This window comes from Macrosteles quadrilineatus, unplaced genomic scaffold, assembly GCF_028750875.1.
Source record: "Macrosteles quadrilineatus isolate MER2022 unplaced genomic scaffold, UCM_ALF_1.0 Scaffold_6__1_contigs__length_79288215, whole genome shotgun sequence".
Classification (NCBI taxonomy): Eukaryota; Metazoa; Arthropoda; class Insecta; order Hemiptera; family Cicadellidae; genus Macrosteles; species Macrosteles quadrilineatus.
The window spans coordinates 78325910-78397998 of NW_026542599.1; the positions used below are offsets into that span (position 1 = coordinate 78325910).

The 72089-nt window shown below is 32.5% G+C and overlaps 2 protein-coding genes across 2 annotated transcripts; both read left to right on the forward strand.

Moving 5' to 3' along the window:
- Positions 1 to 14130: 14130 nt before the first annotated feature.
- Positions 14131 to 37625, forward strand: LOC128997052 (uncharacterized). Its single transcript, XM_054422634.1, has 8 exons — positions 14131 to 14267; positions 30599 to 30697; positions 31500 to 31649; positions 31840 to 32042; positions 32868 to 33029; positions 33814 to 33948; positions 35488 to 35701; positions 37290 to 37625. Exons 2-8 carry the CDS (start codon positions 30610 to 30612, stop codon positions 37391 to 37393), a joined length of 1056 nt encoding a protein of 351 aa, XP_054278609.1. The 5' UTR covers positions 14131 to 14267; positions 30599 to 30609; the 3' UTR covers positions 37394 to 37625.
- Positions 37626 to 56194: 18569 nt separating this feature from the next.
- Positions 56195 to 63656, forward strand: LOC128997659 (uncharacterized protein K02A2.6-like). Its single transcript, XM_054423298.1, has 3 exons — positions 56195 to 56540; positions 57650 to 58563; positions 63651 to 63656. Exons 1-3 carry the CDS (start codon positions 56195 to 56197, stop codon positions 63654 to 63656), a joined length of 1266 nt encoding a protein of 421 aa, XP_054279273.1.
- The last annotated feature ends 8433 nt before the right edge of the window (positions 63657 to 72089 follow it).

Consider the following 72089-nt stretch of genomic DNA (forward strand, 5'->3'; position numbering starts at 1 on the left):
AGTATAGACCATAGTACAATGGTTCATAACTTTTTTTGGTTGTTTAATTTTTATTTCTTGAAGGCACAAGAAATTTATCTCCCTGTTGATATTGACCATATAAAAATATATTTATATTCCAACCTAAAAACATTTGGCGTCCACAAAGTGGAAAATAACACGCTCATAGCAAAGTCTGGCGATAGTGGTAGTGGTTTTGGCGAATTTCCAGAATTGAAATTGCTTCTACTTGAACAAATGTCTTCATTATCCTTTTCAATAGAGTTTCCTTAAACGTATTAAACAACGGGTCCTAGATCTATTTCCTGTTGGACGTAATATAAACACCACAGTTATGGCAGAACAATCTTTGTCAGATAGGACATAAAAAGTTAATTTGAATGCTTTTGGATTTATTATACGATTGAACGACTATTAATAAAAAAAAAAATACGTAAAGCTTAAAACAATGTGTTAAGCACATTTATTTTAATCTAATTAATACGTATAACTACGACAAAACTTGTTTTTTTATAATATGAGCCTTAAAACAATATGTTACGCACAAATTTCCCGGAACCGGGGTTTCCTCTGGCCAACCTTGTGAAGCTTCCCATGAGAAGCACTCGGTTTGTTTAGTTATGATAATTTAAGTAAAACAGTTTTAATTTTGATTGTACACTTTTATGTTTAATGTAATTTCAATAACGAAATAGAGCCAGCACCAATTGCAATGTTAAACATAAACTTTCATTATAATGTAAAACAATTTGATCTCAAACCAACAGACAGTCGGTTTACGTTGCATAATTATGTTGTCCGTTGTCTGTTATGGAATAAACAGGTTGTGGGTACAAATTCATCTTAAATTGTTGCTATATATTTTTTATTGAAAAAATATTTTTGATTAATTTTTTTATAATCCACCTTTGCAGTCATTAGGTTTTTAATATACTATTAATTGGTTTGGTCGGACAATAACTTAAGGTTTTATCTTTTTTTTACGTACAATTATTAATGAAGCTGGAGTAAAAAGAATTCCAAGGGACAACTGTTCGCTAAGGTCCGGTCAAAATCTTGCAGATCACCCATGGAATTTCTATTAAGAAACTCCGAATTTGTATTAAGAGAGAAAACCCCAAAATATTTCCAACTTTATACTCCTGTTTTTGTAATAATTTCTTTGTAAATGTGTTTACCATACTATAATATTACAACGTTTTTCAACTCTGGGGGGGCTCCCGACACATCTTTATGGGAATGGAACACTCAAGCCACCTCTTACTAACAGTGTTTTAGGTTAATTTATAAATTATAAAATTTTCTAAAATATTGTTAATACTAAATTTATTTGTTTAATAATATAACAAGCTTTGGATAGTCGAGAATTGACTAACGATTCTTAATTACATTGTTTCATCGTAAAGAATTTTTCTGTACGGTAAAATGTTCTATTTTAAACTTTTGTTTGGGTATTTATTTTAAGAAATTATGCGGGAGGGTTATTAAAAATCAAATACATTTCTTATCAATATTTGGTAATGAATTAACAATTAGGAAGAAGTTTAGTTCAACTGTTATTAATGCATCTATAAATCAAAATAAATTATTTTGACGCAAAGTTCCATGGATGTATATGGTATTTTTAGGTGTACAATGTGGAAAACACGTATAAACGGGTATTAAAGGATTAAAATAAAAACCAATGTTTTTAAGAGAATTAGTAAGATAAATATCAATTACTGAAATTATAAACCATACATAATATACTGGTACATATTAAGCACCGTGTACAGTGCTATTGATGGTTAGCTAAATGGTTGCAGCAACTCAAGAATTTTCATTATGAACATAATTGAATATAATTAAGCTTGAAGATTGTAACTAGCTTGCTTGAGTAATTGAATATTTCCATGAATTATTTGTATTAATACTACAAGTTAAAAGGTATATTTTTCACTTTTTAAAATTGTATTGAGGGAAGTCATAAAACAAAATATTTAGACATTTGTTTATATATTTTTTACTTTTGCAATAAAGGTAAAAATTCTAATATGAAATATTTTTTCCATGACCAGTACCTTCAATAGTACCATAAAATACAATATTTTACAAAGATGTGTAGATTTTTACTAATCGTTGGAACAATAAAACATGGAAAAGAAATTTGTGGCAGATAAAATATACTCGAAGTAAACAAAAGATACTGCTTTATATAACTACGGTAGTTTTTTTTTATTACAATGGATGTACATTAAATAAATCATAAAGTTATTACTGACATTTAAATATATAATCCTGAAATCAAACGTTTAATAATATATTTATTTAGGTGTGCAAGAATGTAATTAACGCATAGTTTGGAATCAAATATTCTGGCCAGGTCCCTGTGTGCTATTTAGAAGACTGCGTATTTTTGTTATAACTATTAATGCAATTTTAAACTTTTAATTGTTTTATCAATGACTACCAACTTATTCTTATCAATGGGCTGTGGTTACTTCATAGATTTTATTAGATAAGAAATACTAATACCGGAAAGAAAAATATAGTTTCTTACATGGTTAAAATGTTCGATTTAGTTTGAGAATAAAATTGAACTTAACCGATAATTTTTCTAAATTGGTTAAAATTTTTCTATTATTGACAGGTATAATTCCTTAGTCTCTTGTCCCATTAATTTAATGAATGCTCGGGATTAAACTAGAAACTTCAATTTGTTAAAGTAAACTAAAGAGGAACAAAATTGTAATTTAACAGAAGGATGCGAGAAGAACAGTAAAATTTCCCCTGAGCCCTTTTCCCGCAATCTGGTTACCATGCCTCCAACACGCGGAATATTAAAACTGTAATTTACTGGGATTATAGCCTAGATATTGACCACATTTACATCTTATTGCTTCTTGATTACGGAAATATAACTCTTGTAATTACTTATTATTTTGTAAGTCCCTTATCCCTTTTGTAATTACTTACTATTACTCATTGTCCCAACCACTCATTCGTTGTATAATAACTTAAATTGGCCTTAACAGCTGATAAGTGATGTTAGAAGCATTGCAATTTTACTTCTTTTCTCTCAATCCTTAAACCTCATTGGTCCAGACTTGTACTGTAAAGTAATTAAACACCGTTAAGTGAATCTTTTCTGAATTGAAAAGGTCGTAGGTAAACCCAAATAAAAGCACGATCACAATTATTTGATGTCTTTAGACTAAACGAAAATAACAGCTTTCTAAATTACGTTACGTTGGAACAACACTCAACGTAATTGTTCAAATACAAAACTAAAGTATAGCCAAAGTATTGCTTGTATAGCCTAGTAGCCACGATGTGTTACTTTCCAAGATTGTCTATAATTTTTGTTTCTACAACGAACATTAAAGAGCATATTTATGCAATTGACGTCACTCAAAACACGAAGGCTATTGTAATCAATATTGATCAAACAGAATTTGCATCAATCAACAAATATAATTTGCATAGCACGCCGGGATATTAAAACACTCATTTGCTATTGGGTCGTTTAAAACAAATATTATATGTATAAATACGTAACTTTTTTTGCTTAATCCCAACGGTTATTAAGCTCATAGACGTATTAATGTATTTAAAAACACTTTTATAGATATTAATTTTGATCTTAAACCTTTTTCAAATCTGTTTTATTCCGAATGTATCTGCACTTACCAAGTTTTAAGTTAAACATAGATTTAAGTAGGGAAACACAATTTTAATTTTATTGTACTGTTTGGGAATTTATTACGGCTTCAAGTCTTCTTGATGTAGACATCCATAAAATCCTGATACACAATGCCTAGATTCCTAAAGTTGGTTGTATAAGAATAACTTACGGAAATTAAATAAAAAGTACGCATAAAAAAACTTCAAACATTTACTTCAATCATTACTTATACTGTAGAGCCACAAGACAGTTTATAAAAGATGGTTAGTGGGTGATTGATTTCGATTGGACACTCCAATCATCATCAGACCCAATAGGTGAATGTCTATGTCTACCTTTCAATAGCTTAGAAGTGCTTAAGGAAGACTGGACGAACCTTTACAACATCTATTATAAAATTTTAGAGACAGGATGGTATAATACAAAGGATTCCGGAAGTTCTCAGTGATATTTCCTTAACAACAGTTCCATTAGCAAGGTATATTCTGGAGTAAACCTGACAATACAGTATTTGAAAAAAAACCTCCCTTGTATTTTGTGTCAAATGTCAATGGCTTATCCTTTTTTTCTTAAGTAACACAAGAGCCACTTTTTTGTTACTTTTATAATCGTGTAAGGTTCACTTGAAAAAGTGTAAATAAACGATATTATTAAATTACTTACTTACTCCAAGGGTTTGGAGGGGTTTATCTATGTGCTCCACATCCAGGATTGGCAGTAGTGTGTATATACCAAGAATCTTTACAGCTGTGCCAGGAGAATGGGTTGCTGCAGATACTATAAAGCCAAGCAATTTTCAATACTAGAGCAGATACTGTTTTGGTAAAGTAACTTGCACATTATTGAACTTATAGTAGACACTTATAGTAAACAATCTTTCACTTTACAGCTGTTCTAGTTTGATCTTAGGGATACACTTGATGTGATTTCTAAAAACAGAGTATTCTCAGCTATAGTCTTTAGGTGTATTCTTTACGTAGCAGTAGTATGTGTGAGTCAAGTGTATATAAAAAAATGAATATACTATTTACGCAAGTATGTGGTTTTATACACCGGGTTCATCTAAAAGTGGTTTGGAGAAGTTCCGGGAAATAGCAATATTGTAAATTGTGTTTGTCCCTTGATAAACAGATTTTTCCATGCTGTGGAATTATTTTACGTAATATCAGGAATATTTCTATGTTATTAAAATTTAATAAGAGAAAATATCTTGCCAAAAATATTTTGAAATGTGAATTTAATGAATTTTGTTAAGTAGCTATTTTATGTATTCACAGTTAACATAATGATATATTTGTTGGGTTATAACTGTTTCAAATGTTGTGTCTTAGAATACACTCAACTAGTTACTTAACAAATTGACTGTCCTTGTTCCTCTGTCTTATAAATTTCGTTGGAAGGCTTTACCACGTATTTATTTTAAGTAGGAATTACTAGGAACACCGAACAATTAAGCCTACTTCATACAAATCTCTTCATAACAAATTTAAACCAAGCAAGACATAAGCTTTAGTTAAATTAAATTAACAGTCTCGTGCACAGATTCTCTGTAAATATAACTTTGTGTTAACGGTTGTTTTTAAAATAAAACAGAAAGATTATAAAACATCTAAGACCTAATGATAAAGTTGATATAATTTTGTTAAGTATTTTGAAAGCTTATAAATAATATTTGTTAAATTTCCGTTTAAATGTACGCTCAATGATCGATTAGAGCATAAATATTCAAAAGATTAATCTTTTATACTAACCTATATGTTATAATTCTTCGAAAAAAGTATTTTGGAAGAGTCTTGATTATTTTCTCCTAAATTCATTTATAGAAGAATGTTAAAGAGAAAACAGTAAAATAAGTGTCAAATGTTTGATTGTAATATAGGATAATTAAGCTTTAACAGGTGTTTAATGTTTTATTTTAAAATTGTATCAATTCATTTAACAAAATATTTTTTATAATAAAATAAGTTAAACTGTAATAGGCAAATAGCATGTGATTTTTAGATCCAATCGTAATTTTTTAGTAAAGACCCTACAGTCAAAGGATCATTTATATAAAGTCTATTCGAGCGTGGAAATATTTTATATTACCACTATAGTGGATGGAAGCTTACAGTACCAAAATTAAATAAAAGTTATTTTTGTACACCGCCACATGTACTTACACATTTAGTATTCATTTATTTATAATTCCAACACTTTATAGAGTATGTGGAATGCAGTATAATCTAGGTATAAAAGGTAGACCCTTGTACGTTTCTTGAACATTAAAATTTCAACAACTCTCAGTCGTAACAACTCAACAACTCAGCTGGGTTGTAAAGCTGGAGCAGATCCAAATGAGAAGAGGACGGTAGTGTTACAGAGAAAAGGGGAATATTTTCTCTGTAATGTGTTCATTCATAGTCACTTGTATCTATGGGCCCTTTATAGAAGAGTAAAATGAAAGTATAGTATAAATAAATGTACGTGATAAGTTAAGTGCATATTCATTATATGTCATGTTTTAGGATATAAAACGAAACTTTTGAATTAATTTGGATTTAATCTGACTCTTGCAACTGGTTAACGCAGTGTAATGTACTAAACCTCTAAACATAACTTCCGAAAACGTAGTTGTTTATAGTAAATTAGGATCACTATCACTTTTGTTTACATGCGTTAACTGTTCTACATCAATACGATTCAGATCAAAGCTCCTGTAAATTAAAGTGTTTAGAAAACGTTGCATTAGCGCTAAGATCATAAACGTATCAGTAACAAAATTATATGCTAAATAAGTGCTTCGTAAAAAACAAATAGATTTGAAATTTAAGTCAAAAATATTTAGTTTTGATTGCTGAGTAGTTATTTCCAATAAACTTAGTTACCGAAGTTGCAGTAGCCCACGGGTCTCACAGTAGAGAACATTATCCAGGACAAGAGCGGCAGATATTGGTGACGTCACACTGCCAAGGGTCTTAATTGCTTCCGCTCCAACTAATGTCGTTATTGACTTTGTTGTTTAAAATATAAGTCAGTACACCACATTTAATTAAAACACGAAATAAGAGGTTTGAATCATAAAATCATTAAATATTTGTTCTAGCACCTTGTATAATCAGTGTAAATTATGTGTGATCAGTAATATGTTGGACTTAAAGAATAATTAATTATTACAAAAACATCATTATAAAATCTGTTATAGTAAATGCGTCAAATATAGTTTGATACATTTTAACCAAAGGCTTCACTTCAAAAGCATTGCTAAGAGTCCTTTAAAGTGTATTTTGAATAGAATCTGCAGACCGTGCAGCTTCAAGAGTTGGGTCAAGATGTTCATGGTAAGCATATTCACCTGGTCGACTCTTTGAAACTGGCAATCTCTAGAATAAACAAAATACACAACAAACCTAAGATAATAAAAAGTATTTCAAAGAGTTATTGTAATAATTAAATCAACACATGTGAAATTAATAACATAATAAAGTAAATATTATTTCAAATACTGTTTATGGCATCGTAATGCTTAACATGTTAAAACTATAAACTTGTATCATTATATATGTATACAGGGTGAGTCACTACTGAATGCATTAATTTTAACAACTTATTCTACTCATCAAAAGGAAAAAAATGAACATAAACCCTGGTCTGACTCTTACCGTTTAGCTTTAATGGGTAAATTGTGATTTTTGTTTAAATAACACGACTTTTTACTGGTAATTTGTTGTTAGTAACCAAACCCACGTATGAAAGACATAAAACTGGTATAAGTTGAAGGAGTGTTAAATTTAATACAAATTAAAAACAATACCTAAGTAACCACTATTAATACATTGATCTAAAAATATCCTTAAATATAAAATTTATTAGTATCAAAATTTGATTTTAAACATTATGGCTAAAGAAAGTAGGTTAAATGGGTAGTATACCAATATTTTGTTAAATGAAAAACTTCCACCATTAAATGAAAAAGCCACATAACCATTAACAATTATTCATTAAATTATTCATGAAAAATCTGGGATATGTGCAAAATTGGGATGCATGGTGTTAATGTTTAAATAGTAAATTTAACACTCTTTCAAACTATACCAGCTTTTATGTCTTTCATTCGTGGGTTTGGTTGATGACGACAAATTAACAGTAAAAGTCATGCCATTTAAAAGAATCACAAACTACGCCATAACAGCTAAACGGTAAGAGTCAGGCGAGGGTTTATGTAAATTTTTTTGTCCCTTTTGATGAGTAGAATAAGCTGTTAAAATTAATGCATTGAGTAGTGACTCACCCTGTAAAGAAGTATCATTTTTTAAATACTCACGTAATGTTAACAATTGAAATATAAATCGAATACTTTAAGGAAGGCATTTATTGTTTATCGTTAAAATAAAACGTTTTTAGGGTATCGTTTACGACCCATCCTTTGTCAATTGCATAGCAATGCATTGAAGCTGATTTTGGTCCACGCAATTGATACGAGTAGTTAGTCTTCAATTGTTTTGAAATTCAAGCTCCGTCATGATTAAACCTCACAATATAGTTTTTTAGCTTTACCATCTGAATGATTGATGCACGACAGGGCTCAATTGAAGCTGAAATCGAGAAAAACAAAATAAATACTGTAGAAAGTTTTATTATTATGCACACTTGGTATAAACAAACGTTTAGTCTTTTAATTCCATAACTCAATATTATTAAAAACCTATATTATTGGTGTAAATATAATGAAAACAAATGATATAATTTAATCCAAGTTTTTATTAATTGAATCAAAGATTGTTTTGTGGAATCATATTAGCTTCCATTAACAGACACCAAAGTATTCATGACCTTCATCGTCATTCTGTATTTGACAGTTCAATCTAGGAAAGGATATCGAAGCTAATATCCCTCAAATTTCCCATCGGAGAAGATAGGATGTTTTTTCGCCAAGTTTAAAGCTCTTTTACGGTATTAAGGTTTTAATAAATACGCATTTTCTACAGATAAGTAACACATACAAACCTAATTCAAAATATCAACATTATTTTTCTTCAAAAATAGTTTGAAACACTAGAAAATGAATTAAGTATGTAGTAAAAATAGCTAATACTTAAATTTTAGCCTCGCGTATACTACGTATAGCATAATTAATTACGAAGTTATCTATACTAGTTAAACCGATTGAGCCCTATTCAATAGAAACAACAACAATGATAAATCCTTACCAAATATATCACTGTATGTACTGACCAGTAAGCGGATATGTAGTTGTATGGGCGGACATTGGACAAGAGGACTGGACCTCTGCTTTTACCCACAGCTGTTGGTTCCCGCGGAAAAGTAAACACTTGATCCCTCAGCAAGCTATTATGCGATCAAATGTTAAGAAACATTATTGTAAGAAATGTTATTGTATAGACGTGTTATTAGCGTGAGAAAACTCATAATTTAATTGCTATGTGTTTTTAAATTAAATAAATTTTAAAACATTAATTTACTAGCTTAGACAGTAAGATACTGTTTTTATTCTATTACGCTATAAGAACTATTCAAAACCATAGGTGCATTGTATTTTGCACCTTTGGGTTTCGTTTCAAGTAAAAAATTTCTATATTACAAGAAAAAATAACGTATGTGTTTCAACATTTGGTAAAGAATTCATAGTTAATTTAAAAATCTTTCGCAGCAATTTGTATTTTATAATGCCACTCAGACTTAGCCTGGCTGAAGTTCAGGCGATCAGGGCTAAATAAATGTGATAATATTTCTATATCAAAAAAGTAAAGCTCACCTTTATATTTGTTCTAGATGTATACTGAAAAATATCGTCAGGCTTATCATTTGACTTATCGAGTGAAAGTTGAGTCAAAATAGATTATTTGTCAATATGACACACGATTTTTACATTTTTATTTACCAGCTTCACGTATCTACTTTGTATGAAAGAACAAGGATGTCACACTGCCAGTGACAAGCTGCCAAGAAAGATATTGCTGTCTCTAAACTTGCGTGACTCAAAATACAATTTAAAAACTCCACGCATTTTTCATTTTTGCTAAAAATGAATTTTTTTTATTTATATTATAAATGTTTATTTTTATAATGTATATTTTTACATTTGATTTCTCAGTGGCTCAGTCGGTTGCGTCCTGACTTTGGGTCAAAGGCCATGATGTCGTGGGTTCGAATCCTGGTCTCTGTCACTACTTTTTATCAGTTCACCTCTGTACAGTACTGGCTCAACTCTATTTGACGTGCCACACGCACGTCAGTATGCAATGTTGACAGTCATTTTCAAGGTTTAAGGAGGAAAACTATGTCTAGTTTATACACTTTACAAGATCCTTAAAAGACATTTAACAATTGATTTAAAGTGTTCTATATAAACTTACCTAAGTAAAGTAGTCTTGAGTTTATTTAATTTTATATTTCTACCATGATTCCATAAAAGCAGCTGACTTGATTGAAATAACTTAATCCAACGAGAAACTAGGTATTCAGAAAGTATTTTCTTTTTACCAACCAATAAATAATATAGGCCTTTATGTTCCAGGACCAACTAAATGAACCCCTATATACTGGATATCATTTCCTAGCGGTTTCAATAAAACACGAGTCCACAGTAAAAGGACAGGAAATGTTAGATCGTGTGCGAAATTGGATCTTTAGCTACGGTGTTAACGGAGTTTTCATCAGGTATTTTGTCACTATGTCTTTGTTGAAAACGTGCGTACAAGGTACAACTGTTGTTTGTAAGTTTAAGCACTATGTAGGCCTAACACAAACAAATACATATAAATCCTATTACAGCAGTCAGGATTTTAATAGATTTACTATTCTTAATGGCGATTAACAAATTGTAAATTTTCAACTATTACAATTATATTGTACGTCGTGTGTGTATGTGAGCTCAGGTTGTAGCCTAATTTACATGGGCAAAGTAAGAGCCTTTGAACAATGTTAGCAGAGCTAGAACAAATTCAAATTTCATGGCTGTTTTTAGTAAAATAATGCAAGAAATATATTTGCTATTTAGCTATTGCATTGTTAGCATTACCTTAAAGAAATTAAACACGTAAAAAGCCTATTTTTTTACTTTTTTAAATAATCGAGCAATTGATTCCAATGGAAGGAAATCAACGTACTTATACATCTCCAATGGACAGTAAGCAGAGTAAACTACTAAACGTTACCCTTCACTACCAGCTGTTTAGAATTTTGGATAACAAAATATGATCAGTAAAGAGGATTGATTCGTAAAAAAATAGTTTTTTTTTTTTTAAGAAAGCCATTCCAAAATGCAAACACATAGTAAATATAGAATATTGTTGTAGGAGGGTTTAGACGCAATATTCCGGTCTACTCATTCCAAACATTGTGCAAATTAAAAACCTTTATTGTTCTAGATGATCCAGCATATCTTTTTGGGATAATTTAGGTCATATGGGGATACACATAGGCCAAGCAAACTACAAAAGGAATTTTCAGTAGATTGAACAATTCTATGGAGAATAAAATATGCAATTGTTCATCTTGCTAACTTTTTTGCCAAATACTGGAAGAGTTTTTAAAAATGTAAATTAAGAATTAAGAAATTAAGAATACTAATTATTTAGCCATTATTAACTTGGTGAATACGCTAGAGTAAAATAAAAAGTAATCGCAAACGATACTGTAAACCTAGTAAATGTTTATCAACTACATAACTTTAATGTTTTTCTCAATCACCAAGCAATAATATGGGAATACCGTCAATATTTGGGTCATAAACTCGGAAAATTAAAGTTTTAATATTACTTGTGCTGGAGGTCGAGTAACTAGATTGTGGGGAATGGTCTCTAGGGAAATATACAGTCCTTTTCGCATCGTTGTGTAAAATTAAACAACAGTTCCGGTTTTTTAGTTAACACTAACAGATTTATATTTCAAACCGGAATATACAAGAAATAAACCCGTTGAAAGTCAGTAACAAGCATTATTTACTTATGGTATTAGTTGCATTAGGTTGCAAAGTCCCTATATTTTTAAGTATAGTCAAACAGATTTATATATTTACACAAACCTAATACTAACACGTTGCTGTTAACTGTTCTTAAATAGGTAAAGTACTTATATAGGGAAAGTTATTTGCCATATAATTAATTGTAAACCTTAACTGGTTACCACTAAATATAAGAAAAATGCATTTGAATGTTTTCAAAAATTTCATTGGACCAGATGGGAAATGATATCATACATTTAATTGGAAAACCTCCTCTTAAACAGTATTATGTAAGATATTTCACGCAAGAATGCCTGCCCTACTTAATATTTATAAGGAAAGGAAATAAGCCAGAACACCTATTTTGCGGAAATCTACGAGATATATGACCACTATTATTCTAGGAAAGATTTTGGTGTTAATCTAAATGTAAGGTTTTAAAAAATATTCTTCAGATGAGAGTGATTTGCGAATTTGGTAAACATTTTTTTTCTTATAATTGTTGGGTAATTACTGGACCTGGGACTAACAGAATCAAAAGTAGTATAAATTATCAAATTAATTATTTAGAAATATATTATTGACATGTCTTGTTAATCTGTAGTTATTGGGTTGTAATTACTTAATTGATACGTCATACAAATTTAAATAATATAGTTAAATTTAGTATTACAGCCTTTTGAGAGAGCACACGAGGAAATAGTTTTAAATCTTCAAAAGGTTATACAAGCGCACGGTCATAGGTAATCAATAACATTATTTTTTAAGCTACATGATAATTAAATGGTGATTAAATTATGCCGTTCAGGTTCCCAACTCAAATCATAAGAAGATAAAAGTAAAATTAAGATTTTCAATCAATTAATGGTAGCTTTAAACAAAAAATATATTACCATGTAAGAATGACACCAATTGTTAATATAAAGGTCATTAATTATGACCAACCCGTCCTTTCCGCACCAAAGTCCAAGACGCTAACATCTAGGCTAACAACACAACCATTTTCGATTAACTAATTTACATCATTGGATACACTAATTGCCCACATGGAGCGTATCCAAATGTTTGTAAACAAAGCCTCATCAGGTTAATTGAGTAACTGAGAGGAATTCAATTTGTCTGAAAACCCTTAAAACATTTTGAGTTAAGGATTAATCAGGTAAAATGTTTCTTATAATTTTTAATATCAGCTTAATAAAATCAAAGTAAATGTAATACTTAATTTCAACACATGTATTTAATACTTATAGTAATTTATAACTCAAGATGACTATTAGGTTTTTATATTGTAATTAATATATTTTAAAAATATAGATATTCTCAATGTTTATATACTTTTTTGCACATAGCATTTCATAGCGAAAATTAAAATGCCGTTTTTGTTGTAAGAAACAGGGAAATTGAAGACATAAAACGAAATGTTTTGCTGAGATATTACGCAAGTGAATTGGTCTTAGAGTGCCTTAAGAAACGAATCAGACTGGAAGCAATTTGGAATGTTATTTAGTTTATATTACAATGATGTGCGAGGCAAAATTACATTCTGAGATTTGATTCGTATTACTTAATTGTAAGGTTATAAATACTTCATTTTTAATAATAAATGTACACATTCGTGGTTATCATACTTTTCTTCCTCTGGCTAATATTATCGTAAATATATAGAAAGACAATTTGTGAATTTTAAAATTAAAGAACTTTAGAATTTGTTTGTTTGTGTAAAGAGTGTCCCTTATTATAAATATAATTATAATATTATAACTAATAATATAATTAACATGCACAAAAACTAGATAGAAGTGACGAAGAGGAGTTTTATGGGAATTTGAGGAGAGAATGGAAGACTTATTCTCTTCTATGGTAGTTATAATGGATGGATGATGTACAATTATGAAATAATAAGAAGTGTATTCTTGATGATTAATATAAGGTAAAAACACGATCTAATTATCAATCTGTAAGTATTTAAATGTATATGATTAAAATTAAGTCGATTAAAAAATATTCATCGATCACAATGTTTCAACCCATTTCATTTTCTTTTTATAATCTTAACAACTATTATAAAGAGTCAAAACTAAAATTATTCTCTACCGTCAAAAAGTTTAATAAATCATGACTCAAAGCAGCAAAACGTTACAAGACCAGAAAAACCCACCTCCATCAACCTTTAGAAATAAAACGTCCAACTTATAAAAAGTCACTCTTGACAGCATCTCTAAGCAATTCGAACCTTTCGTAATTATTATAAACAAACACAATTAAAACGACATTTTTAATTAGCATAGATTCCTTGTAACTGAGACGACTGTGTTTGTATTTTTCAAGCGCTTGACACCAAACAAATTTAATTAAAGTTGCTGTGAAGTGCAACCGTCCAACGGAGGAATGGACCGTAGGGTGGTTTGGGGGGGTAGTGATTGTGGTGGGGGGGGGGGGGGGTTGACGCTCCTACAGCGCCCCACTCGGTGGCGCTTGAAGTTAACTAGTTTCACACGACGCGTCTAACGTGAAACTCACTACTTCCATTTTGTCGTGTTTAGATATTCGTACACGTTTATATATTAGACTGTTGTTGATTAAATTTTAAAAATTCTTCTGTGGTTTCTATTTTTAATGGACATATAATCTGTAGGACTATACAATCTACGAATAAGGGTAAGATTAGTTTGTAATATTTTATTATAGAGTGAAATAATGTACGATGTACAGAATAGTTGTGGAGCTTCAAATTTATGTTGGTTCCACCTTTAAGCAGCAAAGATATGTATATTGTATCAGTATGAAATATTGTGATGAGAAATTAAATCACTTTGAAATATACTTTGTATACTTTATATTGTTCCATACAGGTAGAGAAAATTTTTTATTTTTTTTCAAAAAGGATTTTTTTTTGTTTTTTTAGGGTTTTATACTTACAAAAGAACCGTCAGCTATAAAACAATATCTGTATTCGGTCCAATCCATATAACATCCAAAAACGTGCACCAAAGCTTTTAATTGTTGTAGGTTTGGTTATCTCCTAAATTTTCCAAATATAAGGCTAAGCTGTTTTGAAATTTGAATTATTAGATTTTAAATACATGTATAACACAAGTGTGGTCCAATTCCGTCGGACCTACAAGTAGTATTAAAATACTCCTGCGACAGCAAAACTGCAGAATGAGATGATTCCTGTATTCCTGTTTGGATTTTCATTTAAAAATGTTTCCTTAAAGAATGTCAGATTTAATAATAAAATAATTAGGCTAAATAAATAGTTTTAATGAATACTAAACATAGGTCTGCTGCTATAAAGTGTACTATGAAGAGTTTTTTTTGCAAATGTTAATAGCTTGGTATGGAATGGAACAATTTACCTAATTTGGTAAAAAGATAGGCATAAAATAGTGAACCACAACAGACTCACGGTACTCTCCATGAAAATAACATGGACATTTTACATGAACAGTTATTTGGAATTTTCTCCTGGACAATTTGGTGTTCATGGACGCTTCAATGTAGTAATTAATAGTTTTTAAACAGGATTTCAAAATACCGATGTTGCAGTAGGGTACAAAGCGTGGTCTTGACTATTAGTTTCCATAACTGAACATAAAAAATACAAATATAAACTAAGGAAATTTGCAAGAAATGTTTAACTACACATGGAAAGGAAAATGCTTCAATATAAATTATTATATTACTATCACTACGAATTTATATATTTAAAGGTGAGAATTATTAATCGAAAAGTGACTACATTTTAGGGTCCCTAGAACTAGAAAAATCGTGGGTAATTAAATTGTTGGTACATAAAATACAGTAAATATTTTTCTTACAAAAAAGATTTTGTAAAACAATTTGTTTGCTGCTATTCGCTAAAGTTATAGCTAGACCTAGAAGGTTGCGCATCATGAGATAAAATATGTTGTTGATTAGTGTGATTTGAGCTCCAGAACCTTGGCAATCGAAGTCTCGCACTTTACCACTAGACTAGCTCGACCCCCAAACATCATTAATAAGTCGTATACTGCGCTTTATAATGTGGTAGTTGTCAAACCAATTTAGTTTGATGACAATATAGTGTATATAAATTCTAGAAATTTAACTAGCGATGGGTCAGCATGAGACTTTGGTAAGGAATGCATGAGACAACATAACATAACTGCATAAATAGCCTATCGTACAACATCATATAAAATATTTACGATAATTTGTCTGATTTGATACTCCAAAGTTTAGATAAAACAGCACTAATTAGATTTGATAACTAAATTAAGCTTTTTATGACCAACGTTTCTGAAAATCTTCGATGTTTTATTAATAAAAGGGCTTGGCAAAGGATTCTGAATTAGATGCGTTCGGTACCTAATAAAGTTTGATTGATAAACATAATGTTGCCGTTTACCAAATATATCTAATTAATATTTTGGCCAACAATCAAAAATATTAGTCAATTTTAAGACTTATAAAGACAGCTGGTGCTTAATGATCTTGGCGAAGTTTAATGTAATCAATTCAAAGAGACTGCTACATTAGGAAGAAACTTCCATTATTAGGAGTTATTGCGTTGTATTGCTTGAAAAACTTGCAGATTAATGGTTATGATAACCATAACTACGGTATTTTAATGTTAGTCAATTTAAAAATGCCGCTACATTAGGAAGAAACTCCCATTATCAAAGAGTTATTGCGTTGTGTAGCTTGAAAAACTTGTAGATTAATGGTCATGATGACCATTACTACAGTATTTTAATGTTAGTCAATTTAAAGAGGCCGCTACATTAGGAAGAAACTTCCATTATTAAAGAGTTATTGCGTTGTATAGCTTGAAAAAGCAGAGCTGTAAAATGTAGGTTAATGGTGACAGAAGCTATAACCGTGTTTGCCTCAGTTATAATTAGATTTAATTTAACATGTTATATGTTTAAGGGGGTTTATGAACACATTTTGTGTGGTTAATATGTTTCAAAACAATGATGTTATCATTGATGAGTGAAAAAGGATATAAAATAACTGCAGAGCAATGCAAAATTAAAAAAAAAAACACATGATTAAAGCCGTCAAAAATATTAGTACAGTACTTTTATATTTTTAAATAGATCTTTGATAGAATCATACTGTTGAAATTGATTATTTATCGTGTTTGGTAACAATGAGGAAGTTTCAATCATACTTAGCTAACAATTAAGAACCAAAATAAGGAACCTACCGATTTGAAAACGACTGTTTCTAGATGAAATATTTAAAAACATACCCTACATAATACAGATTTCCAATGGAAAGTATTTTTTCACTAACAAAAAGGTTTCGAGGTTGCTAGCACATATTACAATTAGTATTCTCGTGCCCCAAATCTGTTAGTCAGCTCGGCAATAAAATTAGGAAATTTAAGCTAATTAAAACGTCACATACTCAATATTCCAGTAGCGATTTGGTAAAAAAATACAGTTATTTTGCTTTGACCATTTACTTGGGATGAAAATGAATGTTCTATGTTTATAGTGCAATACTATGTCTGATGTACATAGTGATATCGAAGGCGTTAAAAATCGTTGTCTTTTACCTACTCCAACTGGTCGATGTGGCAATTTTTGGCGAACGCGTAATTTATTTGTACCAATGACAATTTTTATCAGGTTAAGAGTAATATCTGGTACAAATTGGCCCTATAGTAGGTAGGGTGTCTGCACGAAAATGTATTTAAAAAGACGACAGCTTGCATCTACATTGGCACCTATCATTACAGTAACCGTTTGGGATAGAGGGGTAAAAAGAAAGAATCTTTATCTATGTAGTCTATATGAAGGAACTTGTCTTTGGACCCTCCATCTACCTGAAACTGGCCTTAGGTAGACGGAGTGTCAGGAGTCAGGTATTACCATACAGATTATAGTGTTTTGTTTCAAAGAGACGAAGGTTGCCTAGATGACCCCTAGGTTTATCGATAGCCTGGGGCCTTAAATCACTGGCTAGTTCGTAGCTAGACGGTAGCTCGAGGGTCTGGAGACAGGTTCCATCATAAGACTATATTGTTTAGTAATGGCGGTTTCCTGGGTTAAAGTACCAAAGGGTAATCCCTAGGTTTACCAAAGTAATTTCCATGATCCGCTTTGGTGAAAGGTGCATGGTAAAGGCAGAAAATGGTTCTTGCATGATTCTCCTTAGCATATGGGAGTGTTCTTTCCACCCTAAAATTTCATCATCATTTTAGGGTTAAAATGATAACAAATAACACAAGTTTATTTGCATCAGTAAATTTAATTTAGCAAATACAAAGTAACTACTAACGTTCCATCAACTCAATAACCGGATTGAGCGCAAACTGTTTTAAACTGTAATCGGTTCAGGATAGTTTAATACATCCACATGACGGCATAGTTGTCAAAAGTTGGTTATCAAGTTGGTCTTGGCTCGGCGGCCAACCCAATTTGTTACATGTTTGTGTTCGTAATCAAACCCCACAGCCAAGTCCAATCTGCGGTGTTAGACCCTAAACTTTACCACCCAGCCACAGTTCATGCGTTATTGATTTATTGCATTATAATGAAACTGACACTTTGTCTTACGATTTATGTTTTAACGTAGGGATCATCATAATAGGTATAAATGCAATACCATTTGGTAGAGTTTGTAATTGTATTTTCTGTTAGTTTTGATACAACCTATTATGATGAAACTGACACTTTGTCTTACGATTTATGTTTTTACGTAGGGATCATCATAATAGGTATAAATGCAATACCATTTGGTAGAGTTTGTAATTGTATTTTCTGTTAGTTTTGATACAACCTATTATGATGAAACTGACACTTTGTCTTACGATTTATGTTTTTACGTAGGGATCATCATAATAGGTATAAATGCAATACCATTTGGTAGAGTTTGTAATTGTATTTTTTGTTAGTTTTGGGCAAATTAAAGCATAAAAAGTCCACACGAAGCTATATAGATGTCTATTTTTATAACTTTAGAGGACTCAAACTGTTTCGTGCAGAAAGAGAAATAATAAACTATAGCAAAAAACCCATATAGGATACATAAAAACAATATATTTTTAATTCATATAATTTAAATGGCAACCAATCAACTTAGCTGTAGGTTACAGTAAGTCCATTAAAATATAACTGTCAGCCACTCAAGGTACAGATTAAGGTAACGAGATGCCTCAGGTCGTGTGATAAAATTATGCAACTGAATTTAATCTCTAATTGTAACAGAGTTTGTCTTAAATCTCCAATCTGTTGACTTTTAATTTTGAATTTTATATTGTTAATTTTTCTAGGCCCACGTCGTGAAGAGCATAAATTTATTCCACCGCATTTTGCATAATCTAATCAAGCATTATTAAAATTATGATATTCTCATGGAACTATATTCGTGAACATTACCAATCTTGTTGGTAAAATGACTTTAGGCTCTTCTTGAGTTGTGAACTACACCACTCAAAGAAATTGGCAAGAGTCCAGCTCAGTTGTTAATTTAGAAGAACTAAAAGCTTTTTACCCACTTGGTAAGATCTGCTGCGTCCATATGTTCCTGTGAAAGTAATTTAAAAGTGGAATAAAAAGAAAGATGCATACAAAACATATTTTGACAAAGAAGCTAAAGACTGATAGCACTGATACCAGGACAAGTTGTTTGGATTCAATGGAAACCTCAAGAGAGAAGAGATCCCTGGTTGTTAATCTGTATTGAGTTTTTTTATAGGAAGCACTCAACACTGATCTTGTTAGTTAATTGATAATTATACATAAAAAAACAAAGTAATGATTATCTCAATGTCTAAATGTACCGTATTTTTCTTCTTCTGTAAACGTACACTCCTTCAAAGAATGCAATTTTGCTTGTAATTTCAATCAACCTGGGAAAAACTTCTGTGAGTAGTTCACATCTAATATAAAATGTCGTAGGTGAAATGTTGACAAAACGAAGCTCCATCTCGTCAGAAGTTGATGGCAGTGAGAAGAAAATCAATCTTGTTGCACAATAGACCCTCTACAAGTACGTCTGGGCCAAACTATACAACAATTTTCAACTTTGACGTTTAAAATCCCATTATAAATTCCATTATTTCATACTGCAATGGTGGGATAACTATTTATATAAATACACTAGCTGTAACCCGCGGGCTTTGCCCCGTTTAACTTCTTAATTTTCAAGATGATCTCGTTTGCATGGCTCAATCACGTCCTGGTTGAAGTTCGTTCGCTACGCTCACTCACCTTTAGGTTGGAGCTCGTTCGCTACGCTCACTCGCCTCCAGGTTGAAGTTCGTTCGCTACGCTCACTCACCTTTTGGTTGCAAATTAGCTGTTGTCATAAATGTAAAAGAAATAATAGTGCTGCACCCTGTTGGTAATCCTTGTAACTTTAATGCTATTGAACATCATAGAACAGAACCAACTTGTTTAATTGAAACAGCTGTTAAGATTCATTAATTCCATTTCTCATAAGGTTAACATGGGAAACTCCAGAGCCACTGGGGCGGAGCCCGGAAGGATTTTTGGGATAAAAATATGCCTATATGTTAATCGGGAATATGAGCTATCATCATGCCGAATTTCAGCCCGATCCGACCAGTATTTTTTTGCGTTCACTTGTCACAAACATACATCCATCCATACATCCATACATCTAAACTTTCACATTTATAATATTAGTAAGATTTTGAAAGTTAAAACTTGGTTAACTTTCAATGTAATTTGTTTTAATAAATAAAATTATATATCTTTAGTAAGTTCTAGTAGTTTATTGTAATAACTAACTATAAAACATATAAAAAGAGTACCTATTATTTTCTGTTTATCCAAGTATCAAAACCGTTTCTGAATATAATAACTACATTGATGGATTTGCAGGTAAAAAAATAACACTAGCTGGTCCGAAAGAATGTGTCTATCTAGAGTTTGCAATAACTATTTTATGGGTAAAATATATTTATTTAGATGGAAACACTGACTGAAACTAGTTTGTCAGGGGTACTAAGCTGCTATGGATGTAGTCTTTAATTATCTAATAACTCAATAACTGAAACAGTAATCCATATATTTTTCATATTATAAAGTAGATTTGTCACTAAAGTCTTGCTGATGTTTTTCAGTGCCCTGGGTATCTTCCTATTTAAGCAGCGGATGGTCATATTTTACAGTGTTCTTCTGATTAAATTGGAGTAAAAATAATAACCAACAACTTACTGCTACTATTGGTGGTAGTAGTACTCAATAGCCCACACATGGTAATTACAAATTCCTTCAACATACTTACGCATTTAGGAGGAATACAATTTTATAGAACTGATAGTTTTTAAAAAGCCTACCTCTCTATTTTCTTTTCTGTTGATAATTTAGCAAATTCCTTATAGGAACGAAGCCCTTATATATTTTTTCAAGTTTTGCCCCAAAAACATGAAAATACCTGATTTTTTACCAAAGCCATTGTTAGAGATCACAAAAGCAAATAATTTCATAGGCTACATTGACTCGCTGTTAAAGGATTAAATCAGAGAAAATTACATAACTGAACCTTTAATATTCTCATGTTGTTCAAACTCCTCAACTCCATTTTCTTATGGATAAAAGTAATATGTTGTAGTGTCCTTGTTAACTGGTACTTCAATTAAATTTGACATTTTAATTTATTTCATACTATACTCTAAATAAAAAAGAAACTTTTTACTTTCTAAATAGGAGCAAACCTTAGTACTTGTTAAATCTAATTCCATCCACATGGGAATAAAATGACTGGGAAATACTTGAGTAAACATTCATTAGAGAAATTGAAATTAGCTAAGTCTGCAGGTTTGCTAGGGCGGGGGTATTTAATTACTTTGCTTGTTAAATAGATGAATCATGATATAAAACTATTCTTTGCGGCCAATAAGGTCCGCTATGATCATCATGTTCTCTGATAGAGTAAACATAGTTAGCTGAATGGGCCTTCAATTGATTAGTCGTGATTATAATTGATGTTTTCACTACCAGAAAACAAACGGATGTCATTTGACAGTGCATAATAGCCCTTGAAACAAACCAGCGTAATTTGATTCATCTGTTCAACCATGCCAAAGCACACAAGTTGAGTACTTTTTTGTAACTGCTTGAAAACAAAATATTAGTTTTATCTTGATTTTCAACAAGCTACATCGTATCATTCTTAATTTAAATTACCTTATAGTTTCTAAACTATACCTATACAAAAGTTTGTTTATTTCTATAAATAGGCTATATAAAATATTGGCATTATTTAACGATAAATTAACTATTTTTTACTAAATTTTGCAACTTTTATTTGAGATCTTTCTTAAATAAAACTATTAGGTAGATGTACAATAAATTTTGACTTGTTTTCCCAAATGAGTATTTTTTAAATTCACACGAAACAATGCCGTTGAGCAAATATCAAACTGTTACAGTTACATTTATATGGTTCAATACCAGTGTACCAGTTTAATTGACAAAGAGTATTTAATTTGTGTTATAAAGTTTACGCTTATTCACACTTTAATGCAACGGTTTCCAGGTAATAGTTGCTATCATTGTGGGTGGAATAGGTAAATCACAGTTATATTATAATCAAAAGCATCTTAGTTCGAAGCCTGTGAGATAATGTTGAAGAAAATGAATGGTTCGATAACTTGGCTTCTATTTAGAATATGATATAATCAAATGGAGATTCAAACTATTGACATCTTATTTCATACTTATTCTATGGCACTAAAGTAGGTTATTGACAGTAAGAAATTTTACATTCTCACCTCAAGAAATTCCCAAAAAAGTGTTTGAAAAACTAAAAAAACTAAACTAAAACTTGATATACAAGTTTAATATGTTTTCAAAATATTAAATCGTACCTCATACTACAAGGGAAGATATGATGGTAAATTTAAACGGTTCATTAAGCAAATATAAATTAATTTAGTTATTTGAAAAAACAAAATTCTCTATTGAGAAGAATTTACCATTAATTTGTTCTTGCAAAATGTAGATATAAGATAGCTTCTTTATTTCCATTTGATTCCATTGTTTTCAAAATATTAAATCGTACCTCATACTACAAGGGAAGATATGATGGTAAATTTAAACGGTGCATTAAGCAAAGATAAATTAATTTAGTTATTTGAAAAAACAAAATTCTCTATTGAGAAGAATTTACCATTAATTTTTTCTTGCAAAATGTAGATATAAGATAGCTTCTTTATTTCCATTTGATGGAAAGTTTACGAACTAGTTATATTCAACTGCTGGAGGGAGTGGAAAATATTAGGACTTTTTACCTAACAGTTGTTGAAAACTGTTGAATACACTTTTACATGTTTTATGCATTATTAAATTTGCATTAATAAAGCAAGAGGGGTTTTATGCCATACTATAAAAACCATTTCAGCAAATTATCGATATAAAATTTTGTTGTTCATATTGAAGAAAGATCAAACTTAGGTTTCTTACGATCATCTGACCTAAATACTACCATAGCATATTTTCATAAGTGAGCAATGTATTTTACAATGAATAATTGGGTACAAATTTTTACTAGAATAGCTCATATTAAACACTTTAAATAAGATGGAAATTAAATAATGTGACTAGTTTTGCCTAGTACGCACGTTTGCTTGAACAATACTTTATTGTAACACCCACTTCTTAGCTGAATGCAAACTTTCGCTGAACACAGTGTACAATGTACATAGTATCACAAAGGAGAACTAATGTTAGTCTGTGTTTGTGTTGATATTACCCAAATACGATCCTAGTGTTAACTTTGTCTGTAACTTCGGAGTCAAGATAATTCATTCTGGCTTTACAGATTAAACACGTTGTATACAATTACAATTCGTGTATTGTGCTCCTCTCAATGCATCCTGATTATATTGAGATCACAGTAGGCTACATGTTACCCAAAAAATAGATTTTATCATTAAACATCCAGTGTAAAAGTGAAATAACGAGCTTAGAACTAACTAGACTAGGTATTATTATTTAAACCCTGAATACACGTGCTCAACTCTTAAATATTTCATTTAAAGCCTTTTTATGATTTACTAATGACATAAAATAAATAAACAATTTGAAATTCGTAGTCATACTTAACGCAAAATTTTGGAGCTCTTTTCATTGTTCTTTTATCACAAAAACAATTTTCACAGTGTTGTTAGTGAGATGCGCTAATTAAATGTATCACTTCAACTCAACGTGCAGTTATACTGTTTACTCCACAATTCTGTCCCGTAATGATATGGACGTTAATTGCTGATACGAAAACAAACTAATTATGAAAGCTTTTGTTTGTAGATTCCCTCTTCTTCATTATATTTGGGCAGAGTGTTCATCGTTAACATTTTTTAAACCATGCAGTGAACGTACATTGTTACTATTTTGTATCCGCGTTCTTAAATCTAATCAAAATAGCGTTAGCACTACAGATAGTCAGATTCACTTGTTTATTTGGTAACAGAAGAATATAATAAAACTAGCCATTTATATTCAATTATAGCCCGAAAAAAAGTTATTATGCAGTTATTGTGTACAGTAATTATTTTTTGATGTAAAAGCTAGTTAACATGTTTTATTTTTTATTTCATTTTTAAAATTTAGTCCCTCTTCATTGTAACATTCACTTGTTTTGAAGAATCAATTAGATAACTCAATCCAAAATTAAAATAGCATTTTTGAAAAACGTTTTTTAAGAATTAAACGCATTCTAGTTCCTTTCATTGACATTTGGATGGTAGTTTAAAACAGAATCACCCTACAAATAACTGTTCATTTTTTATTCAGAATCATCGTTTTATTAAATAATAAGGGCCACAATATAGTTAGAGATACGTGAAGTGTAAATTTGGCTAAAGTCATAATGGAATTAGCTGAAGGAAAGCAATATTAGAAGGGAGGATTTCTACATGTGTTTATTGTTATAAGGATGCCACAAACGAGTAGAACTAGTTAGCGAATCAGAAACAAAATTTATCTCCACTTTTAAAATTGTTCAAGCGTTTATTAACGTTCATAAAATTGATTTCAGTTTTTTAAATTTTGAGTTGTGAAAAGGCTAAATATGTCATGTAACGGTTATACTGTATATGCTTGCATAAAAATACACAAAACCTCACATATTTACATTCGAAAACGTTCTAGAGCGTTCTAGAAATATGTTCTAGGCTTTGAACTCTGACCTAGTGACCGCAATAAAAGTTTTTATTGAGGCAGAGCGAAAGAGGGCAAGTGTGTGCCAAGTGTTGTCTCACATTCCCTTAGATCACGTCTCGGTGCGGCGCCTATCATGGCTCTCTCTGGACTTGGCTTTATTGGGTTTTGGGTAAGCCTTGTGAATAATATTACGTTCTTGCTTTATCACCTTGAGTTGAATTAGAAATATATATGTTTGTTAATAAAGATACATCACAATCTCTCACTATACCAATAAGCTCGAAATTACGTTACACAAAGCTTAGAGCTAGACCGTTGTACAAGTACAGTTATCATAATAAGGGTTGAACAGTTATCATAGCTCATTGGGGATTGAAGAGGCTTGAACCCGAATACCTCAGAGAACAAATGCTAGTGTTTTATCAGTAGACTAACTCGCTCATAGTAAATTATTGGAACCCTTAATATAATATAATTTAATATAATTTAACTACTGTAACCAGAAAAATATAAATATATTGTATTACATGACGTAAGCGTATTCCTACCTTGTATGACAACAGGTGTCCTTTTTTGTCTAGGGTTTAGTGCGTGTTTTTCATGCCAAATAAAAAAAGCTACCCAAAAGCAGTACCCAGTGCTATTTAGTAAGACCTAACTGTCTCTATTTGTCAGGAATATTTTCTAAAAATTATAAAATAAAAATAATAACAGTGAAAGAGTTTTTCAGTTATAGCAATATAAAGCTGTAGTTTTCTTTTGCCCTAAAGCATCAGCCGGAGCCGAGGACAACAGCTGTGCTAATTGAAATTCATCAGCTGATTTTATGAAAGAAAATAGTCCAGATTTATAATTTTTTTGCAAAGTTATGAACATATTTATGTGTTACATTGTTTTTTACTGCAATAACATCAAACATTTTCCTTTATCGAAATTTACATATGTAAATTTAACAAATTCAAACCTATTGTTAAGTTGGTGGAAGAATAGGTGTGACTTATTGTTATAGCGGTATATAGCGGTATGTTATAGGTATGCCATGCAATAGCTAAACAAGCCGGAATTATGTTTCTAGCTAACTTATAAAGTATGCAATAACCGAAATGTTTAATTAATGATTTAGTTTGCTTTTGGCATCGTGTATAGAAAAATATTGTTTATTACACGTATCCAGGTTTGTTAACAGCTCATTTCCAAATTCGGCTTCAACTCGGATGATTAACCTAAGCCCTAAGCTTGAGGCTATTAAAGTCACTTTAAGGCCTAGTGACATAATATACTCCTGGACATTATTCAATGACGAATAACCAATGCATCATAGAAACCAAAAGCATAATCTATTTCCACTTTTAAATATTTTATGAGAAACGTATTTTTCCTACCTTTGCAAACCAAAATGCAAAGAGTTTCTTCTCTGAGAATGTTATATATTGTTTTAGTTTTTTTTAGAAGAAGAAGGAATGTATCGACAAAGAATATGGTAGACTGCAGAATGTAGTTTTCTGTAGGTCACATGTGATCTGAAAATATACATGTTCACATTGCCTCTGTCGTCTACCTTGTTGAAACAATGAGAATAGAAAGTTTACTTTTATATTGCAAACTCAGCAACCTTTATTGTAAGAATCTCTATTGCAAGGACTAAAAAAGGAACATTTCTCATTATACTACAAAAATGTCACAAAATTTGAAAGCCATGGTCACGGATAGCTTGAATGGTATTCATAGTAGGAAGTCTTTGGTTACTGAACTTCAATACTAAGACTTTTTGAAGGGGTGTTCCAATACAGAAACAGTTTTTCATTGTTCTTTAGTTTTTCTACTGCATTACTGAATCTGAAATTAAAAGTGGGTCAGAACTACATGATGACGAGGTTATCGCAGAACTAAAAACCATGGGTATTAGAAGGTCCCGAACTCAAGTTTCCAGGAATGTGTTTTAGCATTTTAGTAAATAGACTAGGTAGACCCCTTTCTGTCTACAAAAATATTTCTTAACTAATTTCCATAACATAATTATGAAGATTTGTTGAACTTAAACTGCTATTATGAAATATTTTGACTATAATTTCCATGTTTGGTGTGAGAGAAATTGAAATGTCCACTGCAACAACGTAAGTTTAAACTGTGCAATCAACAATGCATGCAAGCCTACGTTCGTCAACAACGATGATTCATTTTCTGACAGAGAATCACCACGGTTGGCGCCGTCGGCTTGTTAAATTTATGCGGGCATCGAAAACATTTACAACACCAATTTGTTACATTCCGCCGTTGTTGGAACGATAGGTCTTATATTGATTGTGACCGTTGTAAGTGTATATCGTTTATAAACTAATAGAATTTTATACATTCGTTTTTAATATAGTTTTTTTTATAAGTAATAGGTTCATCCATCTACTTGCTTAAAAACCGTTAATGTTATTGATATGTTTAATTAGTATTTGTTAATTTAATTCATTTGTTGATTTCAGGCTTGTCTAGGTAAGTCTAATAATTGAAATAAATTATTTTTAAAACATTTTAAACTCGAGACTTATGCATTTATATACTAGCTCGACTTAACTGATTGTAGAAAACAGTTATATTGTCTTTACCAAATAAATAGTAAGTAAATAATATAAATTCGTAAAACATGGATCTAATCCTTTTAAGTTATTTCATTAAAAGTATAATTAATTAATTTTGTAATTCAGGAATGAGGAAAGGATGGTTAAGCATGAGTTCTTGAAGAAATAAAGGATAACAATTAATTAAACGCAATTTTTGATCATTCATTATACTAAAACATACAGAGCATTATTATACCTACACTAAACATTTTTTTAATTTCACACAATTTTTTAATTATGACGAGTCAGAAGCAGTCATGAGGTTATAGCTTTAACCACCTTGTCATATAACAAGGTGGTTAAGGTCATATAAATATTCATTAATATTTTCCAGATAATTCTGTACTGAATCGACTAACCATATCTGGGAACCCAAGGTCCCAGCGGCAGGCAATGGTTCAAGTTCGCCAACTTCCGAAAGAATAAAGACTTAACACAATCAATCAACCTCCAAATGAAACAGTACTGGTAACATGAAACATATCGACCCAGAATTGAAGAAAATTTAAACACAACAAGAAAGGTTAAAACCACTACCGAACCAAGCTACTACTCATGAGTGCATTGTTATGTAATGGTATAGCAGACGACAATTTAGAGTGCTGTGCAGCTGTACCATTGTTACACCTGTAGTATGTTGCCCGTGTCAGCTGTAGCATTCCATGGAGAGCTGTAACAATATTGTACGTGACCAACGTCGTCCTGAACAGTTCCATATTCAATATTGGAGCTGACATGAATGAAACATGAATGCGAAGTATCGTTTTATTTTACATGTAATACTTTTTTAACGAACTGTTTTGACATCTGTGTAGGGTTGACTGGTTATTGAACCTTTTTTTAATGTCACGAGTGTTAACGATGTGCTTTACCACGCAAACTATTGTTATACGTACAACCATTATTTTTAAATTGCTTCTATCCAATAGTTGCAAGGTCATGCAGCTAGATTTAACTTCATGAAGAAGTCATCTTCAGGCGTCCACAATTTTGTCCAGATTTTGTGTCCAGACGTCTAGTGTCCAGATTTTGACATCCACTGGACGCCTCAAGATGACTTCCTTATGAAGTTGAAACTATTCGCGTGACCTTGCAACTATTGGATTACATAGAAGCTGGTATTTAAACCAATTTATATATTGAACGTAATCCGGAGGCCAACATAAAAATGAAATTATTTTTTAAAGTTGTTTTTTAACTAGAAAAAGACACTTTAAAATGATTTATTCTAAATAAGTTGTTAAAATAATTCATTAGCCAGCGATTTCTTTAAAAGAAAAAATATTATTCGTTTTTTACCTATTGGCATACTTTTAAGGCTATGTCTATTTAGTTATGTCATTACCAAAGTGTTTGTTTCATTTACTGAGGATCGCTTCAAAAATAAAAAATAAACATATTTAGTTTTCCTTCATTCTAAAAGGGTGCATCTTTTTTCTATTTCCTCAGATAATTAACCTCGTCAATGATTGAATTTGTAGTAAAAAATAATAGTTGATTAACTTTCAAACTTAACCAATACATTTATAATAATCTTTTAATTGTTGTTTAGTAAAAAATGAACAAATAAAATATATTTACCTTCAATCCTTCAAAAAGAGAGGGGATTTTTAAGTGATTTATTCCAAGTAGTTTACTTTCCTAAAAACAAAATTTTATCGGTACACCAATATTTAATTCATAACTGTATCAGACAAATGGCAATTTGATGTATAGTTTGCGCCCTATCTTGTTACACACGGTAAAATGCATATCGTTTACAATATATCAATAGTCTATTATCCCTAAGTTCAATTGAGTTTCATTTCCTTCTAGTGAATATTTAATGAGGTTTAGAACATAAGGAGGACACAGTTTAGTATTCTATCCCAAATATGCAAGTTAACGAGCGATAATCTCACATGGCCGGGTCCGGATGCTGGGTTCAAGCTCCCAAGTGATATATGGCGTGTCAAAACTTCTACACTCGATCAATTCTCAGGGCGGACACAAAAGTGAATATGCTGCTTGTTGATTCCAGACCAATATGAAGGGCCACTTTATTATTATGGGGGACTAATATCTAAAAAAACTCTTTGAATTCAATGTACGAAATGTAGTAGTACCTTTCGTATTTACATGTTTAGAAAAACTAACAATTATATGTAAGGATTCTTTATAATTCATTATGTTTTTATGATTGCATTAAATCAAACCCGTAGGGTATTAAAACAAGCTTTTTTATTATTTTTATTATTTTTATTTAAGGTTTTACTGCCAAGTGACATGAAACAATTTTCAATCAATACCTGTACAATTCTTCTGAAAGGAACTTAGAAGAATTTATGTAAAAGTATATTCAATGAACTATATTGTTAGACACATTGCCCACGTTACAAAAGTCATTGTAGACCTACTATAAGTCAATGATACCGTACAAAAGTAATTTCAGTTATATAATAACAATACAAGGATATAGACTGTATCAAACACAAACTATTTAGAGAAAGACACAACAGTAAATATTTGATCATAAATGCATTCTTGTAAATATAAATAAGTGTAAATCGTGATAAACAGCATACTGTTTTCTCCGTGGGGACCCCATGTGTGTACAGTGTTGAAATAATGACTTAGAGGGGTACCACCGCGCTTTCGCCACCTGGTCTGTAATATCAATAGCGTTGTTGTTCCATAAACGACCTCAGAAATAATCCACTACACCCTTAATAGGATTGAGTTACACGTATAAAAAATATACAATCTATTTTCTTTTCTTAGCTTTACTTTCTGTATCTCGTGGTGTCTTCCTCGAGGCTTTATAAACTGGATACGAACAAATTTCCACAGAGTAGTTTTCGAAAAATTTTGTTTTCACACGAATTATTAACGTTCATAATATTAAAATGGACTCATGAAGTGTTACCAACCAAAATTGGTTCGGATGATACACTTGTACTTGAAATAATATCCAAATAAAGTTAAATTTACCTTCCTAAAACTATGAGCCTACTTACAATAGCGATTTTTTATATTACAGTATGCATGTTGAAATTACGTCATTCACCTACTGGGCCTGACGATGATTGGAGTGTTCAATCGAAATCAACCACCACTTATACTATCTTAATATCTAATTGACCGTCATGTGAGTAAACAGTATAAGTGCTAATATGCTATTACAAGAGTTATTAGATGTATTTTTTTCAGGCAGTTCAATATTAACCTTCTGTATTTTGTGAGTAGTTTATTTTATTTTGCTCTGTTACAGAACGCGGGAGAATGAGTGAGAACCAGCTGAGGATTTTGGCGGGATTTAACGGGATTTTGTGCCTTATTGTAACACTACAAGCCCCATCCTCGAGATCCGGTGAGTGTGGATTTAGCCGAACACAGTAAGGTAAATGCTTTGAAATGAAATGAGTTTCAAAGAGTTGATTTTGAATATGTATTTAAGTGAAGTATTAATAAATAGGCTAATAATATTTATTGTTATACCTCAATAAAAATAACTACCAATCAGTCTAGAAGTCAACGGAAATTATATGTCACTATTATAAGGATAGTTTATTTACAGTTGTATTATCACCAACTCTTTTATGAATCGGATCCAAACCTTATAAAGGTTTGCTGCCTAGTAAGAATAATAAATTTAATTTTTCTTTGACCACCTCATGTTAGAATGTCTCAAAATAAAGATATAAATTGAAAATGGTTCCTAACATTTAATTTAAAGCAATCTTAATATTTTTTTGAATATACAGACGTGTTTTACATACGGATAAAGTGCTTTTATTTTATAAGCAAAATATTCTACATAGTTGATTTTTATGTGCCATTCACCTTTGGACAATTTACTTAAAAAAATATGAAATTTGAACATGAGGTTATTAAAGGTTCAATCAGTTTTAGAACTAAACAAAACTGTGAGTGGTACTGTCAAATACTTCTTGTGCAGCAGTGATCTGTAATATACACTCCAAAATCACTACTTCTCGAATCGATTCCATGTATACAACTTTATTGATTGCAGACCTTACTGGACTCTGTTTTCTTTGACTGAAAGCTTGTCAAAACAAGCATTTCTAGTTGAATATCCAAAACCAATTATATACATTTTTATTTAACGTAATAAGTCGTAAAAAATAAACCTACTGATGATCTTGCCTCAGGAGAGCCTGGACAGCGAGATGTGTTGAACCTGACCGCCATCTACAGCGCTAGGCAGGAAACCTCCCTGCAGGACCTGGCTGGCTTCTGGTCGTACAACGAGACATTCGACATATCCAAATACGAAGACTTCGACCACTCAAAGTTTCTGGGTAAGATTGAATATCATATCCAAACTCATAGTAGTGTTTGGAATTTCTTAATATGTAAGTAAGTGGATCGCCAATTTTTATAAGCAGTCTTGACTGTATCTTAGAGTATTTTTTTATATATAAATTGTGCTCTTAAATTTCCCTGAAATGAATTACTGTGTGTAGTAAGAAGAACCAACATTTGTTGCAGATATGCCAGGCATCAAGTTCGACGACCCCCCTCCCCCTGGGGTAGAAGCACTGTGGCCAGAAGGAGCTGACCTTGGGCAGTTTGCATCCCCCCCTCCCCATGACCTTCCAGTGTTTGATAACACACTGATAACAAATATCTCTGCTCAACTCGGGGGAACTGCCTTCCTACACTGTAGAGTTCGCAACGCAAACGATCTCAGGGTATGTGTAAAATAAGATTTATTTCTACAACGGTGTTAATGGAAATGTAAAAAAAATAGATTTAGCGATGGAGAGAAGCGAAACTGTTGTATATAACTTAAGAACTAAAAAGAACACGATAAATTGAACCTAATTATTATGTAGACAACCAAATATGTTATAAAATTAATAATAATGATCCTACATGGAGAGGTTCTTGTGTGGATTATGTGTTGGTTGTTGAAGAGCCGGATAAGTTAAAAAACTTCGTATTTAGGAATGGTTTTGTTAATGTCTACACTAGACCAATTTTAAATGCAGAACCACTACACTATCAAGCTCAAGCAGTCTAAACCGGATTATCTTTTGTATAGGGAATCGATCTGGTAACTCTTTAGCTGATGTTCGAGACACAAACCACTAAGCAGCAGACCTGAAGGTATTAGGAAACATGTTGACTTCTAAGGAAATGAAAAATTACAATTTAAAACAAAATAAATATATTCAAAAGTTCAACGATAAATAAATGCATTAATATAAGTAAGAAACGATGTAATATTGCTTTCCTAACACATTTTGTAAAAAAGAATGTTTCAAAGGCTTTTTAAAATAGTATTACGAATTGGTTAGTTGTCAGTCGTAGGTTAATATTGTTATTTCCAAGTGTTGAAATGTAGCTAGTCTAATGGTGGAACAGACGGAATCGGTCAAATTACGTAAATTACCGTGACTTTTAGCTATATAATTTACCACTCTTTAGGCTTGTAAAGTGTAAAATCATTTCGTACTAAAGCATAATGCCCTAGAATATAAAGGAAAGACACAAACATGTGTTTATTGTTCCAGGTATCCTGGGTGCGTAGACGAGACTGGCACATCATCAGCTCTGGAGCGTTGACCTACACCAATGATGAGAGGTTCCAAGTGATACACAACGAGAACACCGAGGACTGGGACCTGCAGATCAAGTTTGTACAGAAAAGAGACAACGGGACATACGAGTGTCAGGTGGGCAAATGTGTACAGTATCCAGTATTTGTAACTGGGAGAACAAAGATTAGAATTTAAACTGTTGTGTATAAAACTTGTAGGCTGATCACTTGTTTCACTAAAGTATGATTATATTGTAAGGATTAAAAGAGAAAGATATTTTTTGCAAAGAAAATAACTTTTTTGTAATTAGATAGCATATTCTTTGTGTAAATTTGTTGTATTATTTTGCTAGTGAACAGTTCAAATAAAAACCAATAACGTGCTACAAGATGAAAATTGTGTTTTCTGTGCTGAATTGTGTCAGAGGTGAATCTCTAACTACCATATTCCAAATATTATAATTAGTAAGTGGCCCTTTTTTTAACCGGTGGCATATTTACACGATCAATTGAATGAAAAAGTAATTAAACGCTTTTAGGGTCCAAACCTGTGTTGTGGGTGTGCTGGAAATCGAAATCGTCCCTCCCTCACCAAAGTCCGAGACGCAAACCAGTAGACTCTATATGATGGAATCTGTTCCCTGACACCTTCCTCTAACTGAAAATAACTCTATGGTCCAAAGCCTGGGCTAGTCTTAAGTGGGCGATGGTTCAGGAGACAGGCTCCATCACACAGACTATAGCTTAGTGAAACACGCATTACACCCATGTCATACAATATCCTACTACTCAAACCTACAACCAAAGCCTTATTCCTGAGCTAGAGAACAGTTCACATATAATCCTCTTACTGCTACATCCTAAATGTACTGTTTCAAGTAGTAGATCCCTACTACAATAACTCGTTTGTTGCGTTTCAGGTAGCCACCAGTTCAGGCATCATCTCTCACTACTACAATCTGCATGTAGTGGTCCCTGCTGCGTTTATCCTCGGCAGCGGAGACTATCACATTGGCGAGGGCAGTACGATCAGCTTAGTTTGTATTATTGAAAACGTAAGTAATTCTTCACTAGTAATTCTGTTATTTAAACAAATTTTTGTTTATAGCCTAATGAATTTTGAAGTATTCATATGTTATCTTCTTGTTTAGGTTTTTTACTATTTTTAGTAAGCTGTAACAGTTCTCACCAATTACAGACTAGAAACTGATGATTGTGTGGAAATGACAGTTGTTGTCCACGAAACAACTTTCACCACGAAAGTTAAAGGTTTTCGTTAGTTTGCCTACAGTTAATCTTCAAATTTTTTATACACGTATGGAAGAAAAAGCTTTGTTTTTAATTTTGAAATAATTAATCTAATCCACAAGACGTTTGTTTATGTCTGAATTCATGTTTTAAATCATTGATTATCAGTGTCAAAACCAATAAATATACTGCAAATATACAGCTGACTATAAAAAAGTGATAAAACGATACCGATAATCAGTGTTGAATATTTATTCAATTATTCGGATATTCACTGCTAATAGGTTAATATAGTGATAAAATGTTGATTATTATTTTGACAATTGGGTACCCGATTAGAAGCAAATCAATGGGACCAATAACAGAGCTGCATTGCAGTATTATGCAACACAATATACGGCGATTTGCAATTTAAATTTTCCAGATCGCCGCTTAACCAAATCCTGATCAAAGCTAATACGTTGAACCAAGCGTTTAATTTAGTATCGTTCTTCGTCATAACAGATAATTTAACTTAAAGGCGAAGTTTGGTAAAATATAGTTTTAATTGAATAGGAATGTTATGTGTTATTTTTGCCACAAAGGACCCAGACATATACACATTTATTAATAATACTCTCCTATGACACAATCTGTTCCAAGTTACCTGTATTTTGTCATCAACGCATAATACCTTAAATGGCCAAGGTATTTAAACTAATTTCAGAAAATATTAAATGTGTTTAAAATCAACACACATTTTTTCTGCACACTATCTAATATTGCTGACTCTGTAAAAAAAGAATAATTTTGGTGTGGGTAGTTTACTTAAAATTATGTAATTAGCATTTGTCTAAAACTAATCTTGATGTTGATATTACATTTTATCAAACAACATTAATAAAGGTAATGAAAAGCAAATTAAAACCTCGGTCTAGTCCAAGGACAGGAGACAGGTTGCCTCTAAAAGAATATACACGTTTTCAAATAATATTACAATGGACTAACCAACACAAGTAGACGTCTCATCCCATTGTAAATTTTCAAGCTTGTTTATATTGTCTAGCTCATGTCCGGTGACACTGATCGCTAGTGTTGACATTTTGTTCCTATTATTTCAGGGTTAATTTTATGATAAGTCCTTTACTTTTTAGTTATATAACTAGGGGACAAGTCATTGTTTTTGTTTCGATAATTTTTGTTAAACGAGGGGTTAAATTACTGAAATAATAAGAGACAAATGGTAAACAAAACACGACCTGAGTGCACCGGACAGAACTAAAATTAAAATTCTGCTGTTCCATAAATAAAAGAAATCTATCAAGGGAGTATGTTTTATCTCTGATATTACAAATGACGTTTTCCAGAGTCCAACTCCACCCCAGTACGTGTTTTGGTACCACAACGACAAGATGGTGAACTACGACTCTGCTAGGGGAGGGGTGACGGTCAGCACCGAGCCAGGACCGAAGACTCACAGTAGACTGATCGTCAACAAAGCAACACCAGCAGACACGGGCAACTACACGTGTAGGGCTCCCAACACTGAGCCAGACACTATACACGTGTTTGTGTCCAAGGGTAAGATGATTACGAAGTACACATATCTGTATGAAAGCTAGGAGTATTACACATCTTTGCGGCAAGTAATTTGATCTACTTAATTACCTATTATCGAGATCGAAGCATATTTTTGAGGTGAGTGGAACTTTGAAATGCACGATTACCTGGGAATTATACTCCGTATGAGTAAACTTGCCTCCTGGCCCTCCTTGGCCAATGGTTTAACGTCCGAACGAAGGGTCAGGAGACAGATTGCGTCATACAAACTATAGTGCTCACTGACCAAACTTTGAACTCTTCTCGTCTTCGTTTCAAAGGATATTATTGTGTTGTGACTTTGGACTATACTTTGGAGTGTCACAAGGTAGAAAAAGTAGTTGTAGTCCCTACTTCAAACACATTTCCACAACTCTTTGTGTAAAATTATAAGAGGAACGTTTAGATTGTACATTTAGCCGTGCAAAGAGCATAAGTAGTTGTTGTCCGTACAAAACTTTGACACAAGACTTTGTGGTAAAAGACAGTAAAGCGATGTAGCGTTGAACCATGAAATCATCTGTATCGATAGAATGTAGGTAGAGTTAGTAGTTGTTCAAAAGTGACTAAATATACAATCCTTTGTGTTAAACTATAAAAGTTAAAGGATCAAGTTTGAAATACATAGATCTTTTGTCAAAGGAGAAAAGTCTCTGAATACTTTGACATTATTCTGTTGCAAAGGATAACTCTTCCTTTAGGAAAAACTTGAACTCTATAAGAATGTCCGTGAAAACATACGTGTACTTTTGTAGTCTGCGACGCATTTATTCATTTAGATTTATCCTGTCAAAAGGCAGGAGTACTATTTTTATCCTTGGATTTTATTCTATTTGTATCAACTGGTTGGAGTATGCATTGATCCTACAACACAAAGTTTTATCATAGATAAAAACACACTCCCTTGTTTTATTTAACAAGTATACCTGGTTTGTGTATAAGGAAGTATTCGGAGTCCGACTAAACTTTGAACCGTAAACGTACTTTTAGTTGATAAATAGTTTACTGATCAAACTCTTAACTGTTCAAATAAAAAGTTTACCTTTTGTGCGGCTTGTATTAAAGGGTAAAGGTAAACGGGTTCAACTTAAAACCCGTACACTTCTTTGATTAAAATACAGCTTTGAAATATACTGCTCTGTGTTTTTAACTTAAAAGTATTCACTTGTCTGCTTTAGTATATTTTTAAAACGTTGAGCTATATGCATTATGCAATTTTGTGTCAAAGGAAGAGTAACACGTCTTAATTTAAAACATTTTGGACCAAATAAACGTATAAAGATGATAATAGAAAAGTCAATATAAAACCACTTTGTAACTGTTTAAATTGCGTCGTAAAAGTCGATTGAAAATGTATTTTTGCCTAGTCAATCAATGATCTATTCTATAAAGAAATGTTCTATAAATAATTTCTCTTCATAAGGTTATTCATAACTGCTAAAAATTTGCTTCTAAACTAAAGCTTTAAAAATATATTCTACGTAAATGGTATTCTCCTGGTACTTTATGTTGTGTGAAATTTTAAAAGTATAATATTCACTTTAAAATTTATGTAATTATTTGTTTATAGAGGGAGAAAACACCGCAGCTATCCAAAGACAGAGAGCAGCGCTATCCCACAATCCTCTGCGATCAGTAGTACTTCTGTTACTGGCTGCATCCCTCTGTCTGTGATACTAGAGATGAGGTCATCCAAGGCATCCCGGGTCATCCAAGGACATCCAAGGGCATTCTAGGTCATCCTATATCATCCGAGGGAATCCTAGGTCGGCCGAAGGCATCCTAGGTCATCCAAGGTCACCAAGATCATCGCGAGAGATAGTATTACAGTGAACTCAAGCGTGAAGGTTGATAGTGAGAGCTGGAGCGGTTTATCTGACTTTCATACGTATTAATAATTTAAACGTTTAGGTATAGATTATGTTTCAATTATAATAAAATATTGTTTGTAGCAAGTGTTATTTTTATTTTCCCTAAGCTAATTACCAATATATAATAAAACTGTGGCATGCAATGGTGTTTAGGGTTGACAAGACAACATCAGGCAACGGAAAAAATACAGTTATTATTGTAGGGCTCAGGTAAAGGTTTCATTCCCACAAGATATGAGGTTATTTTTGCCAAAATAACTTATACAATTTATATAGCGTGATGCTAGGTATAAATTTTAAATTTAATAAAGTTTCAGTACTTTAAAACACATTACTAAACATACCCTTAATCTACTCGGATTATCAAACTATATAAAAACAAAAACTATCGAAAAAAAGGTTATGCGTTACTAAAATGCCTTTAAAACATGAATAAAAGAAACTTGTCGATATAACACGAAAACAATTTTACCATTATTGTTTTAGCTGTTAACTCAATATAAACATGATATTTTCAATAATTCAAACAAAATTTATTATTTTCCCAAAGCTATATTTGCAACCGTATACAGAATTGAGTAGTTGTAAAGAGAGTTGAACGGGATACCAAACTCTGGTCGGATATCTTTATTTGCAGGATTGACTTTCATAAAGGAAGGATACAAAGGGCTACAACCAATTGCATAAACATGAGGCCCGGGCTTTACTGGAGACACTGTCTTGCGAGAACTAAAGTGGAAATACCTGTTACTGTATTTCATATTAGAGCACACGTCTCAACAAGTAGTTAAACATTTATAAGTGTAATGACAAAAAAAAATAAGAATATTTCTTTGGACACTTCATACTTTGACTTCATTACTTTGTCAAAATTATTGGTAAGATTCGAATATACAGGGTGTTTGGTACTCAGTGTGAAAAAAACTTTTTGGTGTAAGTACAAAGTAAATGCAGTATGATGATGCATATAAAATGTCCCAAGTCTAAAAATTAGCTTCCCAAAGAATTATTTTATGTTTTTCAAAAATAACTATGTTTTTAAACTTAATACAGCTATTTCTCAATTACCTGTAAATGGATTTGAGTAGACAATGTCATTTTCGTGTTTTACATTAAATTTTGAATAAGAATAATACAAAATGACAGAGGATCAGTTGTAAAAACTCCATCGTAAATAGATTCAAAGATAAAAATTAAGATGTCTGATAAAAATGCAAAAAACATTGGTCAATTGCATTTGTTCACACCCTGTATACAGGAAAGTGTCGGAATATGTTAAAAACTGCGCCATTTTATACGCTTTCCAACTATATGCTACACTATTGAGGTTTAGATATATTTTTGTTTATTTTAGTGGTTTGAATGCCAGAAAACAGGGAACTTTTTTACTGTTTTTACTGTTCAAGCTGAAACAAAAATACAACTTTTGCTTAATACATGCTGACTTTCTATGTTTTAAATGATAAAGACGCCATGCTTTGTAGTCTTCAAACCACGAAAGCGTACATAAGCAGACAGAAAGCTCAATGGTGTAGCATATGGTTGGAAAGCTTATAAAATGGTGCAGTTTGTAACATATTCCGACACTTTCTTGTATACAGGGTGTGAACAAATGCAATTGACCAATGTTTTTTGAATTTTTACCAAACATCTTAATTTTTATCTTTGAATCTATTTACGATGGAGTTTTTACAACTGATCCTCTGTCATTTTGTATTATTCTTATTCAAAATTTAATGTAGAACACGAAAATGACATTGTCTACTCAAATCCATTTACAGGTAATTGAGAAATAGCTGGATTTAGTTTAAAAACATAGTCATTTTTTAAAAACATAAAATAATTCTTTGGGAAGCTAATTTTTAGACTTGGGACATTTTATATGCATCATCATACTGCATTTACTTTGTACTTACACCAAAAATGTTTTTTCACACTGAGTACCAAACACCCTGTATATGTGAAAAATAATGTTAGCTGAGAGTTTTTGCAGGTTCTGTGGCATTTTTGGAGTCCTGTGTTTCAATTTCTCACTAAGGTGTTGGTTGATTAATAACTTAAAATGTTTTAATCCTATGGTTAAGGAGTCGTTTTACACTTAATTAAAAGACGATTGTCCGTAAATTAAAGTCTACAAGCGTATTTTGCAGCCAAACTATGAAATTCGAATCTAATTCCAACTCCATGTTCCTTACTTCATTCACTACTATTTTAGCCGGGCCCACCACTGACGACGAGTTCGCACATTATTTAAAAAAGTTTCGGAACAAAGTTTACGCTCCCGCCTGGTATAGATCTTGTTTTGTGATTATCTGTGGTCTTAGTCGTCAATCACCATAGACATCCATGACCAGTTGACGGATGTGACTGAGGTTTGATGATTTGGCGTGGTGAATTTAAAGGGATTAGGTTAGTTCGGGTTCAAGAGATGGTTAAACATTTGAACAATGTTTTCAAGGGTGCAAACTGACTGCTGTTGTTCACCAGTCTCGTTTGAAGCAAAGTCAGAGAAATATCGAGTGATATGACTGAACGATAAAAGATTTCGAACTAAAATTGGAAGTCTCTATACGACTACCAATATAAATTGTCAGCTCTGGAATCTCAATCAGTCTGAAAGACGGTAATATGAAATCTAGGTTGATTCCAATCATATTTTTGTCTCGATGGACACTGATAAAAACCTACCTAAAATAACCTCCATGTAGCTGTTTAGTTAAGCAAATGTTAACTTGTTAGGGTATGAAAGTTTTTATACTGTATGGAATATTTGTAGAGCTAAATGATTAGGTAATCTCCGAAAAGAAATGTTTTCATGAGTTTTCAAGTGTGAGGAGGCAATTAATTAGCTACAAGGTACTTAAGAGTATAAGCTCATCTAGTATTTTCAAAGAGGTCAGATCTAAACCTACATTTTGTCCACAGTGTAGTAGTGATTTATTTAACAGGCAACCCATACAGTTGTGGCACACAAACTCGAAATCCCAAAACAGCATTTAAAGCAGTGATTGGTCCAATAAACTGTGTGACTTCCACTCCATTGGCACAATATGTGTTTGTCAACGAATGTAGTTTTGGTCACACAAGGTTTAAATTAAGCACTTCAATACCTTTTGTTCTTTAATAGTCCTTAAATAAAAATGTTTAATTTTTTAACTTTGTAGATTGCATTGTTTTAAAGACAATCTTAAATTAAGCTATTTATGTTTATTTATTTAGATTTAATTAAATATTAACATGATTTATTTTACATTTTATTACTTTTTAAGTAAATAACAGCGTTTTGTTGGATTTTACTTAAAAAAGACGAATACCAAATGCGGGTTGTAATGATTAGGGGTTTTATTATTTGTATAGCTTGTTTTACTTAAGAGGAAAACAAATAGTTTATAAAATATTGTTCTTGGAAATATCTGTGCGAATATATCGGATATTTAAAGAAAATGTATTATTATTCAAAGTAGTCCCATAAGAATTTATTTAAATGTACTGGTCCGTTGGATCAGAAACAGGTTAGTCATCCCACTTAAATATGAGAATAGCAAATAACTTCAAATTGTTTGCTGCAGACAAACCTAGCTTGGGTCCCGCAATCAGAATTGACCCACGGTTTCTTTACATTGTTTAACTAGCAAAGTGTAATCGTTTGTTGAATGTTTCATAAGGAAATATTAATAACTGCATATTTATCAATTACGAAATTCATATTACGAAAAAGAATAAAGAATTATTGGTTTCAAAATTGTCCGTGAAAATCAACACAACAAAACAATACATTCAACGGATGGCGGACATATGAAAAATGTCCGAGAATTATTGTTTTATTTTAATAAAAATTGTTAAATTGAATAGAGTTTACCATGGAAAATAAGGATTTGCAAAAATCCCTTGGTAAATAGCAAACATACTTACGAAACCCAAAATATTTTAATACAAGAACTATTATCAGACTTCAAGCAGTCTGACAGCTGATGAGTGACGTTTTATAAATTACATTAGAAACTTTGTAGTGAGTATTTTAAAAAGATATAGTTATACAAACCAGTTGCCGTCAATAGATTTAGGTTTAATTAGTAATTTTTATTGCGGTAGTAATTTTGGGTTGGAAGACAAGGATAATGTGTAAGTGTCAGAGTAGAAACAAAACTATTTTCTAATAATTTCTTAATTCTAATTTACAACTCGATAAATATTGATAAATAAAATTAGCATTTTTATATCTTTATACCATTTTAAAGATTGTGTTATGTACCAAAATATTTTACATTTAGGTTCCAGTTAAATACAATTAGAGCATGCATTATAAATGTTGAAATTATTAATTATGAATTTCTTACACAATAATAATACATAGTATATTTTAAGACATTATTAAATTTCTATAATTGTTAGGTAAAAACTAATTCAGATCAAATGGACTGTTTAAAATTGGTGCTTAAACGATTAAAAGCAAAGCTTTTCGTTTAAACTGGCTTATAGTCAATTATTTTAAAAGCTAAAATTATTTTACCTTTCATTTGCACATGGGCTACAGAGGACTGTTTGTGGAAAATTTACAGCAGAGCAAAAGGGGGAATCCGGGACAGTACAAGGGTGAAATTAACTGATAAAAGTAGTGAATCCTTGTGAAAAAACTAATAGTTATAGAAATATCTATGAAATGAACCATGAAGGAATACATTATTTTAATCAATTTATATATATATATATATATCATTCATGTATATTTTTAACATTCCCTTTTTTCACCAAAAGCGTCGTGGGTTTGAGTCACCTGATCGTGTCAGACCTCAATTTCCTCAGACAGCCGCATTGTCATTGACGTAAATTGTGAATCGCCAAACAAACTCGACCTTATCTACACACGCCATTGGAAACTCCATTTGCGTTTCAATTCAACCGGTAGTTACAACCACTTTATGAAGTCTCATTTAAGATAAGAATCTGTTGGCGCTGTTCATTTAAAAACCTGTTACGCTTTTCATGCTAAGATGTTGGTGGAAATTTCTTTCTTAGAATTTTTACTTTCAAGTATTTATTTACAATCTGTTCTTATAACTATAACATTATGCAAACGTTATGACAATAATTTAACATGAGTTAGTTATACTCCAACGAGTGCTCTAAAATAGAGATACAAAACAAAACGTTTAAGTTTTAACTAAAAACTGTTTTGAAGGTCGATTGGATTATTTCTTTTAACTAACTGATTTCTTTATTTCTTATTATTAGCTTCGCTGTTATCAAGACAGTTATCTGCTAGGAAATGTTGATGGTTTTATAATTTTCCTTGATATTTTTAAATTCGTTTTTTATTCCTTCCCTGATGAAAAGATAACTTTGCATCTTGATTTGATGTATTACATTATTTGAGATAAGTATAATTACTATGGTGCTTGTAAAATGTTTCATAATGTTTTGGATTGGAATCTTGGAATTACTAAAGGGTTTCACAATTTAAAACTCAAAAGCTACATCCTCAGAAGTTAAACTAATTACTTTTTTATTTATCATTTGTTAATGGTGTGTTATTACCTGGGGGGTAAACTTGCCTAAAAATGTTCAAATGGACTGTATGTTTAAAGAGCAATATTAAAAACTTGTCACTAATTATTTAACAGATAATACTGTAATGAGATTGATGAGGTACCTTCCTTTTAACTGAAGTGTTGAGAAGACGAAGCCGGTAGACGTACACTCGTACACGAGTTTCTTCTGCTGGCCAGCTATTGCGTATTGCTCGTACACAGACCCGGACCGGCAGTAGTAGTGTTTCACTTCACAAATGTTCAATAGTTCACTTTTAATATGTGTCACTAATAATAATTAAATATACTTTGGGGTTAAGAGATGAGAGCAGCAATTGGGAGTTAATTGTGCCGGGGACATGTTAGTAGTTGCATGAATGCAAGAGAACTGGGGCGAGATAGGGGTTTCCAGACATCACGTGACAGGACAAAGGTTATTGTATGATATGAAACGTCTGGAAATATCTAGGTAGCGCTTGAATACGGAACATGCTGCCCGCCTTGAACCGTACATGGTTCAAAACATTGAGAAAGTTACAAAGTGACACATAATGAATAAAGATTGACATTGAAATATAAGAAACATAGATTAAATATATATACATAACATTGAAATAGAAATATGTTTTAAAATAGAATAAACATTTTGTTTGGTCTGATAATGAGATCAGGGGAGCGGGTACACCTTGGTAGCAGGACGACAGAAGGTTCCCCGCTGAGTCTTGATGGTGACAACTCGGACGATGCCGTCTGATCCAGGCGAAGTCTTCACTATGCGTCCAAGAGGCCAAAGTAGTGGTGGTGTTCTAGGGTCCTGAATTATAACGAGATCACCCACTTCTAGATTCTTGTTGGGCTTTTCCCATTTCTTTCTTTGTTGTAGCTGATGTAAATATTCTTGATGCCAACGTCGCCAGAAGCGTTGATGTAGGGCTTGTACAGTTTGCCAATGGTTGAGAAGATTTTCGGGAACCTCTTCAAGATTTGGTTCCGGTACTGCCACAAGAGAAGTGCCGATAAGAAAATGACCCGGAGTAAGGGCTGAGATGTCGGATGGATCTGCGGATAACGCTGTCAAAGGTCTCGAGTTTAGTACAGCCTCCACCTGTGTGGCGAGTGTTATTATTTCCATTAGTGTTAGAACTCTATCGCCTATGACTCTTTTCAGATGATATTTGGCACTTTTTATAGCACTCTCCCATAGGCCTCCTTGGTGGGGAGCGGCTGGTGGTTGAAAGTGGAAATTTATTGAGTGATCTAACGCGAAGTTGTTAAGAGCATCTTTAGTGTTTGATTCCTTGATGAAATTCTGAAAAGTTTTCATGAGTTGCTTTGAGGCTCCAACATAGTTAGTTCCGCAATCTGAGTATAAGTGGGCACACAATCCACGACGAGAAACAAAACGTTTTAGTGCAGCTATGAAGGAGTCTACAGATAGGTCTGTTACAATTTCTAGGTGCACAGCTTTCGTAGCAAAACATACAAAGAGGCAGAGGTATGATTTTAACCGTTGAGTGTTCCTAGTTGAATGAACTTTAATGTCAAAATGTACACTATAGTCCATGCCAGTGTGATAGAATGGCCTTACAGGTTTTAATCGAGTTTCAGGAAGATCTCCCATCAGTGGAGGTTTGTTTACAGGCTTAAGTCTGAAACATCTTTGACACTTGAAAATCACAGATCTTATCACGCTGCGGGCTGATAATATCCAAACCTCTTGAGACAGAATAGACTGCAGCAATTGAGGGCCTGCGTGTAGATGCTTTAGGTGATAATGCATAATCAACAGTTTGACAGCACAGTGAGATTTAGGTAACAAAACTGGATGTTTCGCATCTTGTGTAAGGTTGGAATGTTTCAACCTGCCGCCTACTCGCACTATTCCACTGTCATCAATATATGGGGATAAACGAGCAAGTTTTAAGCTGCATTGAGATCCCTTTTTGAGAGCAGAGATGTCATCCTTAAATGATGTATTTTGTATGAGTTTGAAAATTCTTAATTTCGCAGACGAAGTTTCTTGGCAAGTAAGTCGTCCGATGCGGGAATCATTGGCTTGTAGATTATGAATGAATCGCAATATATATGCCATGACATTTACAAGTTTCCTGAAACATGAATATTTTTCCAGTATATCAAAATCAGTGAGTTTAATCTTCTCTGTGGTTGCTAGAACGTTTAGAGGATTTGGCCTTATTTCAAGAGTGTCATCATCAATAACAGGTGTGAATTTTGGCTTAGGCCAAGAATCTGACGATGACTGTAACCATTCCGGTCCATTCCACCATAAATGATGAGTCACAAGTTGAGAGGGTGAAAGACCACGAGTGGCGCAATCTGCCGGGTTGTCTTGAGATTTGACATAATTCCATGAGTGAGGAGAGACCAATTCTTGGAGTTCTGAAATACGATTGGCAATGAAGACTTTCAAGCGGTATGGAAGAGTACGTATCCAGGTTAGGACAATTGTGGAGTCACACCAAGCATAGATTGATTCAATCTTCATATGAGCAGAGAGTATGTTTGAAGAATATTGAAGAAGTTTTCCCAGTAAGTGAGCGCCACAAAGTTCAAGCCGTGGCAGAGAAATTCTTTTCAAAGGAGCGACTTTTGATTTAGAGACGATGAGATAGAGCCTTGTATTCTCTTGAGAGTCAGTGACACGAAGGTAGACAACAGCAGCGTAGCCTTTCTCTGAAGCATCGCTGAAGCCGTGGAGTTGCACAGCCGTATGCAGAGAAGTAGAAATGTAGCGTGGAATTCTTAATTCTTGAATTATTGGGAGTTCTTCTAAGAATGAATGCCACTTGGTTCTAACATCATTTGGAACAGGTTCATCCCAAGTTAGCCCTGTTGTCCAGAGTTACTGAATAAGTGTTTTTGCCCAGAAAATTACGGGTGTAAGAAATCCTGGTAAATCGTACAGTTTAGCGATTGTAGATAATATTCTTCTCTTTGTAAGTATAGCACTTATTTCAACATCCTTAACCTTGTAAGAAAGCATGTCAGACTTTGGAGTCCATTTTAGACCTAGGACACTGAAGAAGGCTTCACTATTTTCAGTTAACTCCACTGGAGTCTCTTTGTGTTCAATTGGGACTTGGTCCAATAGTTGGGGTGCGTTGCTAATCCATTTTCGGAGTTCAAAACCTCCTCTAGCGAGCAAGTTCTTGAGTTCATTCTGTGCAGACAAAGCTTCATCAAGACTTTCTGCTCCAGCGATGATGTCGTCATAAAATATTGATTTAGTTAGAATCTCAGACGCCTTGGGGTATGAGTGACCCTCATCTTTGACCAATTGTTGTAATGTTCTGATCGCAATGAACGGGGAACAGTTGAGACCGTAGGTGACGGTATTTAGCTTTAAGACTTGAAGGGATTCATCAGGGTTGGATCGCCAAACGATTAACTGATATTTCTTGTCATCTTCAGCCACCAGAATCTGGCGATACATCTGTCGTATATCACAAGTGAACACAAACTTGTGACACCTAAAGTACAGCAAGACATCACTAATATCATTCTGCAACTTAGGGCCAGGCATGAGGATATCGTTTAGGGAGACGCCATTATTTGTTTTGGAACTACCATCAAATACGACTCGTATTTTGGAATTAGGGGGATTCTCCTTAAATACTCCATGATGGGGTAAATAGTAACATTCACCAGAAAGGGGTTGCTCACATGCACTCATGTGACCTGATTTGATGTAGTCATCCATAAATTCGGAGTATAAATCTTTGAATTCGGGCTGAGCAGCAAATTTTCTTTCCATCGCTTTAAGTCTAAGTTGAGCTGTACTACAAGATTCACCTAATAGTGGATTATTTGGTCTTTTCGGTAACTTAACAACATATCGACCAGAGTTATCACGTGTATGGGCTCTTTCAAAATGCTGTAAGCAGAGAACATCTTCTTCTGACTGAGTCTTGACACATGTCGGGGGTTCTTCGATTGACCAAAACCTTTGAAGTGAACTGTGAAGGTCTCCATCATGTGTAGTGAGAAAAGAAACAGTTTTTGGGATTGATAACTCAGATGTAGCAACAGGAGCTATGCCCATTACAACAAATCCGAATATAGTTCCTAAAACTTGGGGCAGGTTATGGCCTAAGAAGTGCTGCTCACCAGTCAGTGAGAGAGCAAATAAATCAGCTCCGATCAATAGATCAATTTCTCCAGGTTTGTCAAAACAGGGGTCTGCAAGAACAAAATCATTTAAAGATCCCTTCACTTGAGGTGAGACTGGGATCTGAGGCAGTGGTGAAGTGATACGATTCAAAACCAAGCATGGATGATGGTAGGCTAAGCGTTGACCATTAACTGCAGATATATCAATGTGCACTATTCCTCTAGAATGAATTAGTGAGCCAGAAATTCCTTGGATTTCATCATGTGCTCGAGTACGGGAGGCACTGATGAGCTGAACAGCTCTTTCAGATATCAATGTAAGTTGAGATGCAGAGCCGAGCACAGCACGGAGTACAGTTTGCTGACCATCTTTGGAAAACACCTGAACTAAACATGTTCCAAGTAAAATTGTTGTTTTAGTTGGGTTTAACTGGCTAGACAATCCTACAAGAGCACTTTTATTCACTGGTGCGGTGACATGGCTTTGAGGTGCGTTATTTGTAGGCGGCTTACCATATTTTTTTTTCAAAAACCTTGGTTGGGTAACTTGGCTGCTGTTGTGTGGGAGTTGAGTCATGTAAGAGAGTGTGATGTCGCTTTGAACAAATTCGACACACTCTATGAGAAGGACAGTTATTAGTATCATGTAGATGGCCTAGGCAGTTGGCGCATAGATTATTTTTACAAGTGAATTCAACTCTATCACCTCTACTTTTAGCCTGAAAGGCTTGACACTTGTATATATTGTGATCGGATGCTTGACAAAACTTACAAGTGTTAGTCACTGTGACGAAAGCTGTTTTAGCTTGAGAGGAGTAAGGTTTACTTTCTCGAAGAGGTTTAGGCCTATAACTATTAGATTGAGTCTTTTGCACTGAAGGGTATCTTGCGTTAGCTGAGGGACCAAGACCGATACTAGCTCCTTCTAATCGTTTAAATTCTCTTTCAAGGAATTGAATTAGATCATTTACTGCAGGTATGTCATTGTTTGTGATGCGAGAATCCTCAAAAGATTTTCTTAAATCAGTAGGTAACTTTTTCAAAAGCGTTAGGACAAGCAGAGTATTTTCAGCTGTTATGTCATGGTTGAGATTTTTCAAAACTTGAGTGTTCTCTTTATAAACTGTGAGAAAATGTTGGAGACTTTTGAGAGAACCACTACTTATGCATGGCAAATCAATGATTTTTGTAACAAGCTGAGTTACAACACGCCTTTTGTTATCATAGCGATCCTTAAGCAGCCTAAGTGCAACATCAAAGTTTTCTGCAGTTATGCTTAAGCTCTTTACTAAATCTAAGGGTTCACCACTTAAAGAACTAAGCAGATATTGGAACTTACTCACAGGGGCCAAAGTTTCATTCCTATTAATAGAAGCCTCAAAAATATTGTAGTAGCTAACCCATTCTTCGTAGTTACCGCTGAATTTGGGCAACTCAAATTTGGGCAGTCGCAGAGATGGTTGGGTGGGAGGTGTTACTTCTTTAGTTTTAGCAGGTAACACTATTTTCAAGTCACTGATCAGAGAAATGTACAAGTCCGAAATTTCATCTTGCATTGAGCATGCTTCAGTTTCGTCATAATCAGAACCAGGATCATCATAAACCACTTTATCGAATAAAGCTTTAAAATCAGAGAATAAACCTCTAACTTCATCATCATAGTTGTGTAAGCGCTGAATGGAAACAACATTTAATGATTGAGTTTCTGAGAGAGTAATTTGGGCTGACACAAACTTGCTTATTTTCTGAAGCCTATTTTTGACAAGTTTTGCCTTTTTCTCTAGTGTAGAGAATCTCATTTTAACAGACCATTTATGTAATCAAAAGAGTAAGCTATAGGCATAAGTTTATCATAAGTTTAGGCCTACGTAAATATTCACCAACACCTAAATATCAAAAAACTCCAAGTCTTAGACCTAACAATAATGCAAATTAATAGCTCAGAATAAATCAATTCATTTACATTCACTCTATAAGAAATAATGAATGTAAAATTATATTTCACTTTACCATCAGACCCAGGATAGACATAGTAAATAAAAGTAAAGTCTATTTAACACAAGTCATTTAATTTGAATCAGTATTTTCGCAGAATATATTGAGTAGGGAAGTATTTATTATGAGCAATATCCTTAATGTAGACAAGAATCGATTCAACCACTAATATTTCGTTTAATATTCACACAAAACAATATTTTCCAAGATGTAAATAAACTTGAAGGTTACGTTTATATTTTGATTCAATTCACACAGCTGTATGTAGCTGGAGTGTGTTTTATATTCAGTCAGCTGATTTCCTGTGCTTGAAACAGAGTTTTACATATGATCAATTTGAAGAAGCAATATCATTGGGCGATTTATTCTGTTTTACGAATCTCGACGCTCATTGGTTCTTGCGACGTGCAGACTGTAGGCAGAGCGCTCTAGTGGAGAAGTTCGCTACCAAGGTGCATCGCAAGGACAGAAAATATAAAATGGCTGACTTTCTGATAAGTGAAAATATGTTAGAAAATTAAGGACGAAACAAAGTGCAGACAAAAATTATTGTTAATGGCAATAATTGATATGGTGAATTGATTGAGAAACTTGGAGAAAATATTAAATATCCTAACTAATTCCTGATTTCAAATAACTAGTTGAAAGGAAATATGACGTGATTCATGTAGCAGTGGGAGGACATGAACATGAAACTAACATGAAATATTCACGTCTGAGATGGCACAGGGGAATGAAATAAAATATTATTTATTCACCAAAAATAGTAATGGGGAATACAAATGCTGCTCTAAATATTTAGAGAAGTGACACTTTTAAGAGTTTAGTTGTACAATTTTAACAGTTACAGTAGCTAGGCTAATAAAAGCACAATATATTATTAATGATAAGATTTTCGTCCGACTCGACAGGACCAGCGGATGGGGGGTAAACTTGCCTAAAAATGTTCAAATGGACCGTATGTTTAAAGAGCAATATTAAAAACTTGTCACTAATTATTTAACAGATAATACTGTAATGAGATTGATGAGGTACCTTCCTTTTAACTGAAGTGTTGAGAAGACGAAGCCGGTAGACGTACACTCGTACACGAGTTTCTTCTGCTGGCCAGCTATTGCGTATTGCTCGTACACAGACCCGGACCGGCAGTAGTAGTGTTTCACTTCACAAATGTTCAATAGTTCACTTTTAATATGTGTCACTAATAATAATTAAATATACTTTGGGGTTAAGAGATGAGAGCAGCAATTGGGAGTTAATTGTGCCGGGGACATGTTAGTAGTTGCATGAATGCAAGAGAACTGGGGCGAGATTGGGGTTTCCAGACATCACGTGACAGGACAAAGGTTATTGTATGATATGAAACGTCTGGAAATATCTAGGTAGCGCTTGAATACGGAACATGATATGCATGTTAATGCCACGACAAATTGTATAAAACTTAATTACATACAATTTTATTACAAAGGCAACTTTCAAAACCATGTGGCACCTTGAATACAATGAGTACTTTCAAAATAGGTAGTTGTAGCAAAATGAAGTTACTGACAACCCTCAGATCTAACTGAACTTGATTTTTTTTTTATTGGTAATAACGATTTCGAATCACCATGAAATCAATTAAATGTGTAATTTACACTTACTAAAATTACTATATTCAACCTCAATACGTTAACGTGTTTTTATATATACAGTATATATGTTAAAATTAATTTGAACAGAACGATATGTTTGATCTCAGTATGTTTCTTCTCCATTCGGTCGGTAAACGTGGGTTGACGTAAGATCTTAGTGGCAACGTAAAGTGGAAATTTTGCTTTTTGTACAGTAATATACACTTAGTTTTAACCTAATTCCTTCACTTAAATACTGATGAAATAATTTTTTAAAATTCAAATTTCCTGAATTATTTTATTAACTTACCTCGTAAAATGGTAATGAATAATTATCACTAAAAATATTTACATTTTTATGATTTGTCTCAACCTTATGTTTATTTTGTTTCCATTAATTAAAATCTTAAAAGCTTAATCTTGCAAAGAATTTATTTAAATTGTTATGTTTACCAAACCACCCAGCGTAGGAACGAATCACCCACAAACGTAACGAGACTTTAAAATTCTACGCACGTCAACACTAAATTAAAGCAGAGTTTCTTGTCGACCTCTGTAGATTGTGAACCTGTACCTGCGTTACCTATCTGCGAAGGTATAACATTTGACCATCGCAACATTTAGTCATATTTCTAAAGCTAATAAGAGATTTTAGAATCACTGAAGTGATTTATTACATTTTCAATATTTAATTTTGTAGCTTGCAATACTCTAGTATAATACATGGATTTATTAAGATTCAAATATTTATATTTTGTCCAGAAAATAGTATTTGAAAGTTACACTATTCCTAGGAAGCTTCAACAAGGATGAAATGTAAAGTTTTTTAATGATGCAATAAAGATGGCATAAAAGATTTATAAAATATATTTCTTTTTTAATTAACCCTTTGACTTTTAATATTTTGTTCCCTAAACAATATTTTCTTAAGCCTCTTCTTGACGGGCATACAGCATGCTATCAAATTATAGTAAGTAAATAAAGTTTGTGCAATAACACATGATACCTATATTTAAACTTATAGGCATACCGTTGACTCACAACACGGTAAAGACATATGATACATGGTAGTGGTAATACATTTCGATTAGGGAACTATATCATCAGAACCGATAAACGAATGTTCGCATTTATATTAAATGAGGAAAGATTGCTAAGGAAGAGGAAGATTATTGAAGTATCAGTCCTAGTTCTTTGAATAACAAAAATTATTAAATTATTATCACTAACATTACCGTATTAGTTACCTGATTTAAGATTGACCATTTATACTGTGTGTTTATGTATGCAAAACTCTTTTCCTTTCTGAAATTTCGGAAAATATTTGTTCAAGACATAATAAAAATAATAAATGTTAAGTTAGCTATGTTAAGTCTTTTATTGTGTAAAAACGACACGAAACAAAAAGTGTAATTAATAATAACGTTTTACAAGAAAAAGTCTTATACGAGAACCATTGCACTTTCAACTTGATTGTGAAAATTAGTTTTCTTTGCATTTTTAAATAACGATCAGCTGTTATTTATATTTGTTCTCAGTATAAATGTAATACAGAACAAAGAAGGTTGCTTCTATAACCTTTAACGGTATTAATTTTACTTTTCTGTAACTAATTTAAATTTTATTCATCAAGGGAATGCAGCTTTTAATGTTAAGTATCAACTTTATTTACAAACACGGAAGCAATACCGCAAATCCTTTAAGGTATCCCAGACAAATCTATCTGTTGAAGTTAGTTTACATTCTACTCAATCCTGAACCTCAGCAAATCAGTTTAAACCTACAGAGTTGGCGAAGTTGAGTCTAGACTATCTCTCTCATTATCTCTTATATCAGGTAACACTTCTCCAAATACATGTTTATTACCAGAGAAACCTGTATATCTCAGGGTAATAACCCTCAAGATATCCTCTTGCGACAAAACATTAATTGGAATTTTTACGACTACAGGGGACAGTCTGGCCAATAACTATGGTTGTACATCATTCTAAATTGTGAATCTGTTTATTAAATAATGATGTTGTAACTAACATCTGAATAAAATTAGTACTTGGTGAAGATGAAATGTAATTAAAAGTCAAAGTAACAATTTTCAAATTATTTGTATTTTTGAATGTTTGTAATATTTGCAATTATATTTTAACAAAACTAAAAAAATCTAAAGAAGTACTTTAATAACACAAGGGGTGTAAATATCTTAAAAAGAGATAAGATTCGAATGAAATATACGGAAAAGTACAATAATAAATCACAAGAAACAACGCATTGAAGTGGATAAATCACGTTTCTCTTCCAATCAACCTTCCAAATAAATGAGGATCATATTTCAGATGGATTATTAATCTATAGGATTGGTATTGAAATTTCCATTTTCTGCTTCATCACGAGATGTTAATTAATGTTAATTAAAAAGCGTAAATTTAACGCAATTTTTGGATGATTGAAATATTAAATAGGGAATATAGGTTCTTTTGTTGTTCTCAACCAACTTTTAAAAAGCGTAATTTATGGCTAATAACATGTGGTGAGCCCTAATTTGTTATAGATTATGGTAAAATATTTTATGGGAAACCATTTACTCCTCCTTGATATATTTTCGCAGGTATTATTCTCTTTACAGTACTTATCGAAGGAAGTCAAGCAAATTATACAAACGTACAATTAAGGCCAAGTAGACCGTGAGGTGCAAACAGTCCTTGCCAAATCGGACAACTAACCCAACAGATTTGTGGACCTTTCTACAGCTTTGGTTTGTGGTCATTCAACAATGGACCAACCGATCTAAAATCATACTCGTGTGTTTGAACAAAGCACCACAATATAATGATGAACCGGTGCCTAAAGCATTATTAATAGTCAGAACACGGTAGTGAATTATTTTTTTCTTTCTTTCAAGTTCATAGCCGTTTACTGTCCATAAAGCTATTTAAGCATAGAGATTTGTTGGTTTTGTATAATAACTTAGACTTTGAAACTGTAAAATAGTCAATATTTAATGTAAAGTTACAAATGACATACAAACAAGTAATTGGCTCCTTGATACATAACATTTTTGAAGTAGATGAAGTGCAGGAAAAAGTGGGTTAAAATATTTTTTTGGAAAATGAAGGATTCGGCTAACACTCTACGAACATATTTTAATTTTTTCATGAGCTTTTTGGAACACATTGGAGGCGTTATGCCTCGAACGCATTTAGTTTATCCATGAAGTTTGGCAAGGTTCGTGTCAAGTTGAAGTGTATATTTATAACACAAGCACGCAAAGTCAGTCACGTTAGATGCTTACTGTTCTATAGAATCGTTCTGAGATATTAATACTGAAGCTATTGCAGTTTTTTATTTTATTTTGAGATATCACGTAAGTGCAATATACTGAAAAGCATTAAAGGATAATGCAATATAGGCCTACTTCGAATAACACATAGTGTTCAAGTCTTGCCAATCACAAATTTATATGAGAAATGTAACGCCTTAGCATGGTGCAGTGGTTTCAAACATGTATTTAATATTTGTAAAAAAAAAGACAAATAAAATCAACACCCAGCTTAGTTCAGAAGAAATTTTCCTACAAACAACCCCGCCTCACTTATAATATACAATGATTGAAACTTATTATTTAACATGCACATAGATTAGCTTTACTCTCATTTATTTTTAATCTGTGCGTCACTAAGCTTATTAAACAGGATACTGACAATTAACTTTTGTCAGGGAATTACATTTAAATCATAAATAAATAGCGTATGACTAAAGCTTTGAAAACATTTCGTTCAAAACCATAGTTTAAATCCAAATTTAACATACAACGTCTTTAAGAAACTTTATAAAACGATACTCTTAAAAATCGCAAATACTTAAAACTATTATTTTCGACAGACTAAACCGTTATCAAAGCTCATCTTTGTGGTTATGTATTCTAGAAATGATGAATCAGTTTGTGACGCAGCAGCCTTTAACCTCTCTCGTCACGTTTGGTTTAACGTGTGGTTTTGGTGACACACATCACATGTAACATTTCGTGTTTTCATGGAGCTGTTTGAGAATTTGAATGTACATCGCACTGAAGTTGTAGGTTTCTCCAGCTTGAAACTTAAGTTAGTTTGTCTCGTATTAGGTATGTATTTCACATAGAATTTACTTTAATTAAACATAAGTTTCCGCACTTAGGGATTGTATTTTTATATGTATGCTATGTCTTTACAAGCTTTTATTTTACCTTCTTTGTAGACTTGCAGACCTTCTTGTATCATAAGGAAAACGTGTGCACAAAGAAAAATTTTAATCATAGTTGTCACAACCATTGAATGTTATGGTATTCACTATTCCCATACGGTTTATACCAATGACACAAAGTCTATAAGAGTATCGTAACAGACAAGAGAATACTTATTTTCTTTACTGTGGTATCGTGTAATTGGAAATAATAATAAGTGTGCATTATGCAGATTTCAGAATACACATAATTCGTGTCAATAAAAAAAATACTTAGCGTGTAGGTTATATCATTTGCAAACAGCGTAAATGAAAGCTCGCATATAATAAACGCAAATTTTCTAGAGCTCTTTCAAGAATATACTTACACGAGGAAATGAGAAAACTTTATAGACCTGTTTGTTTCTTTCGAGAGGGTTGAAAAGCTTGTTCTAAATGCAATGTTAAATAAAAAGTTAGACAACCTGCTGTATTGTCTTAAATGTAATTGAAGCTCGTTTTATTTAATTATATACCAAATGTTGGTTAATGGAATTTAATTTAAATTTTTAATAGGTAATGAAGGATTTTTACCTATTTATAAATATCAACCTTTTTTTATTATTGGTCGGATTAAATGTGTTTTAGTAATAAAGTGTTCTTTAATCTTATAACGAATGAAAAGGTGATCAAATGTGTGCCTGCTGTTTTAATGTACATGTGTATTTACCCACAAAGCATATTAAATACTTTATTATCAGCTGGGTCTGATCGTTAATAACACAAGTATGGTGAAACCAAGTTTTTTTTCTTAAAGAACAATAACAATATGTGTAACTATTATCTATACATAGTCTATGGTTTAACATATTACACACATTGGCACATACTGATCAATTTAGTTGCAAATATTAATGAAACTGTTACATATGTTATTAAGATACACAGATGTTCAGAATTAAGTATTATTATGTTTGTTTAATTCAATGTTTTTGTTTAGTTCAATGCTAACATTATGAAATGATTTAATTGAGTTTAATACAGTTCTTGTTAATAATTGTATTTAATAATTGGCGACGAGGACAATTATTTATTTCTACGTTTCTATTTTACACTTATTACATTTACCAGTACAAATAATTGATTATGGCCTCCTTACAAGGCAATGAAACATTGAGTGAACTGAAGAAAGCAAGAGCTGTTGTTAAAGGTCAGTTGACTAGAGCTGAGAGAATGCTGGAAGAATTGTCTGGTATTAAAGTTGATAGTATCAGAACAAGACTCTCAGTGATACATGCATATTGGGAACGGTTCGAGCTTATCCAGCACAACATTGAAGTAAAAACAGATGAAGAACAACTTGACACTGAAATCACATACAGGACCGACATGGAGGATATGTATTTCAAAATAGTTGATGTATTACAACTCCGATTAAGTGAATTGGAAAGAGTCAACGAAACAGAAGAACTACAGCAGATCAGACCATACAGTGTTGATACTCAGAAATTGCGACCGCTTACATCAACAATTTCTTTCACCCCCTTCCAAGATGACGAGACATTCAAGAATTTCATAAGACGCCTAGAAGTCTTCATTCTACATACTTACATGGACAAGGAATGCATCCTACAGATAAGGTATACACATTACTTCATTCTTTAACCCCTAGCCTACATCAGAAGGTTTATGATTTATGTGCTCCAGAAGTACCTCTGGATAAATCATATACAGAATTGGTGAGAATGTTGACAGATTATGTTGATCCACAGCCAAGTACTTGGGCTTTACAGCACAAATTCTTGTCTAGAGTACAGGAGCCCAATGAAACAGTTAAGATTTATTCAGTGGAATTGCAAAAACTTACATCTAATTGTGAGTTTAACTGTGAGTCTTGCCAGAAATCAATCGCGAATACTCTTTTGCGAATGCAGTTCATAAGGGGGTTAGTTAATAAAGATATTAGAGATGATTTTAGAGATGATTCATTTGTATCGTTTCAAGATGTCGTCAAAGCAGCGACAGCGATGGAAATTGCAAAACACGAGAGTGATCTATCTGAATACTATGCAACTAAAACTAATAGGCCTAGTACAGTACATCAGATTGAGGATAAATACAAAAATGTATCAACTAAATCGCACATGACGTCAAACCAGAAAAGGCCTTCACCTCTTTTTGAAAGCCTTAAAGGAAAATGTTACAGATGTGGTTCTCAAAACCATAGGGCAAATAACTGTGAGTTTGCTTCAAAGATATGTAACAAATGCAAGAAACAGGGACACTTAGCCAGAGTATGTTTAGGATCTACAAGAACAAAAATTCACCAAGCCGAAGAAGAAGACTGTCAAGATGAACAACACGAGATTTTCAAAATAGATAGAAGAAATGGAGATAAAATTATGCTTGATTTATCAGTTGAAGGTAAACCAGTTCAAATGGAACTGGATACAGGTTCTGCTATAAGTACTCTGCCTTACTCTACATTCAAGAAACTTGAGATTAATAGGAAAATTTTTCATACACAAGTGCAGCTACGAACATACACTCGAGAAGTTTTCAAACCAAAAGGAGTTGTTTTTGTGCATTGCATATACAAAGATCAGGAATTTACAGGCAAACTTTACATCGTGGATGACAACCTTGACGCAATATTTGGTCGCGATTGGTTGCGAGAAGTACAGTTAGACTGGGCTGAACTAAAGGCAGTACAACAATATCCAAAAGTAGGTGGTCTCGACAACCTTTTAGAGAAGTTCAAGGATGTGTTTGAGCCAGGTATCGGTAAGATTCCAGATCAACTTGGACACTTACAACTTGTCGATGGGGCTCGTCCAGTATTTATGAAGGCTAGGCCAGTGCCGTACGCATTAAAACTGAAAGTCGAACAAGAACTTGACCGCTTGGAAGAGGCAGGAATAATTTCGAAAACTCAAGAATCTGAGTGGGGAACACCAATCGTTCCAGTAGTCAAGCCTAACGGAGATGTGAGAATATGTGCGGACTACAAAGTGACAGTAAACAAGCAGATCCAAGATGAACATCACCCTATTCCCAAAATTGAAGACATATTTGTCAACATGAATGGTGGAAAATTATTTTGTACACTAGATTTAAGAAACGCTTACCTTCATTTGGAAATGGACAGTGATAGTGCAAATATTCAAACCTTAAGCACGCATAAGGGACAGTACAGGGTACATAGATTAATGTTTGGTATTAAAGTTGCTCCTGGCATTTGGCAGAAAACAATGGACAAGACATTGGCAGGCCTAGAGGGAATACAGTGCTTCTTTGACGATATAGTCATTCAGGGAAATTCAGAAGAGGAACTACTTCTACGTTTGGAAAGTGTCTTAGGAAAACTAAGAGAAAAAGGTTTAAGACTCAATCGTGACAAATGCAAGTTTCTCCAGAGAAGAATACATTATTTGGGCCACGTCATTGATGAAAAGGGTATACATAAATGTATGGACAAAGTGGCTGCCATAGCAAAGGCAAGAAAACCTGAGAATGTAAGCGAACTCCGGACATTTTTAGGTTTGGTAAACTATTATAACCGATTCATAAAAGACCTAGCAACTCTACTGAAACCATTACATAAACTTTTACAGAAAGGGAACAAATACGTTTGGAATGAACAATGTGAACAGAGTTTTGAACAAATCAAGGAAGTTATCTCCAGTGATACTGTTCTTTGCCACTACAGTCCAGAATTACCACTAGTATTAGCAACAGACGCATCTCCTGTTGGGTTAGGCGCTGTTATATCACACCGTTTTCCTGATGGGACTGAGAAACCAATTGCTTTTGCCTCTCGAACGTTGACGAAGCCTGAAGAAAAATATAGTCAGATAGACAAGGAAGCAACTGGCATTATTTGGGGACTTAAAAAGTTCTTTACTTATTGTTACGGTCGCAAATTCACCCTCGTAACCGACCACAAACCACTAGTCACAATCTTCAACCCAGAAAAAAATCTTCCATCCATTTCTGCAACTCGCTTGTTCAATTATTCTCATTATTTATCAGGCTTTGATTACAGCATTGAGTTCAGAAGATCAAATGAACATGGAAACGCTGATTTTCTCTCTAGATTTCCTACTGAGACACAAAATAGTACCTGCATGGACCAAATTGATGTTTTTCTAACAAGTCAGATCAATCAAATGAGTTTGGATCATAAGTTGGTAGCAAAAGAAACTTCCCATGACACGGAAATGAATAAGATAATACACGCTTTACAAAATGGCCAGTCTGTTGAAAAACTTGGATTTCACGATGGTGAACTGAGTCTTCATGAAGGTTGTATCCTCAAGGGATGGAGGGTTATGATTCCGAAGTCTCTTACTAAAATCGTTTTGAATGAATTACACTTTGGACACATGGGTGTATTGAAAACGAAAGCATTAGCCAGAAGTTTTTGTTATTGGAAAGGACAAGACAAAGATATCGAGGAGATGATTGCATCATGCAGAGCGTGTCGAGAAAAACAAAATGCACCACAAAAAGAAGTGAACCATCCTTGGATACCAGCTACTAGACCTTGGGAAAGGATTCACATTGATTTTGCTGGCCCTACAAATGGACTTTACTTCCTGTTAGTCATTGACGCATTTACCAAATGGGTAGAAGTATTGCCTACGAAATGTACTACAGCTACTTGGACAGTAAAGGAGTTGCGAAAAATGTTTTCTACTTTTGGATTACCAGATCTTCTTGTGTCAGACAATGGACGACAGTTTACTAGCTTCCTTGAACAGTGTGGCATTACACATAAAACAACTGCACCATATCACCCTTCATCTAATGGGCAGGCTGAACGTTTTGTTCAAACTGTAAAGAAATCACTTAAATGTATGGAAAAGGAACCTGGGACCATCGATGAAAAAATACATAGATTTCTAATGCAGATCCGCCAAGCTCCTAATTCAACGGGAACCTCTTCATATTTCCTCATGTTTAATAGAAAGATTCGCACTTATCTAAGTCTACTAAAGCCTCGGGGGAAACACGAACCTACCAGTCCAAAAGGTATAATGCGAAGATTCAATCCTGGGGACCGCGTACAAGTAAGAAATTATTCAGGAAGAGACAAGTGGGCCTTGGGAACAGTTGAAATTAAAGATGGTAATCTTCATTATTACGTTAAAATGGATGATGGTCAAACTTGGAGACGACACGTGGACCAGATGCTACGCACAAAACTTTAAGGGGGGGACCACTGTTACATATGTTATTAAGATACACAGATGTTCAGAATTAAGTATTATTATGTTTGTTTAATTCAATGTTTTTAGCGAATTTCCCATATAGGGAATAAGCTATTACCGTAGTACTCATGGTAAGACCTGGACGCGGGACCGATTTTTTTTTTCGATTTGAGGTCCCTAGAGGCCAAAAACACCATCCGTTCAAATTCATATATATATATATATATATTTATATATTTATATATATATATATATATGTGTCCGTCAGCACGATAACTCGAGCAAAAATGATCCGATTTTGATGAAATTTGGTACAAACGTGTAAAAGTACGTTTATTCGAACGAGTTCGCGATCCAGCATGATCGGACCATGGGAACGGGGGTTTACGGGGGGTTTTATGGGGTAAAAATAGGTTTTTCCCATTTTTGACCCAAAAAACATAAGATTTAGCAATTTCTTTCCAAACCATTTTGTAGAGCTTAAAAAAACAAATAATTTAGTATATTGAAGCGTTACTATGCGCCTAATGGTTACGGAGAAAATTCAAAAAAATTGTAAATTTAAAATTCCCATGTTATTCTTATGGAGAATAAGTAAACTGTTGTAGTTTGCTTGTTTGTGAACATATTTTGATCAAATTTGGAAAATGTTTTTATTTCTTACTAACTATTCACATTAAAAAAAAAAAACAGTTTTACCCTCCCTGATGCAGCAAACCTAAGTACTTGTTAAACTAATTCTATTTAAATCAAGAATAAATGTTATATTTTTAAGTAGACATTTCAGTGTAAATCCAATCAGTCAAATGGAAATTCGCTTAGTCTGCAGGTTTGCTGCAGCGGGGGTATTTTTGTTTAGTTCAATGCTAACATTATGAAATGATTAAATTGAGTTTAATACAGTTCTTGTTAATAATTGTATTTAATAGAAACTAATTTCATGGTGTCGTACAAAAATAGCGTAAGTTATTATGTGACGTAATAAAATAACTAATAACAAATATTTAAGTTACGATAGTACGATAAATTTAACAAAACGTGTTTATTCATTACAAATTGTATCCGTCAAACTATTCAATGATATGTAAAAAACAACAGTTTGTTATACAACAACTTTTACCGTTAGTTTATATCTTGGGAAAACTATTACAATAGATGGCGTGTATTTGTTCAGTATAAAACATATACATTAGCAAGATAAGTAGTTACATTTGACCGACCACAATACAAATTAGGTTAATCTAGGTTGTCACACATCAAACAAACTCTAGAGTAGCCGGGCCTGTGTGTCTGTACAAATTATATGTCCATAGCTACCTCTCAGTCCTTCGTTATATTTTCCAAGATCTTTGGTAAGACATTCATCATGCGTGGCCGTAGTATTCACGTTTATAAACTCTCCGGTAGACTAATATTTCGTCATAACCTAGTTGGCGTCTTGGTAAATGGTGTCAAGAAGTATGTTTTAGGGGTTTGATTCGATAGCTTAAGTAAGAAATATCTTGCACCAGCAGTGGACTTTATTCAAACGGTGTTAACTGGTGTGAGTAAATATAGGTAGAAGGATCAGTTGGAAATGTTTTCTGACCAGACATGCAAACGTGAAAATGGAACACTGAGATTAAATTATTTAAGAGTGTACACTAACATCCTTCAGGGGTATTCCCAATAGTATAAAATCATGTTTATAACTCAGCCGAATTAGCGCTGACATTAGAGCTATGATTAGCTTGACTCATGCAATGGACGTTGTTTGTAAACCTTCATTTTTCATATGTTACAATACTGACGCAAGATACTATGCTGGATTTATTAAAGATAGTTTTTTTAATTAGTAATCAGACACTAAATGTCTAAGAATATACGGTGTGTTTGTCCTTTGGTTTTATTCAAGGGGTACGTTATAGCATTTAGGATCTCTTTGCACTTTTACGCAGATAACTAATTATCATAAGACAATAGTTAGAAAAACGATAACACGGTTGACAATCTAAAGGTGATTTTATACATTATATTCATAGAGGAGACCATTACTTTGTCTGAGTGCAGAGTGAAATAACTATTTATTTGTTACCGTAAAGGTAATACACATGTCGGTATTGTCCATGAGCGTCTATAAAAAACAAACTAATTGTTATTATAAAAATACATGCAGAATGTGTGTACGAAATAAAAACTGTATTTATGACATACTTTCAACACACTTACCAACCTTACTGCAATATTTTTTAAGGATGTCATAGTAACCAACAAATGCATCTACTGGAAAACTATTTTTTCTTCAAACGAACAATAGTATTTGACTTAACATCCACACAAGCAATTATGTACTTTTACCTAAACCATAAATGTATAGTTATAATTGTTGAATTGGTATCCATGGTAACACAGTTAAGAGAATAATTAATAATAATTACTTGAGCCTTGTAGAACTTAAGCTCTTTTCGGTAATTGCCTTTGCTTCAACACCACATTTCACTGAAAATATTGACTCAAACCATAATAAATTTGTTGAAACCACTTTTATTTGTTCGATTAAACTAGTTTTTGGAAATGATTGTACTTTTAAAATCTATCATCTAACAAAATGCAATACTAATCTAAATAGCCTATTGTAATATTTTTGAAAGCATAAACGGTATTACGAGTAATTACAAAATGTATTAACTTCTTCTCTATTCACAATACTCTAATGAAATACTCAATACAAAAATATATGTATTATATCATAAAAATCCAATGGAATATTTGAGGCGGATGAGGATTGTAAATAGAGAAAAGGTAACATATACTTTTATGTATGTTTGTATATATAGTAAATTAATATCACAAAGAGATATTGAATGGATTATTGTATTTATGTTAATATGTCGGCTTCCAAGAATTCCCACTTCATCTTCCACTCCTTCAGATGATCCATTTTGAAGAATAGTTCAAAATAAATTGCTGACGACATAGGAAAAGATTTTAGAGAGATGAAATCAGCTCATTTTTTTAACAACTAAGAAAACACTGTACAAAATATAATATAGTGTGACTCCTATAATAAAAGAGCAAGAAATGCAAAGTGCCTAAATTCATTACAACTATAAAATATGCATGACGTTATTACATGTGTTCATGTCGAATATAGTTGTAATTAGAAACCTTTTTGCATTAGTTTTGTTAAACGTTTGTAACACGATTGGCTATTATCTTTACGTTTGTCTGTTCTACATTAAACTACACATTGTTTTGTGACACGTCAGGCTTTTTTGCTGCGACCAAAAAAACAAATGAAGAGAATAATTAAATATTGTCCGTAAGTAACTGTTTCCCATTGTAACGTTAAGAGAGTTTTTAAATAGTGTTTACCAAATACCAGAGTACTTATCTTTGTTGCTGTTCAGGTGTAAATCACCTTTTTAGTATTTTAAAATCTTAAACATCCCTTAATGTTATAAATATATTTTATCTGGTATTTCCCTATGATACATTTTTATTACAGATTCATTTACAACAAAATGCTTCCGCTTAAATCATTTGTATAGGTTTATAACATAGTTTTGCTATAATATTTATGCAAATCCAGGATCTGCCAACGTACTGTAGAAGTAATGGTGGACAATCGCAACGGCAACAAAATGTATAGTTTTTTTGGTTATCTTAACATAGCTTTTTAGTGCTATGTGATGGCTAAAGATTTTTATTGAAACTTTTTAAATTGCACAGTCAATGCAATTAAAGAACAATATTAATATATTAAAATATATATTTCAAATATTTTAAATATAAACAAATGATCTCCATTTATGAGGACACCTTTATAATGTTCAACTAAAAACAAAACATAAAACTCTAAACACATACAACGCATTTCTTACACATATATAATACCTGTTCCAATATTACAAACAGAATCAAATTTTTATTTTAGAACATCTAAACTTCTTCAATCAAGCAAAATATAGCATTAGATGATAACCCACACTCAACTAAGATAAGACAAGCAATGAAGATAGGCAAATTTGATTATTCATGGAACATAGTTACAACTTGTTAACTTATGTTACTATTGTGTTGTACATTTATGACATGCAATAGTTAGGGGCTCAGGTGGCTCATATTGACTTAAACCAGTTTGATATGCATAATTGAAACTGCCTCACCACCAGGGCACTAAGCACTAAGCACTGCCACTGAGTTACATTAGTAAGTGTATGTATTATTTGTACGAGGTCTGCTTCATTTTGTTTTAAATATCTCCTATCATCTAACGTTGTTTGTATTGAATAAAATATCATTGATAATAATGAAATGTAATCAAATAAATTTATTTAACATAACAAATATATGCAAACAATTGAACAAATTGTATGGTATAGATTTTATGATGGATTGGTCTCTTGATCGTTTTAATTTATTAGTATATGTTCAAATTACCTGGTTACTGTGAAAACGATACCCTATAGTATAGAGAGTGAGTAATTATAAGTAAGACACAAAGCAGTCTCACATTATAATACATGAAACTTCTAACTAAATGAGACCGGGTCAAGTGGTCTGAGCATTTTTATTACTCGGTTCTGACGTAGGCACTCTGGCTCTAACAGCCAAACAGAGGGCTGAAGAAGGTTATTAGCTTTTAATGTGATCCAAGGAACCGATAACTCACTACTCTAAATAAATTATCAATTTTTCAAACATAAGACTTATGGTTACAAATTGAAACCTTTAGTTAGTTGTAAAATTATTTTTATCAAAATCTTAAAGTAAAGTCTTATTTATGTGCATATATTACGGATTTTTAAAATATTTTTTATTGACATCGAAAAATAATATCTTATTGTTTTTAAAGATGTATACACTTAAAAAAAAAATATATTTTTTTAGATTATTTGACATTATCTACCTTATATACAAAATATGCAACCCTGCTATGATTACCAACTTTGGAAATAAAACGTCTTTACATTTTTGGGTTATATAATTTGTACTTTATTTTATGGATAATATTCTGGTTGTATTCCATTTATTTGTGCTTCCATAAATTTAACAGTATATGAGCTGTGCTTCATATGGGAAATATCACCACTATGAGTCTACACAAATATAAACTAATTTTAATAGTAGTTTACGCAACGATTGCGTTAAGTTAGTCTTTACGACACGAGTAGAAAATTTAAGGCACGAGCCTTGGCGAGTGCATTAAAAACTTCTACGAGTGTCGTAAAGACTATTAACGCGAGTTGCGTACACTACGACAGTTTTTTAATTACTAACAATCTGGTTTTTAATTACTAACAATCCCTACTCATAACTTCTTAGAGAGGTTATGTTTTCGATTATTGTCAAAGCCACTGAAAGTGATGCAACCACTTATTGTATAATCAGCTGACTTCATGTTTTTACTGTACGTGTTTGTAAAACTTCGTTTAATAAAGTGTTACCTTTTTCAGGGAATAGGTTCTGCTAGCAGAATTCTTACCATAAATACTGTATAAGGTACAGTTAGGGAAATATTGCTTTTTTTGTGCTCTCATTTCCATCTCGTCAACTTCACTTTCACTTACTGACATTTTTAAATCAGTTTAATCTACCTCCTTTAACTTCCACCAACTTAGGTTAAGAATACGCGAGTATCAACAGGAACAAGTCGGATCAACAATTAAAATTGTCAACTGATCAGCTGATTAGTTGTAGTTTTTTTTTTTTTTTTTTTTTTTTTTGTCCTAAGGACTCTAGGCACGAGCCTGGGATTGTTTTTCACATTACTTCAGGCTAGACCTAGGGGTTGCGGCATTATCACTTAGATAAAATCCATTGGTGACTTGGCGGGGATCGAACCCGGGACCTCAGGGACTGAAGTCCCGCGCTCTAACCACTACGCCAGCTCGCTCCCCTGATTAGTTGTAGTTCGAAACATTACAATTTTACTTCTTTTCTCTCAATCCTCGGACCTCATTGGTCCGTTACCCGTAGTTGTTATGAGAAAAACTATGCTTTTATGAAACGAAACAATGCTGTTATGAAAGTAAACAGCTGTTATGTTAAACTTTTCAATTCTAAGAACTTAACTGAAATGGCTACTTTAAAAAACGGTCGTAGGTAAATAATATCTTGGAAAGCATTGCATTATACTAATATATTTTGTGTTCTTATTGTTAAAGTTAGTTGTAGTGTAAATCTGCATTCCGTGCATTTATAACACAAAGAATCCAGATAAGCTTAGGTAACATTGCTTCCATTTTACAAATTCACCTGACATGGACATTTCTACATACTTTTTTCAGTTTTCCATTGTCGGGTTTACAGATTGGCATCCACACGTGTCACTTAAAACGCATTCAAAGGGTAAAATATAGTAACACTTTTAAACTATGTACTCGTGTCGTTGAATATAATGCATTCTTTCCACGATACACCATAAAGGAGATGTTAAATGACGTTTTGAGCTAGCATCTAAAATAAAAATATAATTTATTAGGTTTCACTAGTAAGACACTAAACGTCATAAATGCATATTTTAAAATATTTTTCCTGTATTCAGATGTATTTGATGTTACAGTACAGAAGTGAATAGGGTATACATTTAATTAAAGTATTGACTTGTTTAAGCCGACACCCCTATAAGCTACTAAATATCATTCATCACTGACATACATAATGACTTATTAAAAATGTGTTCTGTATGCAACACTTTTACTTGAAGATCGTCTTAATTAGAAGATTATGAATTGAATAACAAATTGTAATTACTTTAGCCTCTCAAAACATAAGCTCATTACTGTAATCACCCTTGCCTCTTCACCGCCTATAGGCATGTAATATTGTTCATGTAGTTTGTATCAGTTTTAGTAACTGTACTTTCTTTTTTTACAGTTATACATTTAGTATTTAGTTTGCATTTTTTTACTTACTGTCAACATATGTGGTTTTGAAAACACACTTAAAAGGAAAAGCAGGATCGCTATTTGACGAGGCTCAGATTATACTGTATATTGAAAACTAGATTGAATAGAATTAGAAATAAAGAGTTGAGAAGAAACATTGAGAGGACTAGTAGAGAAATCGAGGTTGAGATGGTTTGGCCACTTAAGAAGAATGGGAAATTGTATAATCCCCAGAAAAATTAGTGAGCTTCAGATGAACCGAAGAAGGCCAAGAGGAAGACCTAGAAGAAGGTGGATTGACGAGGTGTGACGAGATGTGGATGCAAGAGGGAGTGCAGTGGCAGTATGTGGAGGAAGAGTAACTGTGGCGGAAGATGGAGAGGCATAGTGAACACCCAGACCCGGAGATAACCAACGGGAGAGTACACGGTACTTTCCTGTTAAAGGGAACATTCATTATTATCAATGATTTTTTCTCGATATATCGATATTTTTGTTTTCCTTTACGATACATTACAAATTGACAGCTGATCTTTAGGCTAAAATATAGTCTATTTTATGGATTAAGAAATGAAACTGTTCTAAGATAACCTAACATAACCAACCAAACTTGCTGTACCATTTAAAAAATCCGTTTGATAACAGAAAAGGCGATTGGAGAATATTAGGCGGAGTTTTTAAATGTTACAGTTTTAGTGGTACAGTGGTTAGTTTTGTTAGGTTAGTTTAGAACAGTTTCATTTCAATTTTTTTATTTTTTATTATTGTTTGTTAATTCTGAACAATATTTATTTATCGTTGTTCGTCAGCTGATATGTTTCGATTTGTTAATATCGATATATCTAGAAAAAAATCATCGATAATCATGAATGTTCCCTTTAACAGGAAAGTACCGAGTACACTTTATATGAACTTATGTTAATATAACTATTATAACTTATTATTATTATAATTATGTAATTATTATAATATATCATTATATGTTATGCTTTTCTTACAGTATGGAGATGTAAAAATTTTAATTAAATATTTATTTTCAAGCAAAAAGTCTATTATAATTCTTGTGGAGCAAAACTCAGCAAAGGTCGGTTTGTTCCCCACTTTCAAAACACCTTGGTTATAAACAAAGTTGGACTCATGTTTATGCAATTTGGTCTGGACCTTTGTAGCCTCATTTTATGTACGCAAGCGAAAAGAGATGTTTTGTGGCCAACTGTATTCTAATAAACCTTGTTAGGTTTTATGTGCATTACATTAAAGCTGGTTATTAATTATGTTATTCAATCAATTATAAAAGTCAGATTAAATTGTTATAAAGCAAAAAAGAGGGTTTAGACAAAACTGTGTGCATAACAGGATAGTTATTGCATATGTCTAAGAATGGAAATATATTTCCAGAAAATTAGTTTTAATATGAGAAATTTTTGCTACAAAGTAAATATGAGAATGATCGTTGGATGATACATCCCTATGTAGGGCCCTCTTTTAAACGTATGCAGCCAATGCCAATGTTTTATAAAAGCCATAATTTTGTGATTTGGCATATATTACGATACACTCTCATTTCTTGCCTGATTTTAACTTGCGATTTAAATACAAAAAAATTCAGAACGACTAAATTGAAATACAATCTTAAAGGCTTAGTATGGTGACTGGCCGTGCTTATCTATCTTCGTAACATAGATTGCCTGAGTGGTTTTAACTGTGGTCTGTTAACAAATAGTTATTGTATTTTGATCTGAATTAATCTTCTGTCACATTTCTTGTGATCTAGTCTACACATGCAGCTTCACATAGACCAGCAGAACCCACTAAAATTATTATAGTAGCATAAAAACATAATTGCAACCAAAAGAAGCCTAAGATGAAATATTATTCACATTGTTTATTAAATAAAACCAGTGCTTTGTCGTCTTATAATGATTACAAAAGTAAAGAATTATAAGAAGCTCTCTCTAACATTCGTTTTTGCCTTTGTAGCCTACAGTCATATTAGTTTTAGGCCTATATTGCACTAAATCAGCAATAGCCTAAAACAAGCTTAGTTTTTTTAGTCGGGTGAGTTGGTAGCCGTCATGTTAAACATTGTTCAGTTTGGTTTTATTGGACTTTCATAAGTTTTAAGTTAGTTTTTAATACCTTAATTTGTATGCTGCCAAAGTTATTGATGCTTAGTATCGTAATACTTAAAAAAACAAGCACTATAGCAACGACACCTCAAATATATAGATTAGCCAAGGTATGCTTGAATGTGCTTGGATAGGGTTATGATTTAGGGTGGAGCTGCTGGTATGACCTACCATAAATCTTGAGGAACGCTGAGTCGATTGGTTAACTGTGAATACAGTCTACCTAAACATGTCATACACAAGCTGATAGTATGCTGAATATTTAATAAGGAATTACTGAAAATAATGTGTGGTGACACGAAATAAAGGTAAGCGTACTATACAAGGAGTTCATTTTATAATGTAATGTGACTAAAGAAATGGTTTTTTGCTGAGGGAGATGTTTGTCAACTGTTATATAAAACTGTGTTTGCTAATTATAAACATATGTTGCGCCTAAACATATGCACATGTTAGGAAAACTACATGCCTAGATATTTACATGTATTTTTATTTCATATATTTTATATTATTTCTTTTGAGTAGTAATTTGTTTAAGCTTTAATGTCCTATTGTGACTTTTGAAACGTTTTATAGTCTGTAAAAAGTAGCTAAGATTAATATGTAGCCAGTGTTCCCTTGATGATTTGTTAAAAACAAAAGGATGGACTATTAAACGCACCGATATTTGTCAAACGCAAACTATAATTGTGTATTTAACTTTTGAAGTTATCAGAAATCAGAAATCTTTTATCTAACACCCTAAAAAATTTCAGGTTTATATTTGTTTTACCGTTTGTGCGAATAAACTTTACCTATATAAATACTATTTTTATATCAGAAATTGACTACCCTCTGACTTTACATTGCAGTGGTTTAATGCACGAAATTATATGTAAAATCTTCGTACTCCTAGACATACATCTTTTAAAAGGTTTGTATCAAGATGGGTGGAATCAATACTGTTAATGCTGTCCAATGAAATGGCGACCATACATAGTAGGTATTTTAAGCCAAGTATGAATGGAGATGAGTGTAGGATGAGTGGCGCGATCTTGTAGTCTTGTTAGTGACTAAGGCCGACATTCCTTAGACACAGCTGTTAATTAATAGCCCATACAGCTAATGGCAACTAAGAGACCTACAGTTTATAGTGGAATCCGAACCACATTTTTCCTTGGTATATACGAATTGGTCTAATATATGAAGCGTTGTTCGACCATAATATCCAAAAATTTGGTGAACTGTAGTGAATCGTATAATTTTTCACGGCCATTAAATAAAGACCACGATGCAAAAAAATCTGGAAAGGGAATATTTTGTTGGTATTTAATTGTAAATATATAAGTTTGAAAGACAGTCCTTAAACGAACAGTAGAAATAGGACGTATTATTTGAAGTAAAGTCACATTCTTGAAGGGATTTTCACAGCGATAAAGCATTGACCAAATAGATCATTTAAAGATGTGGCGTGTGACGCTGAAAATATTAGGTATCTTATTGTGCCCTTACTATTACTACCTAATAATAAGACAACATATATCAAAAAATAAAATAGACAATGAATGGCTTTTCCGTCCAACGAAAGGAGCCGTAAATAATATATAATTCATGATTCACGAGAAAATAAACTACTGATAACTAAATACCTAGTAATACTACCAAAATATAAATTATGAGCTGGTAAAATAAAATTATATTGTGAATCGTTTATTGACAATGTATACAACCAAGAAACTAGAGAAATGATGTCAACAAAAATATTTAAAGTAATAAATTACAATGTAAAAATCAATATCTATATAAAATAAAAGTATACTCAAAGATTTCTCCAAGTATTTTCACCGAATAGGCATTACAATACATCTCTATACATTTTGGTGATTAAGATGAATCTAAAACCAAATAATTGAGATAAACCATTATTGGTTCAAAATAACTCTGACATTTCATTTTGAAATCAATTCTATAACGACTAAGTTAAAGTCCAGAAATGAGCGACACCCCTTCAAATGAGTGTGACTTATAAGTAATTATGCTAATGGTTCAAAAGGTAATAAAGTGGTTACAACGTTTTTCTGTTAAACACAGAAAGCTTGTTTAAAATTATTTTATTTACGGGTAATCTAATTGAAAAGCAAACTTATATCTTTGTTCTCTCAGTTGGATCTCTGTTGTACTGTTTTTTACAAAGGATGTTCTTTGTTAAATAAATAAAAAGTATGAATTAATACAAATAAAATGTACAACTGCTTTAAAAGCCTACCCCAATAGAGGTACACCTATACGATATGTTTAATACATTTGCTATTCTTTATAAAACATTTTTCATTGTGAAAAATTAAACTAGATTCACTTCAAAGTGAAGTTAAAACAATTATCTGCATTGATGACAAACACAAAATCGGACTACGATACGATGGATTTAATTAAACAAGAATCACATCTGTACACCACAATACATGAATACATAGTGATTAACTATTGAGGTATCCTTGACTCTCCAGTAACTAACCGCATTTGCTCATTAATTAATAACTTGTGTTTCAGTAGTACACCACTAGATGTGCCTATAGTTATCGAACTAAGTTAGATTCATCAATCAATATATTGCTTTTACATTTCGATAATTTGTTAGATTGTATATATTGGTGTACAACACACTTCATGTATAATAATCTCTATTCAATCCGTATTAGTTTGTTCCAAAAACAATGTTGACCAAAATAAATAATTAAATCTTCAAGAAGAACTGGTAATATTGGAGTTAATATAAATTTGATAAAAATTTCACCAATATTTCTAAGTTGAATTACAGAAATATTGGTGGCGTTTTTATTTCAAATTT

Bases quoted from the DNA above. Each gene is read 5' to 3' on its own strand.
- LOC128997052 (XM_054422634.1), top strand. From the start codon at position 30,610: ATGAGTGAGAACCAGCTGAGGATTTTGGCGGGATTTAACGGGATTTTG. The intron at 31,650-31,839 runs GTAAGATTGAAT...CATTTGTTGCAG, and splicing joins CGACCACTCAAAGTTTCTGG to ATATGCCAGGCATCAAGTTC. The intron at 33,030-33,813 runs GTGGGCAAATGT...GTTGCGTTTCAG, and splicing joins ACGGGACATACGAGTGTCAG to GTAGCCACCAGTTCAGGCAT.
- LOC128997659 (XM_054423298.1), top strand. From the start codon at position 56,195: ATGGCCTCCTTACAAGGCAATGAAACATTGAGTGAACTGAAGAAAGCA. The intron at 56,541-57,649 runs GTGTTGATACTC...GCATATACAAAG, and splicing joins ACAGCAGATCAGACCATACA to ATCAGGAATTTACAGGCAAA.